Genomic DNA, 71,890 nt, shown 5'->3' with positions numbered 1-71,890 from the left:
TGTCTTGTGCCCCCTTGTGGATGCATTCAGAACAACTCATGTTTATCAATTGTAAATTTAAAAAACAAACTTGACTTTTGTGTTGAATTAATTTGAAGGTAGTAAAAGATTTATATTTACATTAGTGTTTTACAGCATTGTTTCATTCACTCCCTGCGTTTCTGTCCAGACTGAAACAGACCGATTATTCCGAAAATCTGACCTTCAACCTGGATTTTTATGTACTGAGTGTGTAACACGGTTATGTGGCCCCTGCATGAGGACGAGCTTCAGTATGTGGCAGATATGAGGCAGAAACAATCAAGCGAAACATTGCCCTCTTCCGCTCCGTCGTCACAAGCTTCTGTTACAGGGCAATCTATAAGTACTTAGCTGCTAAGGAAATTAGCCGCTCCACCAGCTGGAGAATGGAGAAATCATTGTGGAGCTCGGTATGCTTCTGTGCGCCCGTGTAATTGTGTTTCTAACAAATGTGCTCACAAAGTAGGGGACCCTAGACCTTTTCGCTTCCGCTCCTTCCAGCTCCTCCTCCGCCGTCTTCTTAACTTAAACTTTCTTGCAGCCCCTTAACATGGGAGCACAAAATAGTTAGGGATGGGGGGGGGGGGGGGAGGGCCGCACCGCACCGCACCGCAGCCATCCTCATTACGGCGTGATTATGCGAAATCAGCAGAGAGGAGAGAGAATCAAAGCCCCCACTGGAGATGAGTGACTTGTACAGTTAGTGTCCCTGCCCCACTGGATTGGTTGGTGAAAGATTAGAGAACTCGCTCCTGGAGACTCGCGGAGATCAAATTCTCTCTTAGTTTGCCTCCCTCTTGGGTGCTAAAATGAGTTTCAGTGATGAGGCAGATGTCAAGGTCTATCCTCTGGTTGCCGTGGGGATATGAGAGGAGCAGGTTTAGGTGAGCTTAGAAAATGAGGGAGATCCTCAATATGATAGCCATAAAGAATTCTGGGAGGCTAGCACAGAGGAGTGGGTTGAAACACCGTCATTTATATTCAAGGACAGCTGCAGCCGAGGAGTGGGTGTAAAATCAATGCAGTGGGCTTTACTTCGTCTCATCCTTACTTTTTTGTTCGTGCTGAAAAGACGGGCGTGTGCTCGCGGTTGCAAACCTCAATAGTGGCAAAAAATATTTAGTAATAATAGTTTTTAGGAGTATTATTTAAAGGGATGACAAAGTTGCATGCATTTAGACACACACACACACACACACTAACAGCCTTCAGTGCTGCATGAGATAACAAGACCATACTGAAAACGCCCGGAGGGGCGGAGAGTCGGAGAGGAAGGACGGATGAGTGAAAGAGCAAGAAAGTGGTCACGCTTGGCTTCCCTTTGCCATGTAGCTGCCCTATCTCTTCACCGCACTGACCATCTACACGACCAGCTCCATGCCTTATCAGCGCTTCCCTTGGTCCCTCAGTCTCTCCCATCCCCCCCCCCACCCCGCCCCCCCGGCGCCATGCGGAACGTGACGCTGGAAACCTACTGTAGTCCCAGACACAAGTTGATCCACGGAGCAGCACTATCAGCCTCGGACACGGAGGCCCGTCGGCCTGCAGTCATCAAGCGGCTCAACGTGCGATTTGAAAGCGTCGATTGGTCTTTCCCTCAGGCGTATCTTAGCCCGACATATCCCCACGCACATACACACACTTGAGTAACCCTTATGAAAACACACACAGCTATGAGCTCGCCATGAGTGCAGTTTTTAATTTAAGTGGTAGGTGCAGGTAAAGAGCTCATTTATATGCATTTCTTCAGCCTAAAGCTACTAACTGACACACACACACACACGCAGCCAAACAGACACACACACACTCACAATGGCAACAATACTTATTGAAGCTGACAGGGGCCTTATCTGCTTAATCCAAATTTACATACACGACTTCCGTTTGGCTTTCCAACAAAAGCTGTAGCCCCCTTCCCTCTCCTATGCAAATGACCTCAACACTGGGGCTCATTGTCCAAACTGCTACTGGTGTGAGCCAGGTTGGACTAAAGGGTTAAGGGTTTGTTTTTCCCGTTTTTCAGTCTGGCCTTCTGCTTCATTTCTAGTTGCGGGTTAACACATGGCTGCCGTAGCTATTCACGCCGTCTCACCACAGACAAAACACGTGGAGCCTGCAAAAGCTGTGTCAAGTCGGCTTGTGCTGCATGTGATGCTAGTGGACAGTGTTAATAGTCAACTTTTCAAGCCCACTCTCATCTGGATGTGGTGATATGCTTCAAATCTGCGAGGGGATCCACGATTTGAAGTGTAACGCCATAAAATAAACTACATACAAATGATGTTTTCTCCATTTCAGCTTTCTAACTGTTAGACATTGGGAGTAACATGTTTCAGTTTTAAGGGTTATGAACCAAAAATGTTTCGGAGCACAGATAAAAAACAAATGCTCCTATCAGTGTGCAATGCTGCTTGGATCAATACTCGTATCAATAGTGGTAAAAGCTAATATTCCTCAGTAATAGTTTGGTATAATTGGTTATTATAGTCTCAGCGTCACCATATCAATAATGTGTTACAGCTGTTAGTGATGTTGTAGCAAATGTGGTTTGTGCTTTTATAACAGAGCGGGACACACGCACGGCCCCAATCAGTCGTTAACAAATGCACAGATCCTGGCATGAATAATTTGGAGACCCCGGTAGCCCTCCTCGGGACGTGCAAAGGGGGGAGTTGCTGAATCAATAGCCATAAGGAGCCTGGCTCCCTTTTGCTGTCAAGATCTACAGCCAAAGGACCCAGTCATCAAAAGTTAATGAGCTATTTAGATCATGCTGCTTCCTCTCGTCTCTACTGAGAAAACACTGCTGGACTAGGGAGGACAGAGTCCCCACGCCTCTGTGTGTGTGTGTGTGTGGTTTTTTACATGCTTTATGTGTTTTCTATAGTTCTACCGAGGGTGATTGGCAGCTGAGAAAGAACAAAGCGGCGCAAATGGTTATCATGCCTGTGCAGTTGTTCTCGCATTGTTCACCACAAATGCTTGACATCGGTCGCAACCTCTTTTTCTGGCCAGTAATGTGAAAACAAAGCTGCTTTTTTTTTTTTTTTTTTCCCCACTCCCAGTGTAATACTATGGCCGTGCTGCTCAGGCCATGAAGCAGCCGCAGTATTTGGCTCCATGCACTGTGCTGAGAACCGTCTAACTGCAAAAATCACACTGAAAAATGACATTATGTTTTTTAGGTTATATGCTAAGGAAGTACGTTTGATCGCTTCAACAATTTGCAATGGAAGTGAGGATATCTCAGCAATGCTTTGTTTAACAGGTCCGGGTCACTTTGCTAATTGCCAGGATTTTAACAACTAAAACACGCTTCATGCTACAATCTCAGAGTTTTTGTCATTTGCCTAATACCTCATAGTTTTTTTCTCAATAATCAATGCAGAATTTCCTAAATTATATGGAACGTTTCCATGAATTTATGTGGAAAACACGGGGCCTGTTTTCCTAGTTTGCACTGAACCATGATTGGAATCCTCGTATCTAAGATGTATCGCTCATTAGTGCCTGGATTATTGCTCGTCTCACTCTTGTTTTGTTACCGCCATGAAAACTGTGGTCACTCCTCCATCCTTCCCTCCTTCCCCACCTTCCTTCCCAGCTCATTTATGTCTTTTTACCTCCTCTATTCCTTATTTTCCACCTCCCTTCCATTGTCCTTCCACCTAGAAGGACTAATGATGCCAGCAGTGGACCCGCAACATGTCACCCAGTACTCCTGTCAGTTTCCCTTGCTGGCTGTTTCCCTGGTCACCGGCCTTGTTAAAAGAATGGCACATAAATGTAGCAGAGGAAGAAGTTATGACACTGAATTCCCTACAGTACAGTCAGGAAGGAGCCCGTATTGCTAAGACCACAAATTGTGTGCAGCTAGAAAGAAGACATGATCATTAAGAATTAACCTTACTCCCACTGTGGCCATTTTGAAGACATGAGGAGCGAAACATGACCCAGTAGACTTATAATGTATATATAAAACTCAGTGACAAGCAATTCCCATCCCCAATGTAATGCATGTCCATAATCACCGCTATGGGACTAAGGTATAGCAAACATTTCAGGCAGCACTGCTAAATTTTTTGGACCACCTTGAAGCCATTCTGAAAAGGGAATCCAACTGAAGTGAGTCGAGGAGAGCATTGATTTTCAGGATGTACCCAGTGGAGGAGGTTTTATCTGTTATGTTCTCCACAGATGCACATTAACCTCCAAGTCTCTTTGAAATGTCCCCAAACCTCCCCGAGGACTCAATCTGCACCGGTGGTGTAATTGGTCAACCTGTACAGTATGTCGCCCTGCTTCTGCCAGTCTGCCCAACGGGTTCTCGAGTCATCTCCCTCCATCTGTCAGTCAGCTTTGATGCTTTCTCTTCTCTTCTCTGGGGCTTTCTACCCAGAACAACTGAAACCCAACAGCTTGAGAATCAGGGACTAGGGGTTCAGAGACAAGACGAGATGGGAGATGAACTTGGGCTGTCAGTCTACGAAAGATTCACGGTTTTCTCTTACTGTGACTTTTTCTTCACTACTGAGTCTTACATCTTGGCCTTCCATGATCTACACTGCTTATTCTGTTAAGCACTGCAGGGGTGCTAGAACAGATCCCGGCTATCATCACGAAGAAAGGTCTGGACAGGTCACTGATCAATCACAGAGCAGAGACACAGCGACAGACAACCGTTCACACCTACAGTCAATTTACCCCTCAATTTAGAGTCACCTGTAAACCCAGAGGTTCTCAATCCTGGTCTACAAGGACCCCTGCTCTGCTTGCCTCCCAACTATCTTGTTCTACCCACTGCTGATTATCTGCATCAGGTGTGTTCACTCAATCAAAAGCTGGAGGATACCGTCTTCGGATGAGAGGTGCATTGGTGTTTTCCAGTTTCTGATAGACTGAACACACCTGATTCAGGTAATCAGCAGTGGGAAGTGCAGGGTTAGTTGGAAAACTATCAGAGCAGGGGTCCTTGAGGCACCGCAGGAACACTGTTAGAATAAAGGATAACAATAGTAAAGGTGTGAGTTGTTCCACGGTGCAGCCAGACTGAAAGCACAGAGGGAGGGTCTGTCTGTACGTGCACTCCTGAGAGGGGCTGTAACCAGGCAAAATAAGTGATAACACCTGAGTGAGTGAACAATGGCTGCACGGGGCCAAAGTCATTCAGTCATTTCCAGAAGAAGAAAAAAAGAACCACACAGGATAAAACCGTGGTAATTAGCAGTAGAATTTACCATCCACTATGGACTATAAAAAAAGAAAATAAATAAATAAAAAAATCCTGTCCTGGATGGAGCTGGGCCCCACTAGGGATGTTTATCGGTCACTGATGAGTGCTCTCCACAGGAGTGGAGCAACAGCCACTGAATTATTGAAGACAGCAGCATCCCTAAGGTGGGACGTTGCATGGAAGTCTTCAGTCTCCAGCCCTGACAAAGAGAGAAAAAGGCTTGATGAAACATGGTGGGATGCTTACAAGCCATCCGTCACATTACCTCCCTGGTCACACAGAGGAGGGATTGGATTTCTGGCTCACTAGGGGAGTGTGTGTGTGTGAGTGTGTGTGTGTGTGTTTGTGGGGGGGTTGTCATATCAGGCAGGGAAACCGTGAGATGCTGTGATCAGAGCAGTCCCGATTATTTCCTGCATTTTTCTGCCTTTGCATTCATACACAGCATGTCTGTTTCTTTGTGTCAGCTGCATACATACGTGGAAGTTATGCATCCGAGCCTGTGAGGCTCGTGCCTGACACAGCGCACCAATGGTAATACCGTCAGAGCTCTCCCACTGTTTTATTGCATTACGTGGCCCTGATCCTCATGCTGCATATCAAACCTGATAACAGCCAAAGCTTTTGATTTACCTGCTCGCCTCTTACCTCGCCATGGTAACGACATGGTAACGGGTGAAGATGAAAATTTGGAGGCAGCTCAAATTAGCTGTTGATTAGACAAATGGGACTTTACAGATTTTTCTTTATCCCTGATTAAAATAGGTGGAGACGTGGAAGATATTCTTAGTACTAGAGATTCCATTTGAGTACTAGCTGATATCGAGTACCAAAAATAAGTACTAAAGTGTCTCCTCATAAATTCATTGCAGTTAAGCAAGTCCCACAAGAACGGAAATTCTTACAGATTCTTACACGCCAAAACAAGTATGGCAGCGATTGGTGTTTCATAAACGGAGCAACTTTTGGCCAAAAGGGCGAAAAGAAAAGTGCTCGATTCAGGTCGAGATCCTGGACAGAGAAGCGTGGACAACATGGATTGTAGAGTCTACGGGTATATGCAGGTAAATAACTTATACTAATATTAAATATAATATTAAACATTTTTTAAAATAATCTTGAGAAACACAAATATGACTGTTAGTAACCAGATCTTAAGAATTTGGTAGAGCAGAGTTTGTATTCATCTTAAAACAGCTGTAAACCACACGCGTTTTTCCACCTCTGCTTACCTGCTGAGGCTAACGTGCTAACACACAAAGGCAGTTAGCATCCTTTCAGGAAATAATAACCCCGGAGTATCCTGAACCTGACAAATGTAATAAAACTACATTTCTCTGAGTAACTACATTTCTCCAATTTAAATGGTCTTAGTGACTGACGTTTGTGACGCTAATTTAAAGCAACAGTCATCCGATTATTTATGATCTTTTCTAATGAATCTGTTTTTCTAACAAACCAGTCAAATCAAAAATCAAAAGCAAAGTCTGATATGCAGTTTTGTAATTTCTTAACTTTTTACCTCTTTTTTTATTTCTCTTTTTTCGTGCCCCAACAACGTCTGTAGGTACCGACCTGTTTATTTTAATTTATAATTTGCATTTAGTAATTAATTCTATAGTTGACTTTAATGGGCTGCAAAAAAGATGCCAAATTATTAATTTTATTTAGGAAGTCTCTTAAATCAAAAGTCTCTACATCCAATGATCATATGTCTTTTCTTCAGCTTCCGTATACCACCTGCACACTTACAGGAGCAGACACATGTAAGAACACCTGTCCCTGCCTGCTCCTCCTCCTTCCCCGTCCTCGTGTCCCGTGTGGGCAGTTGCATCAGCGGCGGGGCGGGGGGCAGGGGGGTCTCTGCCTGTTGTCATGGCGTGAAACATCCCTGTAACCCCAGCGGGTTTTAACCAGCCTGCTCTGCCTTGTGTGTATGATGCAAAGCACCCTGCAAACCCAGCCAGCTGCATTTCCACAGGTGTTGTCAACAGATAGAGGGAGGAGGAGGCACAAAGACAAACACAAGCAGGGCTCCTCTTACCTGGCGGAGCGTGGCTCATCGGGACTTATAGATCCCGGCGATGGCGCATATTTTCAGCAAGCCTCACTTCTGCAGTTAGAAATTGCCTAGCAACCACAACTTACCTCATCCTCATGACCCATAGGTGAATTGGCTTTGGACAAACACTAGCTCAAACGTACAGTTTGGTGAGAGGTAGACTGACTGGATAATGACTGGTGATTCACAGATGATCTCTGAATGGCATTTTTCTCAACATTATTCCTCGGAATTAAATTGCTGCCGGGGGGTAAAAAAAAAAAAAAAAAAAAGGTCAAAGGATGTTTTATTTGATGGTGGAAGTGATGCAACAGAAAGTAAAGCATCATATTTGCTCAATCAGCTCCCATTTTGGGTAGCCCTGATCTGACTGGGGGAGAAAAAAGGTAAAGAAGCTTGCAGTGTGGGTTAGAGGATAAAGGAGCGAGGTAGGAAAAATAGATAGAGACAGAGTCGGAGTTGGAATCGGCTAATGGTCAAAATGGGGCTGTCTGCTTCGTGAATTGTTAATAAACCCTCTCAGACACCCTGATGAGCATGATTGATTGGCAACAATGCGAACCTCTTCAGTGCACTCAAACTCATTTACCTTTCACTGGCTCTGTCTTTCGATTTCTCTTTGTACAACTGCCCAGTTCTCAGCACACATCCTCTGTAAAGCCTTTATGCATCGTCTTTGAGTATTAGAGTGCAGCTATGGAGCCGTATATCACAAAGAGGAGTCACTGAGTTCCTGTGATCATTTGTGTGTGTGTGTGTGTTCGATCTCGCATGTGCTAAATAGATATGTCCACAGTGTGCACTTCATTGCGTGCATTGTGTGATGACATCGGTTTATGTTTGCGCTCATGTTTGGGTGATAACTGCATGTGTGTGTGTTTCACCACAGACAGCTAAACATCATCGCCGGCCCTTCCTTTCCCCTCCGTTCAGATACCGTCTCTCATCTCTTGTTGACTTCCCCTGAGCCTCCAGATTACAGTTTGACAAGCACCGATCATTTCGCTCCCTTCTTGGCATCCAACCCACGACATGCCGCCGCCGCCATCACCGCCGCAGCCGCCGCCAACATCTTATTAAACAGAGAGGGAAAGACAAGGAAGTGGTGCAGAATGTAAAACACTAACATTAGCACTGTCGGGAAACATTTTAATTTTAAAAAACAGCACTTTTTTTTTTGGTTTGTTTTTACCGGGGAGGGCAGTTTCAAAGAGGAGTGCTCAACGGGGCCTTTTGTCGAGTACGAGAGGCACTTTCGCCAGCAAATTGCAGGCTAATGTGTTGTCGAGGCTGGAGCGACACGCCTCAGACGGACAAGATAAGATAGGAAGCCCGAGCAGCCTCGTGAATGCAGTTGCCAGGGAGCTTCACAAAACCAATCTGTGCATGGAGGGGACGGGAGCGGAAGAGCCACACATCACTCGAACGCCGATGAGGAAATGAAAACGGTCAGCGAGAAAGGAAGAGTGCATCGTTTCGTAATATATTCCTGATTCAAGCCCAACACGAGGTGGAACGTGATCTCAGACGAGCCTCCTATCAGAAAGAGGAGACCCCCCCCACCCCCCCACCCCCCCACCCCCACCACCCCCCGCCTCCTGCCTCTCAGGTGCACTAAAGCCGAAGGCCAATCCGTCCCCCCACCATCCAACCACCTCTCCTCCATCCTCCTCATCTTCTTCTCTCAGCTCCTTCACCCCCTCCTGCCTCTTCCACTCCTACACCACTATCTCATTTCTTTTTCTCTCTCGCCCTCTTTGAAATGCCTGTTGCTTATCCATCAGACTACGTTCCCACTTGTTTCTCACAGTGAGTAAAGTCTCTCTCACAGGAGGCGGCGGAGCATGGAGGTGTAGTATCTACTCCAGTAGCGTACCAGCCAAATATTAATTACTCCCCAATTCCTCATTTGTTCTCCGTCTGCAGTGGGAAGTAATTACGTCTCTGCCCGCTTCCCCCTGCTCGTCAGCATCAGAAATGACGTGATAACCAGAAACCAAAATTACTCCTGCTGATGAGACAATCATTGAGCGAGAGCGAGCAAGCCGGAGATTTTTCAGCGCCACTGTGCTTCACCCGTCGGGGTAATGGTGCCTCGACTCAGTTTAGGATGTCTCCCCGACACATTTGCGGGGCGTTTCCAATTTCCACCTCGCAAAACACCAGACGATGGGAAAGGATAGATAGGTAGAAAGAATTAAATGAGGTCTTTTTTTTTTCCTTTGTTTTTTTCTTTTTTCTTTTTTTTTTTTTGGCTGCCAATAAGACAGTGTAATCATGAGGTGGTTCCAGCTCCAATCAGCGTTTTGCAGCTGGAGAGGAGCTGTGATGGAAGAGGGACATTAACACCGGATCCTCATCTGCCACAGAAGAAGAAAGAAAGGGTGGCAAAAGCAATTAAGGGTGCTTTGCTTTTTTTTTTTCATTCTTTAAAAAGCAACAACAAAAAAAAGCAAATTGTTAGTAACCAGGTGTCTATCCACTCATTGTCAGGGTACGGACGTACCTGTAAAAACCAAATCCAAAACACGTCCTTACTTCTTAGCTGTGTGCTAGAATTTGCCAGTTTTATCCACAGAAAACAACAAAATCCTCTGCACTGTAAGTCGTACTGATAGGGGCCACAGTGCATGCAGTACTTTAGAAGGATGGAACATTTTAGGAACGCCTCCGCCAGGGTACACAGCACTGAAATAGATGGAAAACACTCGGTTGGAAAAAGGCAAACAAGTTGTTTTCTATTAGAAATTCATTTATGTAACTGCAAGGACATATTTTCACTCTCAAAAACACGTGTGTCACTCAATAGTTGGCAGAACTAACTTAAAGGACTCCAGTGGTTTGGCTCTTGCTTCCTTTGGTTCTAGTTTGGTTAGTGCACGTACATAAATGCCATTAAATTTCTCTTTGACTTTTCGTTATCAAAATATCCCTCTACTTCTTGCTGAAAAACGCCTCCGGATGACATAACTTGGAGGAACCTCCGGTTCAGATGGAGTCTGTGATTACAGGCCACCTGCTCTTCCAGAGCTCCTCCAGATGACATCATCTGAACTCCTAACTCCAGGTGATGTCAGGGCGTGTCAGGTGTCAGGTTCCCTCAGCCTGTGGTTTTAAAAGAGCCTGAAGAACCAGCAGGCTGGTGCTGTCCTCTATATAATATTTCAGTAACTGCCAAGTGCTTATTGATTAGCTGCAGGGGATTAGGATGGCGATGTTGCTGCAGAGAGTGTATAAGCATATATGTGTGTGTGTGTGAGTTCATTGGTGCTTCACTGGAGGTCTCTGAACTGACGAGCCTTCCCAAATCACACAACCTAATCCTCCGCTCTCTTGACTTGTCTCCTACTACGTCTTCCTTTCTCTTTCCCATCACCCCTTGCTAACTTCTTTCAGCCACGCCATCTTTAGGTCCGCGATAATTTTGATCTTAATAGTCTTTTTTACAGCCGCCGATTAATGTTGCCGCGGGGGAATGTAACGGGGCCATAACGAGACAATCCTATCCCCATATGCAGACAATATGAGGGGGAATTTGTCTGCTTCAACTGTGACAGGAGCAATCTTCACTGTGGGGCAGTTCCAATGAGAAGCCCCAAAGAAAAAAGAAAACTCAGTGTGTTCAGGATTATGCTGTTGGAGCCCATTGAAAGTCTAATGGTCTAGTCACATCAAATAGACTGGGTAGCTCAGATGAATACATGTATGCCACCGTGCACACACACGCGCGCAGAAAAAGAAGCCATTACCACCAAGGGTCGGGCCATTACTCTCTGTCCAGTATGCCAGTGTGTGTGTGTGTGTGTGTGTGAGAGAGACCCGGCCATAATGCTTCCAGTCCCAGAGGGGCCTCAGTACCGCACGGACCTCCTAAATAACTACCACAGGCCTCTTTATAAGAACAGTGGAAGGCAATAAAGACAAGTAGGAAATTGCATTGTGGGAGGAAGAAGGTGGTAATTTTACAGACACATGCAATGAAAACAGTTGCGATATTAAAATGACTGCGTCCTCTTTAATATCACACCGACTGTCTTGTCTGCCTTTTGGACCAATATTCGAGTCTCTTTTCTGCAAAATGAAGCAGCAGATAATTCATGTGCACAAAGGGAAAGGTAACACGGGCAAGGGGAGTTATTCCAAGCGATGCCGTTTGGTTGCATGTAAAAGCCATTATCAGCAGGAGGTTAACTAATTAACAGGTAATATACTGCACGGAGTGTTGCAGGCTTTGCACAATGTTAGATATGAATTTTCTTAATGAATTCAAGGCCTGCACCCATACAACTCCAGAGCATCATCCAGCTGCTTGTGCTGTTCTGCCCTTGGGACATACTGTATGTGCGGTGGCCCCGAGAGCTCACAGCAACGCAGACTGAGAAATCAAAATGCAAAGTTTAAGAAACGACTTCATCAAATTGTTGACAACACAGGCGCAGCATTAGGAAAACGCGCTGCAAAAGCCACAACACGACAGAAATGGCTCTGGGTGCAACTAAAAATACATTTCACAATCTAAATGTTCATCCCTTTGCAGTATCCTCCCGGGGGGGGTGCCGGGGTTTCCAGGGGACACTAAAAAGTGTCGCTCCCGGAGCCATTTCCGTTGTGCTGTGGCTTTTTGCAGCGCGTCTCTTAATGTCGCGCCTGCGTTGTCAAATTGATGAAGCTGTTGTTTAAATTTGCTTGTGCTTTGTCTGTCTAAAGTTGATTTATTCATTGAAGATTTAATGAACATTTTCCCAATTTTGTAAGTAAGCCTCCATATTGCGTCTGCACTGCTACATATTTGTCACCCACTTTGCTTTCGTTATTGAGGCTCTTTTAATTCCTGACTTGTGTATAGAGATGGGTTGAGCATGGCATAGTTGCACGTCAGAAGAAGTCCTGATAATTTCCACCCACAAAAGAAACTGTTAGTCAAGGTTAGTCACATACAATATTGCATCCAAGCCAAAGCATCGCGTGACTGGGAGACGTGCTGACATCCTCAGGTTGCTTGTTTTGACCATGCGACAGTTAAAACCCAGCATTAGTCTGCTTCTGCTCCAGACTTTGGCAACAACGTGCATAGAAAAAGCACAAGTGTTACTAATAACATTAACGGTGCCTCAGTCTTATTCAAGTGGCTCAGGAGGCCATGACAGTGTGTCAGTGTGCACAATAGCAGGGTTTTGAACCTGAAGCAGTTAATTTGATTATTTCCCTACTGTGGAGTGATAACGTGTTACTGTTAAAACGGTTTACCCCCAGCGACCTCGGAGTAACGGTTAACACCTGAGCATGTTCACATGCTGGATAGCACAGTGTAGCACAGTGCTACAGTGCTAAACACTGACATGGTTTGTTACATAAGGTGAAATTATAGGTTTGATAAGCGAGATCCTGGTTTAGTCATTTGCATTCAAGGCTTAAACAGGCATAAGTCTTGTTCACATACTCACATGTCACCAGCATTTAAATGTTTGTGCTTTAAGATGCAGTTTGAACATGCTGCGCAAATCTAAAATGTGCCAATTAAAATGGTGTACGAGCAAGTTATTTGTGACTTTAAAATCAAATTGAAAAACTTTTCCTGAGCTTAGTCGTAGGCAGCCAAGTTGTGAAAGCCTCATTTTCAGAAAAACTGTCAAACTATCAGAAATAAGGTGTTATCTACCAGATGTTTCATCTTCTGTGCCAAAGTACATATCTGAGTAAAAACTGCTGCAATCTTAACTTCTTATTTTACTTTAACTTTTAACAGATGTCCTTCAGAAAGAGACACAATCTTTTTTACCGATGCGAGACACAGATCTGCAGCACTGCCGATGATAATGAATGTGATCGGCTTCATTTCAACATATTGTCTGCAGTAAAATAAAGTTTTTTCAGACTTTTACATGGGGATGTACCACAGGAGCACATCCTGAAACATCAAGTCATGGCGTAGGTTTCAACACATTTATCTATGCCAGGTCCCCAGGCCGTGCTGGGAGGAGAGATACGTGCCTGCCGGCATGGCATCTAGACACTCTGCTGCCTCCAATTCCTCCCCCCACCAGTCATAATCTGCGTAAGTCATCCTTGATTAACCCCTGCTGAATGACTCTAATTAGACTCAATTAGCTTGGGCAAAATGAGCCGCTCTCCATGCAGATGAATGCGATGGAGAGGTGGATAGGAAGGGATGGAGCAGGGATCGAAGTGGAGGTGTGGAGAGCCGGGGCTGTGTGGGATGATTGAGGGATAGAGGGTGCTCGGGGGTGTGGAGCGAGAGAGCCGAGATGTGGTGGGAGGGAGGATGTTCGAGAGAGAAATAACGAGGGGGATGAAAGAGAAGAAGGGTGGCAGAGTCTAAAGAAGCCATGACGGTTTGATGACTATCCAGCTGTATGCCCTTCCAGTCAAGCAGGCGTGAATAAACACTTGTAGGGGCAGATTAACAACCTTGAAATGTTTCTTTATATCTGCATGAAAACAGTACAGCGTAGTGCATTTTTCTCAAGGACTTGCTCATATGGAAAATAGATATTAAAAGGCGAAGTTCCCACGTCGACTGAAATCTTTCTGGGTGCCTTCTAATGTGTGCAGTTTAATGACATGTTGTATGTTCAGTGGAGGTCTGCAACCTGACCAAAGACCAATGGGCTTTGACAGATTAGATCTGGGCTGGGTTCAGACCCATTTTCACGTGGATTTATTACCGTTGCTCCATCAGTGGGGAGAGTTTTACAGATTTAATTTGTGTGTCTAATGGCTGGCTAGCCTTTTTAATGGTTTGGGTGAACCACATTGCAACACTTAATGTCTCAATATTTATAGGGTGATAAGGCTATTGCAGCAGACTATGAACAGCACATTGGTCAGAGTGTTTTCGGTGGAAGAAATAGATGGTCAGGAGCAAGAAAGTCGAAGATATTTGATGTTAAACTATTGACTTCAGGACGGGATCCGACTGATGTTCAGCCCAGACCGCGACGGGTCGGCATTGGATGTTCAGGCAGTACATGAAATGGAGGAATTGACTTATCAGATGTCAAACTGATGCTCCTCTTCAAAACACGGGTTTTATGATTTTAATCTTCAAAAATGTTCAAATGGAACACACTGTAATGGTCAAATAGAAGATGTTTTTGGTGCTGCATTATTGGAAATGTAGGACGCCCTGCACTGGAAAGGCTAGATGCAAAGTGTTCATCCAGTAAGGACTTTTGTACGGGAGCTTTTGCTGCTTCAAATGTGATCGTTTTTTAAAATACCTTTATGTCTTGTGAGTTCTCCTCTGAAACTCGCATGTTATAAAGTGCTAGAGTGCCCTTGTCTGGTGATGTGTCCTTCAGTGGGATGAGAAATGTATCCGAAAAAAAAAAATACCCCAAAAAAACAGCTGTATCTCAGAAATGCTCCCTTTGACACCCATTTTTCGAAATGACCTGAAATTGTACATTTTGGAGAAACGCAATCTTAAGTATCTTAATAACAGTAGCAGTGTTTAGAGATACAGTAAAAGGCACAACTTTTGGAAAAAAGAAATGACAGTAGTAATGTGTAGTAGTCCACAGACATATGTGTCTATCCAGTGAAGAAGAAAATAAATGTTTGACAGGGAAGCACTGCGGGAAGTTTTCGCCAAAACAAGCTCGTATTATGCCCCGCACCCGACACCTTTGCCCTCCATGTGTATCCATCCTGTCTGCCCAGGTGATCTCAGGCCTACCTACCAAATACCCGTGCCAGCGTATCCTGGCCCTCCCCCGCTATCAACCAGCAGCAGGGGTGGAGAGGCCAGACTGAAGAGCCCACTCAGCCTGCCCAGTGATTGCCTCAGTCTATCATCACCCAGAAGATTTCTATTATTGCGGATGGATGATTGGTCTGGCTAGCTGCCGGCCTGGCAAAGCAAGCTCATTTTCGAGCAGTTTGAAGTGCGAGCCCCAGTATGCCGCAGCAACCGGAGGTGGGCGACCAATTTGAAAAGGGGATTCTGGTGATTTGGTGTTGAAATAATGGAGCAGAAATGGTTGTAATGACAAGGCACGCTGCCGCGGTGGGCATTATGCACAGAGGACGTGGAGGTTGTTAATGTGGACTGCCTCTATTTCCGACAGCAATTTAAACACTAATGGGGAGCGCTTTGCTGCTAAATAAATAGACGCCCCACTCTTCAAATGAGGGGTTTGTTTACTGTTTGCGTGGTGGGGCTGGATCCGACCCCCAAACCCCATGAGGAATTCATAGAATCTGTGTGAGCGTCATGATGTCCTTCATCATTCAGTGGGACTTCAGAACACTTTTGCTGATAGGATAGGATGATGCGTTCGTGCACACTGTACACAATTTATAGCACGTTGTGGTGCAACTTAGCAACACCGGCTTTACTTTACCGCCTGGCCCAAGGTCAGTTTGCTCAGTTGTTGAACTGTTGAAGCGCTGGACTCCTGCGACCTGCAACCTCAATCGATAGTCTTAAGGGAATTTACAGTATCTGACTACATGGCCTCTGCACTTGAGAGATTGGAGAAGTACAAGGGAAATGCAACCCTACATGCTTTTTAAACAGTATTGATCTCCGCATCCAGAGCTTTAAAATAGACTATTACAAATCAGACACAAATATATTGTATGATGCTCTTTGTACCTTCGTCTAATGTAAAACATTGCTGTCATTATGTAAGAAAAATGGCTTTTGTATTTTTTATTTACAGCAAAGCTCTGGACATGTGTGATCATTTTGGGGCCAACTATTAGTTTTCTTTTGGGCTTTCTCCCCTTCTCTCTGTGACTTTTCTTTCGTCTCATCTGTTTACTACGCAGCTCGAGCGCTTTGAACTTTGTGCATCTCTGGCTCTGTGGCTGCGGCTGTCACCTGCTAATGTCACCGGTAATGATGTGAGGCTGTTTTTTTTTTTCCTTTTTTTCTTTGAAACGGCGTCACCGAGCCAGGACTCAATCATTCCATTTAAGCAAAACAAAGTGCGACAGCGACGACTGTGAACCAGCCAAGAGAGAGAGAGAGCGAGTGAAGCGGCGACGCTTTCGTCTGCAAATCATTTCGCTAACACCTTTGAAGTGGTGACATGCCTCTGGAAAATGTAGCGAGAAGCTCCCGGTTTGCGGGGATGAAAGGGGAGTCAGCTTCTTGTCAACTTTTGACCTCTATATGTGAGAGATCAGTTGGGTTTTGGGCCAGCTGCTGCTCCAGACGCTGCTGCCGCCTTTGATAAACGACACGGAGAGAGTTTTCTACCTTATTGAACTGGAGCGCAACTGTGCAGAAAAGGGAAAAGTAAACTCAGTTAAAATGAACCCAAATGAACTGAACAAAACTAAAATGGAACTGGAATGGGCTGCTCACCTCTACTGGGTCGCGGGGGTTGGCTACAGAGCAGCAGCCAGGTAGAGTTCATGTGAAGCACAGTCGTTCTCGTTTCTCCTTGAGATGAAATAATGAGAGGGCGTGACCTTTACAATCTGGCCCGCTTAACTGGTCCAATAATCAAAATGAAACAAATATTTCAAATGTATTCCAAAAACACACTTGACCAGGCCTAAGCCGAGGTGACCTAACCCTGATTAACCCCAGCAGCTGTCAGCAGTGCTCAGCATGGACTGCTGCTCGTCTTAAGTGGGATTTATTGAACCGCAAGGGGTCAAGACGTGATGAAATGCTAAGCTGAAGATCTATCGCAAATGGTATCAACCGAGAATCCAATATAAGTATAATGCTAATCAAGTCTCCTGGTTTATAGCAGAGCAAGTCAAATCATTTGTTGCTACCTGTGTGCTGCAGACAATTGGTTTAGGATCAAAACATGGATATGAAACAAAGATTTGGACCCATTCTATGAATGTTGCTCAGTACACCAGTGGTTTCTTTCTTTTTCAAGACGATCCAAATTGTTGTGTCGTCTATTCCCAATGTTTGTGGAATAACTTTCCCTCTTTTTATTACATTTAAAACCCCCTGGTCTAATAAACAGGCCTCTGGTCCTCGTGTTCAATACTTTTGTTCACCTATAACTTAGGACAGCTGATACAAAAGCTGTTATGTTCTGTGTTGTTTAATGTATTCAGGTTTAAATACCATCATGTAAAATCTGAAATTCTAAACTTTTTCTTCATATCCATCTTTTAGACTGTAGCTTAAATTTTCTAAATGAGTAGCAATGAAACTGGGGTCCACTTGATCTTCATCATCACGTTCTGAGTTTAAATGCGTTAATACTTTTTTTATTGGTTTCAAACTGTTTTTACATCCTTTTTCAAAATAGTTAACACGCCCACACACACACACACACCGCTATGTTGTATTCACGCAAAATTATAAATCTGTACTGTCCATGTGTGCGACCCCCTACAAAAATCTCACCAATCAGTGATCAGTGATGCTTCCTTGTGTCGGCGGATCGAAGACCAGGGATGATGTTGATGGGAACCTGTGACCTAATTGACAGGAGCTAATGGACTAAATGTAACACCTATGTCTTCATTTTGATTTGTTGCATATTTGTGCCCATAATTTTAGTCATAGCAAAAAAGTGCAAGCGATTTATTTAGATTTATTTCGTATATTTCCATCTACTGTGTAGCGACTAATTGAAAAAGTTAGAGTACAAGTTGTGTTGTTTGAGGGGAAAAAAACGTGCTTTTGTTACACGGTCGGAATGTTTCGTCAGTGCGAGAGCTTTGTGCAAACAAAGTGAGATTGTGCGTTAACTGTTGAAAATGTGACTTCAGCATGAACACAAATGTCTAAGCAAGTAAGACAAACTTCGGGTAATTTGGGGATAGATTTCGTCTGATAACCTGCTCTAGTTCGTACGGTGACAGAACTGGCATACAGAGGCTGAGTCTGTGAGGCTGAGACTGTACAGGGCTGTACATCAACAGCCACGTGCACATCTACAAAACCTCAGCGGCATAAGTGCTGGGTACCAAGAACATCAATGAAAATACAACAGGAAAGTGCCCACACCTGCAGGATTTAGGTCACTGCTGTGAAAAGAACGTTGCCTTACTACCATGCAAATTGGCTTAAAATCCCCTCGCACAAGAAAAATACTACATAATACGCCACTATTAGGAGAAGTAGCACATGGGCGCCACATAAATCCACACCTACTGTCAAATCATCACTCCTGACAGTGTAACATTAAGCATTTGCGGAGATTCCCTGCGAGGATTGTTTCCCAACGCACTGGCCTCCTCATTGAATCCAGGCCTCAAACCTGTGAATCTAGTGCGCGCTAAGCCTTTACACCGATCGCCGATGTGGTGGGCGTGCTGTCAATATTGGCCCATTCACTGTGAGTGAGCAAATCTCCCCTTGACATGGCCAGCCATGCGAGTAATAGCTAGGATTAGGAAAGGAAGGTACACACATGAATATACAAAACACAGTATGGTGCGAGCGAGCAGGTCTGAGGCGGCTGGCGGGGGAAATTACGAGGGCCTCATATGTGCGACGTGCACAGAAGCTAGATTGACTGGGAGTTCGGACATGAAAAGGCTCATTGTTCAAATGACGCTTTTACATTTGAAGCCATTGTGAATCTATTAAGTTCATTTGTACAGTGTCACGTGAAATAAATATGAAAGGATTTGTGAACCGTGTGTGAGTCCACCCAGCTCATGATGCTTTTTTGGAGTGTGAGCTGCTTCTTCGCAGGACTTTTGTGCAGTGTCTCTTGTCTGCTGCTTCCGGATGCATAAATCGTTTTTTTTTCCTTGGCAGTGCTGCTTGAACTTCTTTCATGTACATTTGTAAATTGTCTTTTTTTTTTTGTTTGCTTTTTTTTTTGTGCCCGATATCTTTCTCGTTTTGGCCTAGACTCTCCTTGACATTCAAGTTATGTTTCAGTTTATGGCGATAACAGATGAGGTGTGATCATTTTGCTCTGGAACACCCACATGGACGGGTATGCATATGAATTAACCAACCACTCCCACATGCACTCTTTAAAAAGCCATTCTGCGACTGACAACCATATTTTCGGTGTCGTGCACTAAATCTGTAAGTCACTAATTGGACGCCCGACACAGAGCATTGTCCTTTGACATAATGCCACAGGCTCCTGCAGAATGCTCCTTTGAGGGGCTTTTAGAAGGGGGCCAGACACAGGTAGCACTAAATGGGACGGCAAATCATAATCCACATTTTCACTTGACGCTGGTTTGATGTTACCTAACCGGCGGGATCGGGGGCTGGGTGGCAGGGGGAAGAGGGCGAGAAGGAGGAGTGACTCTGGGAATACTGACAGGGATTAGGCCCTATTTGTTTCGCGTTTTCACTTCTCCTCCCTGCCTCCTTGCAGCTTTGCTTGTGTGCAAATGGATATTTCCGTCTCCCACTCATCGTCACCTAATTGGCACTTAACAGGCCTCCTCGCTGGCTGCGTTTCCGCTCGCTTCTTCCCGCCGTAGGAAGCAGCAGCGTCGCATCAAACATAACCCAGCTGGGAGGGCGCTTTCTCCCGCACCCCCCTATTCTCCAATCCCTTCCCTTCCCTTGCAGCTATCTCATGCGGGAAGGAGGCAGCCCCAAGCGCTCATTATCGCTTCCCTCGGTCGGCCTGTCGCTCTGAAATCCACCCCTCCTCTCGCCGCCCTCCACCTCCACCTTGTCCCTGTTCCCTTGACTCTTCCCCTATAGAGGAGCAGCAGCAAGAAGACAGCAGGATATTGAAGATGCTCTGCATCCAGGCTCCGAGCCAAAAGAGTGCATACGGCAGACATATGGCCACGTTTTCAAAATCTTATCTTTATTTAACCGGGCCCATCAATCACGAGCAAATTTCCTTTTCTGTGCCGGTGGCCGAGCAGAAAGGCATGTTGAAGGACAGATGTTGGAAGCAAATATGTGTGATTTTATACACTCTAAATATGAAGGTTATCATCATATTCCGCGGAGGAAATTTGACCTGGAAGAAAATGTGCCATATTTTTGCGAATGTTATGTTCAAACACATCTGGGCATGTGGTTGTCATATTACGCCAAATGAGGCAAAATGAAGCAAAGCTAAGCACCAACACTCAAGGTCCCTCGGTTGCAGGAGACTAATGGGTAGAGAGGCGAGCTGGGGAGAGTGTCGATGCAAACACCAGGTACAATTTTCAATGCAAATCGACTTGTTTTTTAAGAAATGCTGTCGTAGAATGGCCTCATTTTCCTCAAAGTAAGTGAAACTGCTTTTTTGTTGTTGTTGTTTCAAAGACACCGATTTTATAACGCAACGCATTAAAAGTCATTACTTTTCTTTGTTTGTTTTCTCAGCGCTTCAAGCAGAAGTCGCTCAGAAAAAAAAAAAAAAATATATATGTAAAAAGAGAAAACAAGGAAGTTGCAGGGAAAGTGAATATTACAATAAAATGCTGTTATGAGGTTTTAACCCTGGCAATGTCAGCTCCCCACATTAACATACCCACATGGGGGAAAGGCTGTGAGTTGGAATAGGAATAGACTGGTTCAGTGAGCAGAGGGAGTGGAGGTCCCATTCGTCTTGTCCTGTTTAAATATACTGGTTAACTCCTGCCAACAGGGAAGCCACTCAGCAAAAGGCCAAGGGCATCTGTCATGTGATCAGCCCAGTGATATTGCCCCCCCCACCCCCCACCCCCCTCTTCCTCTCTCTTTCTCTATCATTTCCGCTCTCTCCCTTGTTTATCTCTGCGGCTCACTTTACCTCCGTGCTCCCTCCGTCTTCCTCTACCTCTCTCCCACTACACCTCTCCTCCACTTTTGATGAAAAGAGTGAATATGCAGGGAGCTGACATGATTAGCAGCCTCATATCCCCATGATGGATGGTGCCTGCTCCATTATTAATATAGTAAAAGCACCAACTGCCAGGTAAGAGCAATGTCAGCATCCACAATATAACGCTGTGTGCCCACGGATAATGGCGAGCACTTACTTTTTTATCTATGATATGCATGGGCTTCGGGCCGACTGTGGTGGTGGTGGTTGTGTGTTTGTGTGTGTGTGTGTGTGTGTGTGTGTGTGTGTGTGTGTGTGTGTGTGTGTGGGGGGGGGGGGGGGGGGGGGGGGGGGGGGGGGCATACGCATGCGTCTGAGTACAGGCACCGAGACGAGACTTTCGATTCTGCTAATTCCAGCTACTGTGAACAGTTGCAGCGAACTTTTCCAGCAAGTTGCAGAGTGAAGACAGGTGGAAATAACCGCGCGTGATCGTTAAAGTGTAAAGCACAGTTAATTTCAATGGCAACATCACACACAAACTCAAAGATAAACGTCTTTGAGGTGGATTTATAGCTTGCTGTAGAGTTTCTAAGCTGTTATTTAGCCATAAAGCAGATGATGGAGGTTGATAGGTGTAAAAATTTAAGACTTCAGGCCAGTTTATGACTTTAAAATTATATATGCACATTATGTTTTACTGTAATGTTGAACTTTTTTGTACGAGATTCATCTTTATTGTCTGCTTCTGACAAATTTGCTAAGATTGTTCCCGTTAACAAGACAATATTGACAATAAGACAACATATTTCCCCACAAAAAGTGCTTAGACTCTACAACTATATGAGCTTTATATATTTGTACTACTGTAGGTCCAGAAACATTCTCTAAACAAATGAAAATAGGATTTTCCAGGCTCTGTGCGGATGGTTTTGAACTTTTTGGGCTCATTTTCTTTTTCTGTTTGAGATCTTTTTGCATCTTTGAAGCAAGGTTCTAGTCACTTTAACACAATTAACAACAATATCACTTGAGGGTCTTCACTGCAGGCAACCATTTCTACTCATCAAGCTTAAGCAAAGCTCTGCCCAACGTGGCAACATGGAATCGAGCCATGAAACCTAAACTTAATGAGTAAAGCAGCAGCGCAACCACAAAACAGTGAGATGTCCTTGTGGATGACTCGCGTTGAGGTCATTTTATGCTTTCAAATCTCAGCACAGGAGCAAAGACCGGACGGATATCGTAATGACATGGAAAACTAATTACTGGTTGCAGTTGCAGGAGAGTAAACCCGCTTCTTCTACACTTTCGGTTGCCTCTCCTATTCTCCACGGGACAACATGAACAATGCATAAAAATAACAGAATTTACCTCTTAAATATTTTACGCTCCAGTCATCCGTGTGAAGATTGGCTAAACAGGAGGGGGCTGTGCTACATTGTCAGTTTTTTAGGTTGTTGTTTTTTGTTTTTTTTTTTACAGTTGACCTGCCGCTGCAAGCAACATGACAAGCGTTGATGTTTGCATTCATGTCTCTGTCGTGTGTTTTCCTCCGTCATAGGCTGAAACAGATACACAGTGCTCAGGATCCTAGAAGGAGAGAGAGAGGGGGAGCGCATCAAAGACAAAAGGGGGCCAGACTTTGAGAGTGAGGGGCAGAGAAGGAAATGCAAAGAAGCAGCCCGGAGAGATGCAAGAGAGACAGACAGGAGACGGGGACAAAGGAGCAGGAAAGACATCCAAAGTGAGTTGTGTGCAATGGATAAATGTCAGCGTGAGCTTCATCGTCCGTCTGAGCTGAGCTCTCCCTCTCAAAATGCCATGTGTAAATCATGTAGCCGGGGCCCTCGGCTAGCCTCCTCTAGCACTGTAATGAGATTACAGACCTCTACAACACTCTGTGTGTGTGTGTGTGTGTGTGTGTAAGAGAGAGACAGTCAGAGAATACTATTGAGCTTGCATGAAAGTGTGCAGTTTTGGACAGCTTACACAGGAGCATTATTCACACCACCAAACAAGACATATCCACGAAGATTTGGCTACTTATTCATCACTCTCCTCTGCTCCTCTCCTCACACTCACACACACACACACACACATGCAGTTGCGTATGTCACATATTAAAAACGTATACATTTTGACACCGTGCACAAATTTTGACGGTATAATTCCACTAGAAATCAAAACGACACACTAAATCTGTGTTACTGACAGTGTCCAAACACCACTTCAGAACACGGGGAACACTGCACCAGCATACATTGGCTTAATGAGTTCACTTTAAAGTCGGTGTGGCTGCCTGTAGTGCACCGCATCTGATATGAATTAAATATTTCTTGCACTGTGGAAAAGTCTAGCTCCTGTTTATGGCCACAATGTTTACACCACGGCTTCTCCTTTCGCACTAGCCTTTCAGAGCTTCTTCCAAATCTAATATACCCATCCATAAATAGCTCACCTATCGAGCCCATATTTGGCATGAGTGACGTGGCACCGGAGCCAATGACGCCCGCTCAATCCGCCAAACCCCGCCTCTCCACGCTCCGCCGCCGCTCTAATAGCTCCTCAGCCGCCCATTTGCCTTAAATGGACAAACAGGGGAGTTGATTGACAAACTAAACAACACCCCTTCGTTTACCAAGCCCCTCCCCATCCTCTGGCTCCCTATCGGTGTCTATTTTGGCAACACGCATGGAGCCTCCATCACCTCCAGTCTCTTTTACGCACCGTGTCCGATAATGCGCGCAGGTACAGCACAGTTCCAGCCGCTGATCTGAGCAACTAATCTTTCACGTATGGATAATCTTTCACGTATGGACTAATATGAAAGAAGTGGATGTAGAGGTCTGACACGTTCAAGAAAAGGAGGCACAGTTGTCGTGGATCGTTCTTGTTTTTCCACAAACCGACCGTCAGCATGGATGTCTTGGCGAACCACAGTATCTTTCAGGAACTTCAGCTCGTTCACGACACCGGCTACTTCTCTGCCATGCCGTCGCTGGAGGAAAACTGGCAGCAGGTACGTCTCAACTTTCATTGCAGAGCTGGAACCACGCACTCCGCTCGCTGATTTGCGATTGATCTATGAACACATGCGCTCGGGATACAGGCGTCAACTTTTTTTTCACCCCCCACCACCCTCCACCCCCGAAGCGTAGATGTGCGGAGTTCGAGAAGAGATGAGGAGATAAAATGCTTTATACCACTCGTATATCTGACAAATATTTGAGAGATGGCAAAATGTATAATAGGCGAACGCATGGCGGTGCGTAATAAAGCTGTCAAATGCGATTTCGTAAGAGATGAAGCTCCCGAATCCCATAATAGGAACTGAATTGGTCTTGAATAATACATCTGCTTCCCTCAGATTACTGATGTGGATGTAAGTCTCCTCTCTTATTCATAATAGATAACCTAACATGGCTATGTAACATCTTTAAAGGCGGTGCTGAAAGAAATGTGCGAATACAGTGCAGGGAGAAAAAAAAAAGAATTATTGCCATCTGCATGTTCGCTTTCACATCCCCGCCCCTCACACACTCACACAAACACACACACACACACGCTTACTCCATCCGAGTTTGGTGGACGAATATGGAGAAACGAACGCAGGGATCCACGCGTGGCCGCACGGTGATGGATGCGTGTAGAGGGACGCACCGGCACTTTCACGGCACCATTACTGCTGTTAATGCTGGATCACACCTCTATTTTCTGTTTCGGCCCAAATTTGCACAGCTGACAGTGCATTGTTGTACCTGCGTGTGTGTGTTTAACATTTACTAGTACATTTCTATTCAGCAAATCCTCGTTGCACACTCTCATCCTCCATTACTCCTCAAACTGTCTCAGTTTAGTTGCATAGGAAAATGATCTTAACTTAAACTGCCCTGCTACTTTTCCCTTTTTTCTTATCTAGGCCCAGATAAGGGCCACGTGAAACTGCCTGCCCACCTGCATTGCTGCTGCTGCTGCTGGTGGTGGTGGTGATGATGATGCTTCCCTTACTGCACTTGACTGACCTGGCCAAAAAAAAAAAAGAGGGGGGGGGGAATCATTGCATGGAAATGGTGATTCTGGTATTGTTCGTGTAATATAAGCTTCAGCCTTTCCCCACATCTCTGCCCCATGTGTAAGAAGGAAAGAGAGAAAAGGATGGGGGGGGGAGGAGGCTGGTGCGTGACCAGCGATCCATTCGTTGTGGCCAAGCAGCCTAATTGGCGTCCTACTGTTAGCCACCGACGCATCTTTTCATAACAAGTCTCCAACTCTCTGCCTTCACTGTCAGTGGATTTAAATTACTCGGGCCTACATGCGCCATATGCTGTGGATTTTCTTCTTCCAGTTTCTCACCCACAGCATGCATATCAAAATCAATAACTAATGCAAATGGGAGAAATGGAGAGGGAGAGAGAGCCTGAGAGAGATTTGTGTATGTTTAGACAACACTGGCAAAGCTGTTATGTGGACACTGTCGACAGTTTGGTCTTTCTCCTAACTAAGCACATCCAAGTTTTAATGTAGTAGCTGCGTGCGCATCTCTATTTTCTGCTGTTAAAAGTCATCAAAACTGACTCTTCTGTTGAACCTCAAGTCTATGGGCCGAATGGAGAAACCCATTTTGTGCACCTTTAGCAACTTTTGTGTTTTTTTTGTGTTTGTTTTTTTTTTAAGACGACAACCCTTTTCATTAAAGATCCGAACATTACACTGCGTCCTGTCACCATGAAACCCCCTCCTCTCATGCAGTGCCGAGAAGTCCACCACAAAGCGATTTTCTGTTTATTGTGGTGACATGAAGAAGCCCTCCTGAATGCAGGAATTATGGGTTGTGGCTCGCCCTAAAAGACCTGCAGTTCGAGTGAGCAATCCCCCTCTGTATTCCAGGCACAATTTGGAATTTGATGCTTTTATGGGGTGCGCTGGCGACATAGGAGGCCGTTGTAGTCGGCCCCTAAATGGCTCCCTGAGATGAGATGGCAAGAATGATGACTGTGTCCCCTGTTGGTGTCTGTGAGGCATGATTCAGTCGGTTATAGGGGGATGGGGAGCAGAAAAAGGAGGAAAGTGTTTTGGAGGTCTGGTACATTTGAGGCTGCTATTTGTTCCATTATTGAACCTGATAGTGCCAAACTGAACTGTGCCGTCTCACTCCCAAGTCCCAGTACAGTCGGTGGTTGAGAGTTGGAACAAACAGCAGGGCTGAGCTGGATTTGGAACAAGCAGAGCTGGTCTTACTCATTTGGGCAACCCGTTTCCTAATAAAGCACAGGGTGCATGTGTTCCTTTTGCATCTCTGCAACAACCGATATGGTTTGTTGTTCACTGCTTTTGCACTTGCTTTGACGAAGGCTAATTTAGCAGCATCTTTGGAGCATTTGAGATGCTGAATTAAAAAAGACAAAAGATTTTTCAGTCTCCTTTAGGCTCCACTGATCACGTGCCCTCATCCACAGCACTTGACCCTGATGGCAGAGAAATAACCGGACACCACAAATAGCTTTCTGTCACTGACCTCGGTGCACACGCGTCTAACACATACATACTCCCTGAGGACACACACACACACACACACACACACACACACACACACACACTGGCTGATGTCTACCCAGGGGAAGAGTCTGGATGTTGCTGCACTGCTGCATTATGGGCTTCTATTTAAGGATGTGGCCAGATTGCAGGTGGCTTCACTGTTTCTAAACGCAGTAGGAGCAACATCTCCATTTGCGAGGCCTCGTGCTCAAATGCATCCACGTTTATCCGCCTCAATAACATGCACATTTCCCAGGCAAAAGCAGCAGCAGCAGCAGCTCTGTTTGGGGTTGTGGGGGCCGAGCATCGTGGTGGATGAAGTTGCTAAGCGTGCACATTCTCCCAAGCTGCAAGGTTTCACATTTCACAGTCCGGTGGGCTTGAAACCCCCCCCTGCCCCTCCCCAGGAGTGACAAGAACACACAGATAGGAAGGCATGGTGTCCTGAGGAACAGGAGAAAGATGGAGTGAGTTTGTGCATTTGCTGAGGCCTCTGAGGGAAAAGTGGCTCCACAACAGGTTATTAATAAAGTAGTGTTCAGCCGAGACATTGGCCAGAGAGATAAATCAGCATGGCGACCAGGACCAGGGACCAGGGACCACGATGAGGACAGAACGAAAGACAGGAGAAAGACAAAAGATAAGCAGCAAAACTCCATAGATCAAATATCCATATGCATTCATACGCAGCCGCGTGCGTGTCTGTGTGCGTGTATGCTGGCGCGTATGAGTGTCAGTATGTTATGTAATCCTCAGTAGGCCACAGCTGCTTTCTCACACACAGCAGGCATGCTGGGGAGCGGAGCCAACCGGCCCCCTCCGTCCCGTCTTCTTCCATTCCTCGTTCCTCCTTTTTCCTCTCCTTCTTCTCCTCCTCCCCCCCCAGCTTTCCTCTTATAGAGTTAGCACAGTATGGATTTTTGATCTCTGCACGGCTGTGTGTAAGCTCACACTGCTCAGGTCTGTCGTAACACGGCGGCTGTCAGGTAACAGTGTCTCCCCAGTTGGTCTTCTTTGCTGCGTGGAGCACCGACCAGCGATGACAATGAGTGATTTTAGAAGTCTGGAGCATGTGTTTCTTGTTGTGTAGGAAGCCAAAATAAAACCTGCCAGCTTTCAAATACACTTCATGTCTTTTCTGTGACCTTTTTTTTTTTCCTGGCTGCTATTTGATGCAATTTTATGCAAATGCAAATTAAATCAATCCTGCAATGGGCCCAGTTCAGTATGCTGCGATCAGGAGGAGGAAGGACAAACTGGGGACTTAATCTTATTTGTCTCTGAAGAGCTCCTTGCAGTGTCTCCGTTCTGTGCCTGTGGCTTTATTAAAATGTCACATCAGCTGTAAGCAGGAGACGTGGAATTCCTGAAATCAAGTTTGGACACCCTCCAAATCCAAAATGTGGTTAATTCCCTTTTAGTTTAACTCACGTCTGCTCCTGTTTGCACAGAGCCTCTCAAAATGTGATGGATGGCAGGAGAGTGGCCTCAACCCAGTCACTTCTAATACAGCAGCACTCTTTATCATTGCAGCGCATTTCCACGCACGCTCGCGTTGCCTCGCGATGCGCAGATGTCAAATCCGAAAATTGATTTCTCGCAGCGTTGTTTTAGCAGTCAGAAGATCTAGGAGCCGGGTGCCGAGCAGCATCTATTTGACGTGGCCTGGCCGGTGACGCACTCAGGCATGAAAGGAAGTCTTTGTTTAGCAAATTTCAGCCACAAGGTTATTACTCAAATCATCGCTTCTAAGAAAAGATGCACGTCTTGTAATAAAAGAGCTGTGAGTTCATCTAATTAGTATAAACAATTAAATGAGCTGCAACTGTAAAAAGTCAATTTGGCTCCTGAGCAGCAGCCTGTTAACAAGACAGTGTTTGCTATTTTCTAGGAGCATTAGAAGCTCAGTCTTACACTTTTGCGTCGGAATTGATTTATCTGCGTGCGTCCTCTCGTGCACCTGCCAAGATCTGAGCGTATAGGAAAGCAAATTTCATTATTGTGCTGTCATTTTACAGCATATTCTCTCGAGATCAAGACGCAGTATTTTTATTTTTTTTCCCTCTGTAGGCACACACTGTCACGTACAGGTGCACGGCTTTGTGCGTCTGCGTACCTCGTGTAATGAGATGTGCAAGCGACCCCGTGACCCAGTAACATCCATTCTGCCATAAAAGCGCTTAGTGAACTCTGCCACTTCTGTCTCATCACTCAGGCAGCTGAGAGGCGATTGCCAGTGATAGTTCCCTGCTACTGCTTTATGGGCATTGATGAAAAGGTGGGGAAGTGCTGATGAGAGAGAGGACGGCGGTGGAAGTATTCATTTGTCTGATGCCTGTCGAGGAGAGAGAGAGGGAGAAGGGCCAGAGGAAGAGGGGGTGGCTCGGGAGAGAAAAAAGACCAAAAGAAAAGTGTGTGTGTGTGTTGGGGGGGGGGGGGGGGGGGGAACAAGCACATCTTTATGTATGGCTTCCGTCTGCGAGACGCTAGCCACCCCAGGTTTGATTAACAGTGAGAAGAGGAGCCAGTCGTTTCTTCTTTTTCTTTTTTTTTTTTTCGCCTCACACCAGCACACATGGCTTGGCAATGACTTTCACATCATTTGAGGCGCAATCGGGAAGCCGTTACAGCACCTTACAGTGATCCGACATGCTTCGCTGCTGCCATCCGGCTTGGCAACCGCAGGGAGAAAAAGAGTAAGGAAGAGGAGTCTGAGGCGTTCGTTTTATGCTTTGGAATCGCCCCCTGACTCTCTGTCTCTTTATCTTGTGACTTTCCTTTTCTTCTCGCTCTTTTAAAACATTCTGAGAAGACAGTTTTGCCAGAGTCACAGCTGCCTTGTCTGATTTTCCCTGCCTTAACCCTGTTTAAAGTCAGTCTGCCTGCAATAAGTTGAACTTGGGAGACCTACACAACCAGATTTTGGCCCTTTTGACGTGCACGAATTAAACGGTTGAGGATAAAATTTCCCAAATGAACTGTTGCATCGAAAATATTCCCATGTAATTTTAGATGAATTCCTAGTTTTCAGCCGTGAAAGGTCAAAAACATGATACATTTAAGAGCTGCTGCAAATATCTGGTTTGACTTCTGTGGCAAATAGATGATGTATAAGTGGACAGGAGAGATACAGGTCCACAGAAAACAAGGTAGACTAGGCATTTTTTGTAAAAGTACCAAAATCTACCTACTAACACCTGTACCGTGCACTAATTGGACTAATCTGTTTAACACGTGCAGAAAAGATTTGTGAAATCGACAGTTTGTCATTCACTTGTGGGACGATTGCAGCGATTTCCTGTCTCGTCTCATCTCGTCTCGTCGTCACTCGGAACTCGCCAGGCGACCAGCTGAGACGGCAGGACGTCACTGCGCGCAGCCAAGAAATCGTAGGATGCGGAGAGTTCATTTAATGAGAAAATGTGTTCTGAGTGTGCAACTAACTGAATCCTGAGACCCAGTTAAATATCCCAACTGTTTTTCAGGGCTCCATCAAAGAGGTAAATAGTCATTTGATCAGTCATTGTTGCCAACGTTGCCTTTTGCAAAACAGCCTCGACTGTGTAAACCCTTCATGTGAAACCTGCTATTGTACTTCATCCACAAGAGTTTAATCTTCCAGTCTGCTCATACATTTGGAAATCTACCGGCTTTGATAATATCCACTCGCTCACACTATGTCCAGGCATTTTACTGCCATCATTGGCTGTGACATACCAGGCGATAACATCCCATCTTCCTCCCTACCTGTTGCTAGGCAGCCTTGGCAAGCAAGAAGACCAGCTTTGGCTTATTTGTTTGTTTTGCTGTCAGTCTGCAAGGCTAATCCCACCCCGAGGGACTCCTAGCCATCCATAAACTCGAGATCCAGCCATGTGGACCATCTCTCCCCAAAGAGAGAAAGAGGGTGGGGGGGGGGGGGGGAGAAAGGTGGAAGGGAATGAGAGACAAGGGCAATTTGCCCTGAGTAAACACAGCGGCTTGTTGTTGTCATCCGAAGCCAGTCATCAATCACGGCCCCAAGCTCCAGGATGGTGACAGCCGCAAGGACGTGGCGTGCTCTGAAAGCGGTTGGTTAGTTTATAAAGTAAGGCTGTCATCGGCGAACTTCACGGCTAAATCGCCAAAGCAGGCCTTGTTGACTTTTAAGGAGAGCGTGTGCTGTTGTAAAAGTCATTTAAGGGATTGTTATCTTGTCTTAAGGGTGTCGCAGAGTCCAGTAAAGTGTTTTGCTTGTGTATCGGTGGTATTATGTGTGTGTGTGTGTGTGCGCACGCTTTGCATGCCAGCCTCAACACTCAGCTGTGGTTGTCAGCCATGCAAAGCCACTGTTGTTTTTCCACCTGTTATGCTTTGAGATTGTCTGGCTGGTTGGCCAGCGAGTCAAGACCTTTTTTTTTTTTTTCTCTCCTTCAGTATCATTTCTCCAAAGATACCGTGTTTTTAAGGTACACACTCTCTGGCTTCTGTTTCTCAAAGCTGCTCGACACCACTTATTTATAATTTACAGTCTGATGTAGCTGTTTCGGCAGCTTGAAACCTGAGGCGAGGGCTCAGATGGGTGGTCAAACAGATAAAGGATGTTTCCCATTGTCGGCAGCTGATGCTAAATCCCAAATCACCCTAAAGACACTGGTGTCTCCAGCTAACTGAGTATGGGGTGTAGTTTTAGTCATTCCAAGCCCCTGCAGGGCCAAGTTGTCTGAATAAGATACGACTTTCATCCACAAACCAAGCAAATTCAGCTTGAATTGGGATTAGCCCCTATGTCAATGCCTGACAAGATATGTAATTTTGACGTGCAGCCTTTAAAAAGTGTCCAAGTGGAGAGGCAGAGGGTGCGAGACGTTTTTGCACCCTTCTTAACTCTTCGAATGGCTTGGGAAGTGCCCTTCTGTGATTTAATGAGACCTGCGGGAAGAGCCATTCATCAGCGTGACAGTGTACCTCTGTTTCCCATTGTTCTGTTCTGGTATGTGAGGGGAGCAGTGTGTGTTTTCGCTTTAATGATGGGCTGGCAACCCTTTGATTAGATGAATCTCCCGGTGCTAATTAAGATTTGGCCTGCCAAAAGACATCTGTGTTTATTCCTTCCTCCCTATCTCTTCAAGCCCCCCCCCCCCCTATGGACCTGCACACGCGTGTGTGTCAGCAATTTAGGGGACGAGTCATCGCACAATGTTTTGGAATTACTTTGAAATTTGTGGTATAAGCAGAGAGTTTGGGTGGCGTTTTGTGGGCTGGACATAAGTGCAGGGCCTTAGGCAAAAGGCAACTGGCTTTTTCCAAAAGGTCTGGTTGCAGAACTTGTTTGTCTTCCTTCCTAAAAAGTAAGATGGAGTTAAATTATAGTCATCTTCAGTGCATTACCTCTTATGTTATCGTCCCTTTCACTGCCTGTTATCTGTTGTTATCGCCACCATAAATATGGGTCGGTAGGAACCTGCTCCACATGCCAGGAGGCTCAGCACAGTCGCTCATTATCATGCACCATTTGATAATGAGAATAGGGATAGAAATAGGGAGAATAGGGTTAGGAGGAGGTTTGACGCACGGCGCGAATGCAGCGGCTGTTGGTTTTTCAGTCCCGCACCTCTTACGGGGTTAGTGAGGACATGTTGTTGTCGTTAAATTCACTTGTGCCCCGGTAGGACACATCTACTTGCATTCATTCCTCTGTTATCTCATCATGTTGAATGTGAGAAATTCAGTCTGTGCTGCAGTAAATCAACCAACTGTCCATATGGAGATCTGTTATACACATCTATGCAAATAGCAGCATGTGGCTTAAACACATTTAAGGACCCCTGCTGTACACGTTTTCCCATCTTTTAACTAAAGTGATGCTGTCACATAAATGTTTCACTACCCAATTCCCCCCTTGCATGTTTTCAGGAAAGAGAATTTGATAACTTATGCTAACAAGAACCCCCCCCCCCCCCAGTCCCCCCCAACCCTTCCTCCAATCACTCCCGGCCCGTCTCGGCGAGCGTTTCGTGTGGCTAGACGAAAGCATCGTCCCGCTCTCTCTCCAGTTTACCGCCGTGTGTTATTCAGTCTATTGCCCCAGATATTATTTCATTGTAAACTGATGCCAGTTAGTAAAGCCAGTCGCCGGTGGCTGTGGTCTGGCTCCTTCTCGGTTCCAACGAGGGAAATTATTTGGGTCGGCAGCTATTTTCAGCCTGTGATGTTGCCAGGAATACTTTAGGGAGCAGCCACTGTTTTATAAGAGAGCACATCAATAATTTTCATTGGTGTATGTGTGTGTTTGTTTGAGTGAGAGAGGGAAGAAAATGAGCTTCACAGAGAGTTTATTGGGTTTATGTGTGTGTGTGTGTTTGTACCTGTGTGTGAACCAAGGAGAAAAGTGGCAGCTTTTTTTTTTTTTTTTTTCGTCCTCGAATGTTCAACGATGGTGTGAATACTGTACGTGTGAATGTCTCACAAGCACACACACTTGTTCCTTTTGCACATGATTCGCTCTGTCACAACTGTCCCTTTTATTTAAAACACTCTTATTCTGTTTATCACCTTCTTTTCTTGTCCTCTTGTCTGATACCAGTCAAAGCACACACACACACACATACACACACACACCATCACACAAAGAGCTAAAAGCTAACTACTTTCTAACACCTTTCTCAGTGCATCTAACCGCCCTCTTTCCCTCTCCACTGAGCAGCCGTACATTGTCAGGATGAAATTGAGGTGAAAAGTCCCTCGCACTTCGCTTGTGCTTCCTGCTGAAAAGCCGACCGCTCGGCACAAAGGAGGGTGAGCGGGTTCACCCTGCCGCGCTGCCTCCGCCCATCCTCGTACGACCTGTGCTCGCGCACATCTCTTGGAGGAGAGAGAGGAGAGATGCCTTTCAATATTTTAAGCGGCTTGGGCTAATCTTCGCCACTCAGGTTTGTTTTGGAAGCACTGCTGCGGGAATAAAAGGACAGGAAGGACAGTGCCCCGCCGTGTCAGGATACGCAGAAAGTCCCACTCTTGCATAACTGCATAGATTCCCTGTAAACACGTGCATCCGATCCCGTCTGCGACCCTGAACTAATCCGCCGCGGCCTTGCGAGACTGCGCCACTGACCCGCTTTTGCTGCCCGTGATTGTTTTTCTCGCTTCCTGCTCGCAGCATGCAACGCCCTCCCCTCACCCCTCTTCACTTCTTAGCCAACCCCGGGGTTCGGTGTTGTAATGAGCTTGAAAGTGTGGCCCCCCCAACAGACAAGCTAAGTGTTACACAACATCTGCAGGGCGCACACATACGAGATGAGGTGTCTTCTTATTTAGCCACGAGTAGCATGTAAGACTGAACCATTTTGGCTCTTATCAGCGCAGCCCCGGCGCCACAGTTGCACTTCACGGTTTGTGGACGTGATTGGGATGCCGAGCGGCCCTGTCTGACTGACACTGTATGAGGAGGAAGCAGAGTTTTTCCGCTTCACTGTTCCCTTTATCTCTCCCCTCTCTCCTCTCTGTTATTTTCGGCCCTCCTCCCCTCTCCCTCTTTCTCTTTCGCTGCTCGCCGCCCTTTTGTTTCTCCGTGCCTTTTCCAGCCAAGGCCCCCATTCTCTTGCACCCGTCGTTGTGTGCGGTAATGAAGATTAGCCAGCCTGCCGCACACAATGGGGTCCCCACATCCGGAGCACAGACTCCCCAAATCCTGCTGCAAGCGGCTAACCTCGATGTAAAACCACTGTTGTCACCGACCCCCTCTATCTGCGCGCCACACACACAGGCACACACGAGCGCACAGACATGTCCACTCTGCACTCCTGGCGTGTTGAAAGCAAATGGCTGAAATGTCTCCTGATTAGATTAGGGTGGTTTTGACAGCTGAGAGGGAGCGCTTGGCGACTCATACGCCGATAAACAGCAGCTCACCCAAATCCAGTTAAAGAGAGACAGAGTTCCCCTCCCCAGCGAGTGCAACACGGCTTCAGTCGTTGGGATTATACCCCCTCCTCCTCTTCATCCCTATCCTCCATGCCCTGCTATTCTGCTCTACTCTCCAGTCTCCATCCTCCTCTCCATCATTCATCTTCTACAGTCTCAAGATGCTTCCTCTTTTCTCTCCCCCATGCCCCCCCCCCCCCCCCCCCCCCCCCCTCCTCACCTCTCCTATTCTCGACTCAATACCCGAACAAAGACATTTTTCACACTTTGTCACAAGCTATTTCGATGGATGATTGAGGTCTTTATATGCAATGCACTTGTTGTATCCTGGGCCTAAGACCTTTTAATAACGCCTGCGTCGCTGTCAAGGTCGGCGGATCTTCACAAGTTCAATCAGTTTACTTGTCAACCTCCTTTCAGCATTTAGAGGATGCGTTTGTTGCTTTGTCTGTGTGGAAAGATGCATTATCTGCCGCCGTTTATTGAAAAATACAGAGTACACAGCTTGCTACACACTGTAAGGACATAAAGCTTAAAAGCAATAGCAGTTTTGGGGGAAGGAGTTTGTTGAAGGGCTATTTGGGTTCATTGTTCTCAAAGCAGCACGGTCGCCCTTAGAACCCTTCGATCTTTGCATGTTTGTCCGAGTTCTGGAGCTTTTCATAATATTACGTTCCCCCCTAAGTTGTCCCGGCAATGCAGGGCTTCCGATTTCCATGTTTTGAGCACTTTTTGTCCATGTCTTGCACATGTCCAACTTCCAAAATGCCTTTAAATATGGCATTTTTGCCAAGCAGTTTTTTATACTAGTGGTTCTGTTGCGTTACGGGAAGACAAAGGGGGAGGTCCATGTCGTTATAATGATGCTGTTCTGTGCTATTTTTTGTTGTGTCTACTCAGAGAAGGCAACGGGAAATGTCTTTCTGCTCCATTAAGCAGAGGTCACCAGGTTTCTGCGCTCTAAGTGCTCCATCATTGTGGCTTTCCTTCTAGATGAAAGGTGCTTTGAAGATCCCCCGTCTCACACAAACACACACGCGTCGCGTAATTCTCCGGTAACCAAGGGCACAGTGTGGAGATGTCTCGCCTGAAAAGTAGCAAACTGAACTGTTCTGTGAAGGAACGGAACGGAATTTAAAGAGCAGCGTGTTAAAGAGGGAACGCAGAAATCAAAGTCCGGCAAAACACAACGGAATATGCTGCGCTTCAACGTCTATTTGCGCACCTGTCCAAACGCAAACCAACTGTGTGTGAAGGAGGTGTCAAGTTTACAACCAAATGTGCATTATTTCCTCAAACACCGTCAGCAAATTGTGATTTAACAACTGGCGGTGTCTGTTATCAGCTCGGGGCTCACGCTGTGTGAAACCGCCTCGAGGTGCTGCATTGCCAGGCTTTTGACGGAGCGGCTGACGGCAGCTCTGATTATTACTGTGAGGCTAATGTCGTCTGATAAGGCTGTGTGTGTAATTAAGCTGTTTCCGTGGTGTGTTATCTGAAGCTAGGTGAGGCTCGGCTGCCTGGAGAGATGAAGCAGTTAGTCAGTGAGGAGGAAGAGGAGGAGGGCTCCTGTCTGCTTTCTGTGCTTTCATATCTGTCCCTTTCTTTCCTTCTTCTTCCAATATATATATATATATATATATATATATAATATATATATATTCAAACTTTCGTAATCTTTAACAAAATTTTTTGCATAGCTTGTGTAAAGGCCTAATTCTTCATCTTTAACCTGTTTGTCTCTTTCTTGTCTCTCTCTGGGAAGGCAGATAAATTAGCTTTGTCTCTACCCTCCAGCTTTTTCTCTTTGTGTCTGTGCTCCCTCTGTCTCTCCTCTGCTCTGTTGCTCCGGAGCATCAGGAGCTCTGAGATCCCTCCTGGCCAAACACTGCACCCCCTGCTGCTGTCACCACTGAGAATAACAGGGCGACATCAGGGCGCGCTGCTATTCAGATCAGTGTCGAGGAAAATGAAGCGAAATCTCCCCAGTCGCCCCCCCCCCTCCCCACCCTTCTCCTCCTGCTGGCCTGTAGGCAGGTTCCCCCTCGCTCAACTGGGATCCGCCGATGACGCCATGCTGCTCTCCAAGGAGTCTGAAATGTGGGGGCTGGAGCTCTTAGCAAGCTTAGAGGAAGGAGCGGAGACCCTGAAGAGGAGCTTAGAGGGGAGGGGGTGCTTTTTGGAGATTTGGTGCGATTGTGTGTGCGTGCACGCAGGTGGGGGAGTACACAGCGAGGCTATAGATTACCATCTCTGTCAGCTGCGACGGCCACCGCTGATGAGCTCCTGTGCTGTATCATTTCGTATTGATTAGGCACCGCTACACAAACACCCACACAAACACACAAAGGCTGTTGGCAAGATGGCCACTGCTTAAGGCTACTGGTCATTTAGCTGTCACCTCAAAGTGATGGCTTGGCCCGGCTCACCCAATCAATGCGAGACAGGGCCTATAACGCACCATGGCAGGATAAGATACATGCATGCGCACACACACTCTCTGTATTAAGTGCCTGTCCAAAGCTTTCTTTCGATAAATGTGCCAAGTGTGTTCCAGAATTACAAACAGCAAGAAACCAGCGTGGAATCTTTTTCCCATTTGTAAACGATGGAGATCAAAAGCAGATTCTTTGCAAACAATGTTTTGCTGTAGTGAATGCATCACAAGCAACGCCATACATGTGTGTAGCAGCCTAACCCTTCAAAATAAAATGCAAAGTGAGGAAAGAACCAGTTCAAATAAATGTTAGACCTTCACAGACTCTGCCACGCAACATTTCGGAGGGAAAGTGCACATTTACTTTGTTGCCAAAACTTAAGAACGAAAACCAGTAAATGTATGATACATCTGAAGCAGGAACCAGAAGCTGATTAGCTTAGCTTAGCATAAAGACTGGAAATAGGGGAGAACAACTAGCAGTTTAACGCTTTTTTGCATGTGCTGATCAGCAGATTTTGTCAGGATGCCTGGATGTTTCCCACATTTCCAGTCTCCAGCTGCAGATTTACAGGCATGAGAGCGGCATTAACCGTTCAACTTACCACCTGTAAACAAAGCAAATTAAATGAAGTAGAACAAAATGTCCAAAAATGTCAAACCATTGCTTTTGTGAAACGTGCTGCAAAAAAAAAAAAATCCTCTTCATATTATTAAGATACATTTTATATCTCAGAAATTGTGTCTAATGATCTAGACTGGCCATCAAAGTCTCGACTTTAACCACAATCCTGCTGCCCTGGAAGGATGATGCTGCAGGGAATCATGGCTCATATCTGAAAAGATGTGACAGCACGCCCCCCACCCAGCCCTCATTGCATTTAACGGCGCTGCATTTAATAGTGCTGCATCACGTCGTCCGGCTCCCAGCCCCCCTTATAATTTGGAATTTTATTGATAGCACATTGTCTCTATCAAAGAATCTGTAAAAACTAAACACAATCGTCCCAAAATTAATGAGCCGTATCCACCCCATTCCATTTAGCTGCTTAGTGGTGTTTTGGGCCTTCCTTTAGGGCATTATGCATGCTCTTCTGTTCATATTTATAACCCAGGCTTTTTATTAGCGCCGTAGCGGGGTTCTAACAGTTGGGAGGCAGCCTGCGCTTTGATGGTGATGGCAGGCGGCTCGGTACAGGCCAAATGTGAAGGGAGGTGGTGAGGAGAGAGGATCAGCTGCCAGGCCAAGGGCCCCCATGGCAGAGAAGGGGAGGAGAGGGCGAGACTTTTTTTTTTTTTTTTTACTCAAACGTCGCAGAATAAAAAGTAGATGAGGACTGGTTCACAGTACTCAGCCTGTTTGGCTTTGTGAGAATATTTGTCACGCTTGCTGTATTTTAAGCCCCACTAACTTGTGTGTATGCTGCGTGTGTGACACACTGTGTCTCAATGTGTGCGTTTGAAGATTCAGTTTTAGTTTCGGTTATAGTGTCTGCAAAGAAAAATTAAAGAGAAAAGAAAGTGCACATGGGTCACTTCTGCCATTTTGTTAGATGCTTTTAAGCATTTTAATATTTGATTTAAATGTTCACGAGTTTTTACCAGGGAAAAAGGGAACAAAGAGGACGTGGAGTAAAAACGACAGGATTCCTGTGACTCCAGCCTTAACTCTAGATGGTTCATATTTCAGTCACTCATATGCTATGAGTGTTATGACATAAGGTGCTGTGTATAGAGAAAGATCTGTGAGGTCACTTTGAAGGGACTTGTCATGGACCAAAAGATCAAAATAGGTTTCATGCACCCACCTTTTGTAAAATAGAGCTTGATCTGCCTTTTCATGGGTGTCAGGATGGATGGTATATTAAAACTGGACGTACTGTCTTATGAAAAGAGAAAATGCTTGATAATACAGAAGCTCGAATGTGGGTTGAAGGACAGTCCCGAGTCCCTCCACCAGCCTGTGCCACTGAAATTATTCTCTTAGGTTTGTGGGTGGAGGTGGGGCTGCTGGAACAGCCTTTGGATTGTCTCCGCTTATCCTGGCTCATGTGAAGGAATCGTCCTGAAAGCCTTTTAGGAAATAGACCCTGGCTTTGTGCAGAGCCAATTGATGCTGGCTCTCCAGATCGGACTTTGTCCAAATAGAGTTGAAGCGGCCCAGGAGCGTTCTTTAATCTTGGCTATTTTGCATTGCTTTTGGCTCTTCATTCCTTGCCTACACACACACACACACACACACACACACACAGTTCACGTCAAGCCACAAGGCCAGCAAATAGATGTGTTTATGCATGCGCGTAGGTGTTCAACCAAACACGCATAGAAGACCTGCATAATTGCACACAGAGTAGGATAATTATGCAACATGCGCTTGCAAAATTATGAGCACACACACACACACACACACACACACACACACACACACACACACACACACACACACACACACACACGTGCAATCTAGCATAATTTCCCATACAACAATTACACCCACACTCCACAGACAGGAACTGCTGATCAAATGCATGACCTTCTCTCCAACAATGTTAATGTCACCACCTGGAGGGGGAGGGGGAGGAAGAGGGAGAAAAAGAGTGTTGGGGGGGGCCTTGACAGAGTGATAGCAGGAAAGAGGAATGCATGATAGGCTTGTCGTACCTGCAGCCTCTTTCATCCCTCTTCCTGCATACATAAACTTATTAGTGCGGGCGCACATGTGCAGACATGTGCGCGCGCTCCACCCCTTGCCGTCGCATCCGAGCACATCCTGGCACATCACTGTGGGTTGTAACCTAACATTTAGTGTGCGTGAACCCTCTTCTAGGCATGTGTTTGTGTGTGTGAGACCCATAGCTTGCCCGCTGACAGGATCCCGTTACGCTAAATGTCACACTTCCAAAAAGGATTCACCCCCCTGCTGGGAAAATGAAGTCAAGACCTTCCTTCGCTCCCTCTCTCTCCTCTCCTGCCTGCTTCACCTTGTCCCTCCATCACTCTCCTCCTCCTCCTCCTTCATCTTCACCTTCCACTCAGACCCCCACTCACTTATCCGCTTCTATCCTCTTTTCCGCTCTCTCGAACTATCTCCGCTTCACACACACACACACCCTTGGTTTGCAGTCCTCAGCGTTTTGCTGAATAAAGTCCCCTTAACTGGCTGGTTTTAGCGGATAATTAGTCCTCACCTTGGGAGAGGAGAAGACAACAATGAGAAGGAAAAAGGGGCGATTTGGGGGAATTGATAGTGGGTTAGGCAGGAGAAGGGTAATAGTGGCAATGAGTGAGAAGGGGAGCGAAGGTGAGAAGGCAGGTAGAGCGGCTGAAATACATCACAGAGCATGTTCGTTGTTTGCTCCATACCTCGCAGGTCAGAGCATGCTATTGTCCCCTCCTTCATCGGGGTTTTCGGCTGCTCCAGTATTTAACTGTGCTGTGAAAGGAGGAAGTAAGACGGAGGAAGCAGTAAAGGGAGGAGATGTGGTGCATTATTTTCACTTCTCAATGTAGATGAGCAGCTGTTTAAAAGAAAAATTTGATGTAAAAAAACAACAAGAAGAAAAACCAAACCACTGCAACAAATGCTTTTTTCTTTTTTCTTTTTTTCGTTCCTGGAAGAAGAAAACTCAGAGGTGGAATGCACACCCTTAGCAACCGACACTCCCTCTTAAAAAAAAAAAAAAAAGAAGGGGGTGAAAAAAAAAAAAAAAGTGTGGTTTTATTTTTAGAAGGTGTGAACAGGGTTGGGCTGGGTGCTGAAGGCGGTGGTTGCTGGGAGTTGTAAGATTGTAAATGTCTGTGATGTGTGCAGTCTGTACAACCTTATTCCTGATAATGGAACTAGCTACTCAGTCTGTCAGTGCCTATTTACACACAAATGAAGTGGCGAGTAGCACGCGCCCGGTGGAGCTGCTAGCCCCCATCTCAGCTGTCAAAACGGGTTAGTGGCTACAAGTGAAACACAACGATCCCAGGGATCAAACTGGCGCCGTCCATTTAAACATAATAGCTTCATCCTTGGACGTGGGGCGTCTCTTTCGCTCGCTGACTCTACTGTTAGTACCTTGCCAGCTTTTTTTTTTTTTTCTGTTGCGGTTGTAAAGTAATAGACTTCTCAGGACGCCAGCTCACACGAGTCGGGGATACGGGCTTTTATTTGCCCACCACGGGGCAGAGGTGTTTGGAGTAATGGGAATGAAGCAGACCATAACTACAGCTGAATAAATCTTCCTATCTTGGCTCACTAGGAGCTGGTACACACATGGCTTGTCAAAGCTCTATAAAATGTTGTTTGATAGGAGTTCTGTACTGTTTAGAATTTCTTCTCCTGCCATCCACTCACTTTTCGTTCCGCGCCACAGCGGCTGCAATCAATCAGTGTGTAATAAGCCATCGAGCTGGAGGTGCCAGGTAATCCCGGCTGACTCGGTGGCTATCTGCTGGCAGAGCTGCTACATTGCCTGTCTGGGTGAGTGGATGGCACCATGCAGATTTTCTTCCCGCGGCGTGTGAAGGCATATCCGATGATCTGATGGCTGCTGAAATTGTCAAGTGGGATTTGGGAGCGAAGATGGTCATTTTTAGTGCAGTTACCCAAATATGTGAACTTGCTTGAATTGAATCTACTGTAAATTGAGTCCCTTTTCCCTATTTTCCCTCTTGTAGACCTGCCTGGAATTGGAGCGTTATCTGCAGACGGAGCCCAAGCGCCTGTCTGAACTGTTCGACCAAGACCTGGATGGTCTCCTAACTCCGGCCTATCTTAAGGATGATGGCGAGGAAGAGCTGGCTGACGCCCTCCTCCCCAGCCTCCCCAGCCTACCCGAGCCTCCAAGTCCACCTCCCGTGATCCTCTGCCCAACACGGAAGAACCTCCCCTCTGCCGGTGCAATGAAAAAGGACCTCAAACCCAAAGGCCAGAGTTTGGAAAACGTAGACAGGACGGAGGGACTCCACCAAGCCCAGCTGAGCGCCGTCACTTCCCTCACGCCGCCGTCATCCCCAGAACTTGGCCGACACCTCGTCAAACCCAACCAGACGCTGACAGCCTCGGCAGATGGGACGCTCACCTTGAAGCTGGTCGCCAGGAAGGTGGGGCTTAGCGCGGCCCAGTTGGTCGCCACACACACGCTCCCTGTTCGAATGAAAGATGAAGAGGAGGGGGCCGCGTGCGTGATCGGGGTCGGTGATTTGCCAGAGAACAAGAAAAGGATCCACCGCTGTCAGTTCAACGGCTGCAGGAAGGTGTACACCAAGAGCTCCCACCTAAAAGCTCATCAGAGGACGCACACAGGTAAGAATCAGTCGTATGCCCGATGAAGTTTGTAGGTAGGGAGATTATTTATTTCAGTTTGCCTGATCAGCAGGATAAAGTCAGGTTCCCGAATTCCTAGATAACCTGAGATAACTGAGGCAAATCCACCCACTTCACTGTCATGCAAACATGTACAAAGTGCACAAAGTGACAAGAAAGTAACGGCTCTGAAATCATAGAATGGTCCCCCCTCTGTGGCATATGGAAATATCACCACGTACGTGAGATAGAAATAATGAGATAATGATTTTAGAAAACCCATTTCTCTTTATGCCTAAGTACATTCTCTGTCAAACCAGGACGGGTGCTTCTTGTCAAGGATCTTCTCAAGAAGGAAAGGGTGAGGGGGGAGGGGTCCAGGAGCTATAACTCTCCCGCTCTTCCATCTCAATCCTAAACCACTCAGACCCCTGTCGGAAAGCTGTCCTCCGTCTGAGTAACTGCACAGTGATGGATGGATTGACCTGGATAGGCTGCCATTTCCTCGGTTTATTTCAGGCCTTCTCGTCCTCTACACGCTCTGAAAGTCTAGGTCATTGGTTCTCAATCTGAAGGTGGAGACTGGTCCGATTGAATCATTTTGAGACGATAGAAATGCTTAAATGACAAAAGTGTGAGAGAGGTCAAAAGGGAGACCATCTGTCGATGTGATTCAATAATTAAGCTAAAACCAAAATCATTTAACTAAATGTTCCGAATTAGCAGGGTTAAGGTTGAAAGGAGGCAGATCTTTACCAGGCTTTAAGAAAAGTGTTCAGGGGTACAATGAGATGAATTTGAGAGACCTAGGTTTGGAAAAACGAATTCAAATCTATGGATGGCTGCCATCTGGACAACTGTTTCTTTACATGTGTCTAAGCAGCGGGGATGTACAGCAAAGAGCGTCCATCATGCTAAATAAAGTTACAGCGACACAAATTAGATTTGTTTCCTCCCTGCAATTGAAATCCTTAAACTGTTCGGCTGACAGATCACCGGAGCCACAAAGACCTGTCCGCAAGCTCTGCATCACTTCTGTTATATTTGTATTTATTCGGATTGGTACTGAGGCTGCAATGAGCCAAAGAAGCAGTGCACGTGTTAAATGTTTCATGGTTTACAGCCTCGCAGCTGCTTTTGTTTTCAAGATGTTCATCATTTTTGCCCGAATGTCCTAAAATCACAGGCTCTCAGAGCCAAAGCTAACAGCAACGTTGTGCACATTGAATCCAACTTACATCTTCAATTAGCCTAATCAGTGCATAAATATAAAGTATCAAATGCTTAAAACATAACTTTAATTTAATTAATTTTCTTTGGCTAAATTCCCTACTTAGTAAATCATTTTAGACTATGCTAGACTCAACGTTTTAATAAAGTAGTGGACCTGTTACCTTCAGAACTGATTGTAGTTGTCAGTTACTCTTAAGCCTCTGGAAAATTGCCTAAAAAATGTATATGATGATGGTGAAGATATAATCTGTTAGAAAGATGGATGGATGATGATTTTATGGCATATAGTGTAGCATATAGAACCATAAAGGATACCTCCACCCTCGAACGTATCATCGTCTCTGGAGGTGCTCGGACTAAAACCCAAAGAGCATCTGTCTTGTTATTGAAAACCAGGGAGGTGCAGTAGAATGATAAAGTGTGTGTGGGGGGGGGGGTCGACTTAAGGCGACAGAAGGACCCGCGAAAGCTAAAGGAAAGACGGGAGAAGAGTAGATGAGGACAGGAAAAAGGAATGTGTGTGTGAGTGTGTGTGAGTGTGTCTGTGTGTGTGTGTGTGTGTGTGTGTGTGGGGGGGGGGGGGGGGGGTACAGCTGAGCGACCCTCTTCAGAAAACGACAGCGGTGCCACAGGCTCCCCCATTCACCGACCCATTATCCTGACACGTTTAAAGATGTCATTACTCAAATCCTCTTTTTCTTAGTTGTTATTTCCATAAATTACTGACGGAGAAAAGACTACGATTTAATCTGGAATTAGACGGGCTGAGTTGAAATGACAGTGCCCTGTAGAGCTTTTGGTGAATAGGCTTATGGCAGATAAGGAATGGTACAATTAGATTTTGGGCAGAGTGAGAGAACGGGTGAAAACGGGGAGACTGTACGGTCTCTCTCTCTCTCTCTCTCTCTCTCTCTCTCTCTCTGCCTCTCTCTACCACTTTCTCCATGTTGCCGTGTTCTCTTCGTTCCGTGCCAGTGTTTTCATACTTGTCTCTCGCATGCTCTTATTTTATCACCCCGTGCTTCTGCCACTCTGTTTAAAGGCCGAACGATTCGAGGAAAATAGCTGCAGCTTTTTCTTGTTGGCTTTAAACAATGTCTGTTGTGCAAACTAACACCACGTGGCCACATGTGTGCGGACAGTTACAGCAACTCGACCCCATCCAGCACCTATCAAAACAGGGTTCACTCTTCCTTACACTGTCTATCCAGGGAACGAATAAATACATTGAATTAGATCACGGACCACAGGGTCAGTGGTTCGATCCCCGGTCCCCGGATATTATGTGTTCAGCCCCACTTGTCCCGCAGCCCGAAGCCTCTCTCTAATATCATTTCTGAATCATTTCCTACATCTGTCATCTTCCTTAACTTCAAGCCTGAAATGCAGGCTGTGAGCAGGGGGCCTGTAAACCTTCTCCAGGAGCCCCCCTAATGACCTCCGAGGCCCTGCTTCGACTCCAGCTAATGGAAGGAATGCAATTAACTTCAACACTGGCACCTGAGAGGCTGGAGCAAGTGCAAGTGTGTGTGTGTGTGTGTGTGTGAGAGAGAGAGAGAAAGGATTCGGAAGTAATAGATTACACATAATAGGATTATAGTGACTCAGGAAATACCCAGTCATCAGATTACAGATAAGAAATATGTGATTGTTGATTTGATTACTCTCGAAAGAAATTTCAGAGGGGGAAGAAATTTCGGTTGCACATCGTGTTTGTCTGTAATGATGGAATGGTATCAGCTAATGGGGATCGTTTTAAATAATGTAGAATAAATGATGGTTTTCTGCATCAGTGCAGCACTGGCCACTTATACTGATTCTGCAAATTAGAAGAAATAATCCACTTACCTTCATAATCTACAATATATGTTTTATAGGAAAAGTAACAGAGCTTAATCAGATTATCACGGCGAGTTTGGGCTAATCCGATGGATTAGGTTGGTGATTGCTGTTTTAAACTGTCAGTCAGTCCAACTGTACGTAATGTTTTGTTACAAAATGGTCCATTTAGTCAAGTGTGTGTGTGTGTGTGTTTGAGAAGGCGAGTGTGTACCTTGGTGGATGGGGGGGGGGGGTCTGTTGCTAGGAGATGGGGGCAGCGTATCGTTGGAGGACTCGGTATCTGAATGGTTATGTACTGCTGCGGGCTCTGGTCTCTTAGTACCCCCCCCCCCAGCAAACACACACACACACACACAACCTCTTTCCACCTCTCCTCCTCCTGCACCACCACCACTACAGCTCTACGGTTACCGTCGCTAGGCAACTGCCTCCGTCCTCTGCCAGCATGCTCGGTAATTGGCCGGTGGCATGGCGGCGTGCCTTTGCCAGATCCAGCCAGCTGCACTGACTACTGCCTCCTCATGTTTCAGTGCCCCCCCACCCATCACACACATACACACAGACATACATACATGCACATACACCCCACCCCCTCACTCCCGTTGCTAGGCTACACATTCAGGCATCCCTCCCTCACGGGAATTTCATTTCGGACGGCCCAGACCTGCTGCTCTTGGTGTTTCAGGAAAGTGAGGCTGTCTAAAGGGATAGGTGTAAACATGTATGGAAGCAAGGGGAGGGGACTAATACTGTGCAGTTTTGGGGGGGGGGTCAAATTAAAGTAAATGATACTCAAATGATGTGCAGGGGAGAAAAATCCAATTCATATTAATTAGGATTGTTTTCATTTTCCGACTGCTGTGTGGAAGTAATTCTTTTCTCACTTGTCCATTTAGCACCCACCTACCCACCTTGTTCTGATTCCTGCTAATAGAGTGGTCTGCAACATGGCTGATTGCTGTATATATATTTATATATACACACATAAACACAGGATGAAAAATTTGCTTGAGCGTACCACAGTCAGATTTACCACTGTCAGAGGACTTTGATTGCTTTTTTGCTCATGCCATGAAATTGCAGTTCAACTTTGTGGCATTTAGCACATGCAATAAGCAGGAATGTATATTTAATTGAAACACAGGAAGTACAACAGCTGCTGCAGCCAGTTTCCCCGAACCACTACTGGCTTTATACAGGCACTCTCCTCACTCTTGACTGACTTCACAAAGCGGTTGATCCACTGATTGTGTCCCTTTTGATAATCGCATTCAGCAAATTAAGCCGGGTTTTGTGTCGGGGGCACTCAAGCAGAGCTGGTCAGTGCGTCTGTATTCAGCCACAAGCCGTCGGTCCAGATGGGATGTGACCGATGCAGATGACATCGTCGAAGCTGGACGCAGCTGGCAGACTGTGGTTTCCTTGCCATTATGTTGTGTGACTGGCCTAATTATCACTAGCCCCCCACCCCCCCCCCCCCACCCCTCTCCTACCGGCATATCTGCAGCCTCTTAAGCCTTAATCCACTTCTGCTGCACTTCTCTCCTACTCCACTTTTCCCTATCCTGGTCTCATCTCACCTCCTCCTCTCACTCTCTCATCCACCTTGCCTCTAATCCCCCCCCCCCACCACACACACACACAGACACACACATACACACTCTCTCCACTTCTCTCGCTCCACTTCTCTCTACCCTCTACTCCTCTTCTGCATGTTCAGCAAGATGGGAGACCAGTGGGAGCTTCTCCATCTCAGTGTTAAACATTGCCTTGCTCTCTTTTCCAACCTCGGAAAAAGAAAACAAAGTGAACGGAGGCAGATGGATTTTTATCACAGACTGCAAACTGCAATCGCTATTTACAGGATGTAGTCTCCTAAATAAGATCCCTGCATATAAACCCTAAATTTGCACAACACACTGTAAATCTGAAGGCAGCAAATATTTAGATTCATGACTCCACACCGGTGCCACTGAGGTTTTTTTTTTTTGCACACCCACACAAGACAAATCACTTTGTGATTGGTGGATGAGCGATGAAACATGTGCTTATGCATGAGTTTATTTATTTTTTTTGTCCCCCAGGTGAGAAGCCGTACAAGTGCTCGTGGGAGGGTTGCGAGTGGCGATTTGCCCGGAGCGACGAGCTGACAAGGCACTACCGCAAACACACCGGCGCCAAGCCTTTTAAGTGCAACCACTGTGACAGGTCTGTCAAAACTCAACTCTCCCTCTACTCTCCCGTCTTTCCTCCACCTCATATGTTTTTCTTCCATTTTCCAAGGGTTATTTGAAGTACTTCAACTCGCACAGCAGGCTAAGTTTCCCCATTGTGTTTCGTACACAGTTTGGTTTAGTAAAGAAGAGTGCGACAAGATGCTGGTAACACACCCAAATGTGTTTGGTGCTGACCCAGTTTAAAAGTGTGCTGGCAGGATTACTAATGTGTGCTCCTCTGCAACATGCGAGACCTAACTTTCTCGGTGCTTCACTGGGAATCCACACAGTGCTCGTTCTGCGCTTACGCCCACATTAGGCCCTGCGCAGCATATTAATAGTGAATCTTGTCACATGGTGATACGTGGCCTTGATTTTGGAGGCTGCTTTCACACTGCCACAAAGGTGTGAAGTGGTTCCAGAACCTGTTAGCGCCACCACAGATCACGGGCATGGTACAGAAATTTGTTGTTGGCCACGCTTTTTCTTTAAAAGTTGTCACTGACGGCTTATTAATAATGATTGTGATTATATACCGATGCTTCATATGTGAGCACAATTGTGGCGTTTGCCCGGTTGTGACGAATAATGGATAGCTAGACTGTGGTGTGTTGATCATTAATGATTTACTATTTATTAGTTTAAGCGTATAAAAATGTTCCGTAGTAGAAAAAGACCCCAGTGCATTCCACAGTTTGGAGTGAAAATGTTTTTAGAGAATTCCCAAAGCCACCGTGACCCAAAATACAGGTGTGTGTGTGTGTGTGTGTGTGTGTGTGTTGCTGTAAATAAAGCCTCACGCTTTCCCGGTGATTGGAGAGACTGTTCTGTAAACTAGCTAATTCCCTGTCTGATCCATGTGACCAAAGCACAGAGTGCCCTTGACCAAACAGAGCACTCAGTCCCTAAAAATGTAATGGTTCCCTAAACACACTAATGGTTTTGTGTCTATTTTTTTATTATTTTTTTTAACTCTCTTTCGCTCTAAGTGCCCAATGCTACGTCCTGTCTCAGTCTTACAAAGCGGAAAATACCTCAGTCTCAGTCAGAGGTGTGGAGGTGCAGGCCTTTGTCACTTTGAAGAGCCGACCTGATGTTAATTTGCCTGCGACTTAATTAGTCGTCATGGCTTCTGTTTAATTATGAAGCACAGCAAAATGTTAATTTGCCCCGGCTCCGTAAGTGTGGCTCCGCCGACAAAATCATCAAGCATTCAGTGGCTATTATTCACTGTACAAAGATCAGCTCGACTCCGACACAAACATCTTTCCTTCTGTTTTAATTACACTCTTCTGCCTGTGATCTGGCTCTGGTTGACACCTCGGAGATCTCAGAGCAATATGGTCTATGGGAGCCACCGCAGCATTTAAGGCAAGAGAAAAAGGTCATTTTGAAGGTATTACACAACAAAACCTCGTTATAAAATGTGACTCTATTTGAGATTCTTGCTGCACTTTGCTACTTTGGTTTAATAAAAACACTAGTCCAGCTTCCTAACCTGAAACCCCATCAGCTTAAGAAACTTTCTGTCTAAAATTGTTTGTTGCATTTTATTTTGTTTTATCACAAATGATTTTTTAATAAAGTTAAAACAATCATTCTGTCTATACTTTAAAAAGTTACGTTTGTATTTTTTATTCAATTTCATTTTGTTGCACTTCAGCCTCATGTGTATAAATTTGTTCTGGGTTTTTTTTTTTGTCCCTATTTTGTAAATTATTTTTACATTTTACATGACATTTGAATTATTTATGCTTTTTATGTGCATGCAAAAACACATATTTAGAAAATAAAATGTAAAATGTTTTGAAATATTTTTGTCATTTCTTTTGTCATACAAATTTGTTTTTTGTGAGCTAAAAACTCTTATACTGTATGTTTTCCATTTCTGTTATAAACAAAACTGCAACCTTTTTGTCTTTTTGAGAATAGTTGACAATGTCGCATGTGTGTATGTGTGTGTGAATATGTCACTATGTCACTCCTTGAATCATGCATGGGTTCATTAGGAAAGGACAAAAAGAAGTCCCTCGTCACCTGAGGTACTTTGGTGTAATGTGTGTGAAACAGTGTGTACCCTGGTCATCTGTGCATGCGTGTGTGTGTGTGTGTGTGTGTGTGGCGGCAGAGGGCCAGGCAGTGTCAACTTAATCAGGTCTCAGCTGGACAGACTGTAAATACAGTAGTCCTCCCTCCTCTTCCCCTCACATTTCCCACCTCTCCCCACCACTAGACCCCCCCCACCCATTCCCCCCCTGGAGGCACATCCACCTCTGTCATGTGTCACAAGGCGCCCAACCCCTCCGGCCCATCACACACACACACACTCATCACACACACCCTGCTGAGATGAAGGAAGAGGGGAAACAGGGGAGACAGGGAAGACGGGGTAGAAGATTGAGGATGAGGGGAACGGGGGTGGGGGGTGTAGACAGTCCAACGGTGTGCCAGCTGGTGTCGTGCCCCCGAGTTGTGACTCATACTTTACCATCTGTCTGGTCGAACACACACACACACACTCGCAGCCCCTTTGTGCATCCTGAGCCATTCATTAATCCCACGTGTGTGTGTGGGCGTGCACACGCTCATGCGCGCAGATGCAGTGATGCACACACACACATATGCAGGTGTGACAGTAAGACAGATGACTGGTGGCTCGTCGCAGTGCGACCCCCCCCCCCCCCCTCCCCCTCTTGGCCAAACACTGATTCATCTCGACATCTTAGACAGTTGCCTCTGTCTCTGTGGAAAGAGCCCATCTGAAAGTGGTGTCAAAAGAAAAAAAAAAAAAATCAACAGTTGCAGAAGTGTGAAAGGGAGTCTCACTCCCAAAACCGCGGCTTCACACGGTATTCAAATGCGTTTTGGTTCACAGCATGAGAGCCGGTGTTTTCACCTTTTTATAAATGTGGTTTTATTTCTACTTCTGTTTGCAAAAATTCATCTTTGAGCCTTGGAGCTTGTTTGAGTTGAGCGTTTTCTTTCAGCTCACGCACACTTCCTGGCCTTTCGTTTGTGTCGGAAAATGTGGCAGCTTGGGACTTTTTTTTCCCGGCTAAACATGGTTAAGTTGAACCACATTAGTGAAGTCTAAAACGAGCCTCCGTCTCATGTACTTCATAACGCACAAATTACCGCAGCACGCAGCCTGCAATTACCTAAACAAAACCCCGTTGCTGTTTTATATTTCCTTGTGGGAATGAAGCGGTGGTATTAGTTGGGCTGAAAAAGTGGGTCTCGTACAAATGGCTGCATCTGTATCGGAAAAAAAAACGGAAACGCCAGCCGAAAGCAAACATTGTGTCAATTTGGGCCAATCGGGTTGAAATAATCAAACATTAAAAAACAAAACAAAACAATTTTCCCCCGAGCAGTGACGCCCCTGCAATCCTGCCAGCCTGATTTCAGATGAGAGCGGCTTCGATTCATCTCGTTTAGCTATCGTTTTACAGCACGTGTTTTGTGTGCTCTTTTTGTTTTTTTCTGTCTTACTCCCCCCCCCCCCCACACACACACACACACCCCTCCCCCACTCTATTTCAACAGATCCATCTGCAGGCTCTCTAGTTATTCATGGCGCAGCTGAAGTCATTAGGAGTGCTGCTGAAAATGCTGATTATGAATTAGTTACACATATACTAATTACGTGTGCATTAGTGGCTCAGCACTCACTAGCTAACAGCAACATTTAGCTCCATCGACAAAACAAACTGCTTCCCCGTGCATTGGTAACAAGCTAACAAGCTGTTCTCTCGTGTCTGTGTCTTTGGTTGCAGGTGTTTCTCACGGTCGGATCACTTGGCGCTACACATGAAGAGGCACATCTGAGGAACTCGGGAGAGGTCAGGGATGAGGGAAGGAGAAGGAGCGGGAGCATCATCTGCAGAAGAATAACACCATGGATGTAGAGAGAGAGAGAGAGAGAGAGAGAGAGACAGTGGGACGGAGTCAAATCAGATTGGACTGGACTGGAGATAGAGGCACCACACAGGGAGGCTGACTACAGACTACACACTCCCAAGCTGGTCAACGATTCCCTGTCGTCTCCACATGGAGCACGAACACCAAACAGGACCAGTTGTACAGTTTAGCGTGCCGACGGCGCAACGGCTGTCTGTATAGTCCAGATATGCTCCTCTTCGCCGAGGAGAACAGTTCATTTCCAAACGGTCTGCAAACGTTGCCGCAGCCTTTACAATTCACCAAAGGGTTTATTATCTCATACACTGGACAGATAGTAATTTGACAATTTTTCATCTGACTGCTGTCACGTCCGCTAACTGGATCCATTTATAAATCCTTCCGGTTTGATGGTTTCGGAATAGTAGTTTGAACGGACGGCCAGGGCGGATTTCCCAACACTTGAGGATTGGACTGATGTGCTATGAAGACTGATTGAGGTCACCCAGAGGGCTGGCTTGTTTTATGAACATCATCCGTGGAGGGTTACAACTGGATGAGGCTGACTAATCTTCTCTGGGAAGGACCGTGCATCTCCTAGAGTGTCAGCTAAAAGCGATGGCTCCTAAGAGGGTTTCTCCTCCCCGGGATCTCGATTCTGAGTTTTTGTCAGAAACTGTTGCACAAGTGACTCTTTGCAATTTTTTTGTACAAAAAAAAAAAAACAACAAAAAACCTAATAACAAAAAAACCTAATGTCTTGAACTGAAAGACAACTGGAGACTCACTTACTATAGAACAGCCAAATGCACAGATGACGCAAACACGATCACTATGTCCGTGTTGTTTCTATGAAAAGATTCTCCACATTGGACACGGGCGCAGCCAAAACAGAAGGCAAGTGTCTACAATGGATGCCTGAAATGATCTCTTTTGGTCCTTGAGAGTGATTGGCACGTGACTATAGCCACTGGGTCGAGGAGGTTGTGTCCGCTTCGCACCGTCCACACAGAACTCTTCCAGTTTAGCAGCTCTGAGAAATTTCAAAGCAAAGCCGAATTCAACAGCTCTCCTAATGTGGCCCTATGCATATTAAAGAGCATCCCCGCCGACTTCCTCACCCTTCATATACTGTACTGTATGGCTGAATGCAGATTGGGACCCTGCTGGATACGGACAGACTTGGACGGGAAGACACATGCACAAATTCAATCAACTGTGTGGCAAATCAATGTGAATGTATCTGTTGTAAGTCTGTACATGTTGCCGGTGCCATGACAACACTTGAGTGTGGTTGGTAAGGTCATACCAAACACCATTTTGTGTGCGTAGCTTCTCTTTTTTTTTTTTTTACTTTAGAAACAAATAAGCAGCCAGTCACGGCTGAAAGCTTTTTCACATTTCTGCTCATAGCGCTGGACCAGCTGGTGGTCATGAGCGCGGGTTTCCGGTGGGGAGCTGAAGCGGGTTAGTAGGGGGATGGATCTGCGCAGTCAGCAGCGATAACTGCCCCATCAGCTCGCGAAACTCCACCCGGAGACATATACATGCTCTGCTAGAGGTAAAAAATTTTTAAAAAAAAGAAAGAAAGAAAGAAAAGAAAAATGTGTCCTGACAACAGAACAGCCCAGATCTTTCAGTCTAAAAGGCAGCTCGGACAAAAGTAGATCATCGAGGTACTGACGAACTTCATAGGGAGCAGTTGTGTCAAGGCATTTAGTATTTATTTTACTAGACATTTAATACTTGGAGTTGAAATGAGACACACAGCAGTCTCCTCCTGGCTAGACAGGCACAAAATTGATTCCACTCTCCCTGTGAACCAGAGGAGCATTTCGATATTGGCTATAAATGCAGCCCAGCTCAATCATATCTTGACATGATCTGTCTGCAGCTCTGGAAATAGACACAGAATCAGCTCCTGCTTTGCATAAATAGCGCACTTTTTTCTTATTTTTTTTTTTTTTACGTGCCAACTAGCCAAGACGCCCCTTTCACATGGAGCATCTCGGTGGCAGGCCTCTACATGCAAAAAACAGCAGGGAGTAACCACAGTAGGAGAGAACAACACACACACACACACACACACACACACACACACATGCTCAATGTGTTCCTTGTCTGATGTTGGCACTAATAAAGACAAAGCGTTGAGGTCTAAAAATGAAAGTTGGGCTGGGACGAAGACGAAACAGTTAAAAGTTGGGTGGTCAATGGCAGCTCTCCTTTCGTGTGTGTCAGTATTTCGACGGGACGCCCGCCCGTCGTGCTGAATTGCTGCAAATGTGTGGGAACGTGCAGCTCGGGGTCGTCGTTACGTTTAGTTTTCGCTCACCTTCTGTACCCACTCGCAGACGGATTGCAGACTTTCCAGATTCCCGATACGAAGACAAACCCAATTAAGGTGCCGTTTAAAATTTAGTCTGACTCTTCTCGTGACGCCGCTGAACGAAAATTGTTCTCCCTGTGCTCGGAAAAAGCTAGGATTTCAAAAAATGTGAATGTTTTTTTTTTCTGGGGGTAGGGGGGGGGGGGGTGGGATGGGGAGGGGTGGGGGGTGGGGGTGAGGTTGTTTCATGTTGTCTCCGAGGATGCGCTTGAGTTCTGTGTCATCTCAATGAATGATTGTCAGTTCTGCTGTGCCTGTGTGTGTTCTTTGTCTGTTTGTACTTGCACTCTGAATTTTTCTTCGGGAAGGGGGGTGGGGGGGCAAATCACTCGCATATCTGCTGTTTTCTCTCTGGTTGTACACAACAAACACACACACGACAACCCTAGCTGATTAAACGCTGATCATAAAGTCTGTATAGTAGCTGTTTTTAGAGCAAATGTACACACTCATGCATACAGTACATGCTACATTGGTTCATACCGGTTGCAGAGATGCAGTACATGCAGATACTCCGTAGATACTCTGTTATTCATACACATGTATGCACAAGCACATCCTGAACGTACTCACTAATACACACGCTCGTATTCTCCGTTCTGCTTGTGTGTTTTCTGCAGCTATTTTTTTATTTGTTATTTTTTATCTTCTTCTCTTTTCTTTTTTTTTACGCCACCTTGTGAGAGGCACAGATTCAGACTGCAGCTCTTGCTCGCAGCAGAGAAAAAGGGGGTGGGGTGGGGGGGGGCGGGGGTGTGGGTGGTAGCGGCGGTGGTGGAGGAAACACGTATTGCTATGTGTGGCACCACCTGTGTTTTCACCAGGTCTGAATTTGAAATCAAACGCACCTTCGTTTTCTACCAGCATTCCCCCATCGCTTCCCACCTCTCCCTCCTCCTCCTTCTCGTAACCCCCCCCCCCCCCCCCATCCATTTTCTCAGATACGATCCCTTTCAACTCCTCTCCTCTGTCCAACTCCCCGCCACCACCTCTCCCACCTTTTTCCTCCGTTGTCTTCTCTCCTTTTCTTTCGCTGTACAAAGTGTTTCAAATTTATCATTTGTATATTATGATGTATGGGTACAATAATGTTCTTTATTATGGAAAAATGAGAAAGATTTATTTTTGTTACCGGTTTGTTTCATAATTCCTTTTTTAAATTGGTATTGTAATATCTCTATGCAAGGAACTGTTCAGTGAATCGTTTTTATTTAAGAATGTAATTATGTGTAATAAATGGTAGAAGCAGTTTGGCATGGAGTATTCACGGTTCTTGGCTGGTCTGTTAATGGTGGTTTCATCCAGCAACAATATGCACCTAATCATCTTCTCATAGAATATTTTCTGATTTCTTATCAAGCCTCAATCACAGAGCCATTCAGCTTGCTAATAACGAGCGCTCCCAGCACATTCACACTCACCCTTCTGCTTTACATTCACTGACCGCAGCACTTCTACAGATTCACTCAGTTTTGGTTTGCTGCATTTTTTATTTTATTTTATTTTTTAATTCTTTTTTTTGGGGGGGGGGGCGGTGGGGGAGTCTGTAAACCAGCTGGGTAAAAGTGTGCAGGAAAATTAATTTACACCCTTGTTTTCTGCTATTTGCAGCGCAACAACCCTGGACAGAAAAAAGAAAGGAAAAAAAAAATTTATCGTTCGTTTTGATCAAACGCGAGAAATGAGGCACAATACCTTCATTTTGCCTGAACGCGCTTCTGGTTGTCTCCCTCCGAGGGAGCTACGCCATGTTAATTACATCTGTTACCAACCAAGGTGATGACTTATCCACTATTGCTGCCTTTTGACCATGACTAGCTGATAAAAGGGTAATTGAATAACTAATGGATAATTAGGGAGTAATTACACTCTGTTAAATGGCCTATGTAGTGTATTAATTCTCCTCGGGTCTGGCAGTGAAAAACTCCCATAAGGTTTTTTGTTTCATTTAATGCTCCCTAATTGAAATGGGCACCCTCATCAAGAAGCTTACATGTATCTGTCGAACTTAATGTTCTTTTATCTGCAATTACAGACGGCCACATATTATCTACCTAACTACACCGACTGCGTCAATCCCAGAGACACCTGCTGAAATTGGAAACGATGGAGTCATTTCTCCATAAAGGTCACACGTCCCACGAGCACTTTCCAGTCGTCATTTTCGTTCCATGTGATGGAAATGAGTTTGCATGTGAGTTCACAGCACAGCCTAATGGTGTTAAAGGGACTCAACAGAGCGAGGGCCAGGTGTTCATGAAGGTTAGCGCACGCCAATCCGCAAATGCGACGCCACGCGGGTTAGTAGCGTATACCGGCATTCAGCGCCCTCTTGGTCGAATGCTTGCTCTCGAGTCTCAAGACTCTAAGTGTCCCTGTATCTAACTAATAAAGCAAAAACAAAGTAAACACTTGACACCTGCAGTGATGCTGAAGGCGAGATCTTGCAAATATTATGGCTTTGAGCTAAATGCTAACATGTCATCAGACTCATATTCTAATATGAAAGGGACAGACATGAGGTCACACTGATCTTGAGCTCTGACCTTTGATCAGCAAAATCCAATCAGGTCCTTCTCGAGTCCACTTTGACAAATGTGCGAATTGTGATGAAATTCTCACGAGGCGTTTCTGTGTGTGTGAGGTGCTGATTTCATCAGAATGAGAAGGACGGACAGACATCTGTTCACATCTGTTAGCATGCTAACATTTGCTAAGCAGCTAATGGGACTTATCAAAGAATCGGATATCAATCACTTTTGACAATCAACGTTTATACAAAATTGTGTAGCACATACGTTAGCACACAATCTGATGAACCAGATGAGAAATAATAGTGGTTTATACTGAACATCCTTAAACCCAGTCAGTTCACGCAGCTAGGAACGAAGAAACAAAAACCTTTATTTCCTTTCTTTTGTAAAAGCTCTTGCCAGCTGGTTGTGCAGACACAGTGTTGAAACAGGTGGATTTGCTATACAGCTAATTACACCAGGGATCCCAAGCAGAATAATCTGAATAATAGAAAAGCTGATTTGATAAACACAGTGGTTGAACCCTTTGCGTTTGTGTGCTCAGTCACCCTCTCGATGTGCATTAAATGATTGCATCTATGTAAATCTCGTAAAACAACAAGATTAAAACGTCCCAATGTACTATGTTGTTTTAAACGTGTATTTGGATTAACGCACTTGACCTCAATATGTATACATCAACTGTGCACGGGGGTCTGCAAACGTCTATCAATGCACTGTGACCGTGTTATTTCCCCTATTTGTAGGGGTCAAAAAGTAATTCAGCAGCACTTTGCAACCTTGAATTCAATTCCAAAACTCAAACGGTTTCGCATGCTGCAGGCTTATCGGCTCGCCCCTTGAGTCCCTACTGCGTTTCAGTGGCTATTCACCGCTCAAACACCTGAGCACTTTTTAGAGATGGTGTCTTTGTTTTACTTATACGATTCAGTCGCAGCTCGCACCACTGGGGGGAGGGCATAAATGGTGTGACGGAGCTAAAAACGAAGCGACTGCAATCAAAGAAAGGCCCATTCTTCAGGCGAGGCAGTGATTCACTTAACCAGCAGAACATAAAGCCCCTTTTTCATGTGGTTGTGCAACAGAAGATTTCGCTAAGGGAGCTGCCAACGCCTGTGGGTGTCTTGTAGGCGTTTGGCAGCCATATAGGGATGTTATTGTCACATCTGGCAATGTGGAGATGCCAGCGAGCCGGGAAGCAGCTACAAGTTTAAAGCCTCCCTCAGAATATCTTATTCCATGCTCAGACCGTCGGCGCGCTCTTTCTCTAACAGCCCCTCACTACTTAGCAACTGATCTGCATAGAGACAAGCGTCAATCTGAAATGCCTCAAAATCTCCCCCGTCGCAGTGCCCACGCGGAGGGGAGCTCGTTTCAAGTCAGGAACGGATGCGTCTACAAAAGGTTGTGAGCCGTGGATCCTTTGGTTGGTTTTAATGCCACAAGCATGAGCATGCCAAGTGCTGAGGTATTTCCAATTACAGGGAATATGTCAAGGTGGCCCTTGGTAATTAAAGCCTAATCATGCAGGTGGATTCAGAGAAGCATCCTCATCAGGATTTCATTAGTCTTCCTCCTCGTGATGCCCAGCAGCCACCCAGCTCCCTTTAGGGATGCTCCATTGGTCTGTTCCCAGTTTTTAGAGGGGTAAAAAGTTATTTTTCCAAATGTAACTCTTTAAAATGCAAATAAGTAATAAATAAATAAAACAAATAAAACAAATTTGTCCGAAAAGAGAATGTGTCAGCATCTGGAGGAAGACAGAACGTGGCACTAGAATAAAGGAAAATAACATTTAATTTGACAAAAATTGTGATCAGACAAAAGCTGATCGTGCACATACGGGACTGACAAAAAAAGAACAGATGAAGTATTTTTGACAACATCCTAATAGAATGGAATAATACACAATGGATGTAACGTTGCATTCATCTCCCTAAAGGTTCCTCTTTCAGAGCTAAATTTGGACCCAAACTGTAGCTGTGTTGTTTGAGTCTGAGCTTCATGAGCTGCTGCGGCACAAATCCGGAAAAAATGAAAAACGCTGCTCGACCCTTAGAACAACAGTGAGCCTTTGTCCTACATATGTGAGAGCTCGAGCGTCTAAGTGCCATCGCACTCCAGCTGGGCCAACGTAGAGCGGCTCAGTATCCGCTCTCCAAACCATAGGGCGAGAGCTCACGTGTGGGTCCTCTGGATGGGCCGGTGGTCCTGTGCTCTTAGGGAGATCAAGCAGAGCACCATGTGAGAGCACCTGGCTCTGCTATATGCTGCCTGGTTGACAAACAGCTCAGACACCTGGAAGCCCAGTGAGAGAGCAGCAGTGTAAAAGCCACTGCTGCTCTACAGGCCCATGCATTATGCAGAAGTCTGTCTCTCTCTGTCTTTCCAGCCCCCCCTCCCTACCCCCACCCCCCCCCCTTCTCTGCCCCCTGCTCTGCGGTAAAAATAGATCAACAGACCTGAGCGTTCAGCTCTTTTTCATGCTTCTCACTTTCACTTGGATCTCACCAGGTGCACTAGGCTGCCGGTTCCTGCCTCGCATTTCTTTGCCTGAATGTTTGTATATCTGTGTGTGAGTTGAGACGCGTGTGTTTGCACACGTTTTTTTTTCCCCTGCTTTTCGTGTTTTGGCTTTTTTTTTTTTGACAGTGTGTAGAATCACGTGTGTTATGAAGTGTGTTATGTGTCAGCCAGGGCAAAGCTATTGTTATATCAGTTTGCTGCTGTACTATTTAATAAGTGGGATATTATTCTCAAAGTGGTGTTTCCCGCTGTTATGCTGGGAGGGAGTATGTGGAGTTATGAAGTTAGTGAAAAAACAAAAGTATGTGAACAATCCATATTTTCGTTGCTGTTAAGGTCCATTAGTTCATTTGATGGGACATGTAATGCACCAGTGTACACTAACATTCAGAGGTCTTTGGGGCGACAGTTCGGGGAGGACCCTACACGGTCTTAACACGGTCTCTTGATATCAACTCCAATCCCCCATCTTTGGGATAAACTGGAGCGCTAATCCATCTAACATCAAAGTCAGTCCCGTGCTTTGAGGGGAGTATAGCTCAGGTTCCAAAATCTGACTTCCCTATATTCAAATATGTCTCTGATCTAAACTGAAAGATTCCTCAGATGTGTCATCATAACGAGTTCAGATGTTGTCACCTGGAGCTCTGAGCTCCGGACCATGATGACGAAACTCCATAGTGTGAGCAACAGGATGACGTCATCTGAACTGAAGCTTCCTCCAAGTGATGCCATCTGGAGGCGCCTTTCAGCTACAAGTAGAGGGATATTTTAATGAGCGAGGCTTAATGGGATCCATTTACATTTACTGCTCACGCTAGAGCAAAAGGACGCAAGTGAAGGTGTCCTTTAAAAGCTGAATCGTTTGATTTGTTTGAAATATATAATTATATTACTACCACTATCTTAATACATATAAAATGCCAAATATCAAAGTAAAATGTCCTAAGCACATAATTGCATGCGTAAGTATGCATGCACATTGCACCCACACACACACACACACATCAAATTGCCCTGTTGCTGTGTGCACAAGCTCCCTGAAGACCATTGATCCATGTCTAAGACCACAGAGGTCTCTGACTCCTCCCTGATTGCAATTCCACTGCTAATTAAACAGCCCTGCTTAACGAGTTCACATCGATAACAAGGTTGGAAGGAAAGGTCACCCTATCACGCTCACTTCAACTGGACACCGTCAATAATGAGCCCGCTTGAGAGGACAGGTACACACACACACACACAGACACACACACACACAGACACACACTAAGAGGTAATCAGCCGAAAGATGAAGAAAGCAGCAAAGCATTTTGTAATGAGTGAGACACATGAATCCGAATGTGCTGCTGCAGACTTGGCTTCTTTTGTGCCTTGGCCGCTCTTACATAAGCTTTCACAATGCGCCTCTATTTTTTATTCCTTTTTTTTTTTTGAAGCAACACTTTTAAGAGCGAGGGAGAGCAATGGCATACTGTGCAGTCACTGTATTTTATCTCTTCTTGCCCATAAAGTTACAAGTTTTCATGTGTTTCTCTTTGAATTGTATGCCTTTGAATTCTCGCCCTTTGAAAGAGTTTGCAGGCCGAAAGTCTACAACTATTGAAATTCATTTAGTGCGGTCGCAGCACTTTTAGGGGGCCGGTGTTTTTGCATGCTTTTATTTTTTTAATTTCTGTTATTATTTTCTCACTTTTCAAGTGTTGTTTTGAGGGCTAGAGACACGAGAAAGAAGCTATGGACATGTTTATTTAGTTTAGTTTTTCCCAAAAGCCCGCGAATGCACCATCAGGACGTTTAATACGATTTTGCTGGTTTTAATTTTTATGAACTTCTTGATGAAGGAAAGCTCACATATTGGTACGTTGTTTTATCTTCAATAACCTTTTTCTTCCCCCCCCCCTACACAGAGAAACTCTGAGCCGGACACACACCAAAACACAACCTGCACGCACTATCTGGCCTTCTCATCATTTATCTTACAGCAGCAGAATCAGGATAGATTGGTTCAATTAGACCGGCCTTTAATGTAATCTGTTTAATCCATTTCTATCATCAAAGCCAATACGTACCTCTCTCCTCTGAGAGTGGGATTAGCGCTCCGAGTGCATCTCAGAGCGAGTGTCTCGGCTTTAAAAACGCAGCCTCTGAGTCACTCAGATCTCCCCGGTATTTGTTCCTTACAGCTGGCTGCAGAGAGAGAACGCGGTATCGTGAGTGAAGTTTTAAGGGCTAAAGATTTAAGATCTTCATATCCTGCCGGAAATTGAAAATGCTGTTTGGCACAGTGCACAATGCCATAGTAAAAGAAAGAAATTAAATAAATAAATTACTTTTGTTTTTCTCTTCAAGGATCGAGTGCATTTCACTGCACAGAAAACATGATTGCATCACTAAAATCTATTAATTGTAAACTTTTTTTGTTGGCATCGACATTGAAAAAACATGTTTTATGAGGCCAAACCAGATCTATTCACTGTACTGGAAATAAAACTTTTATATTTTCACTTTTGGATTCAAATGAATACAGTGAAAAGTATGTGTGTTCAGAATGAGATTTACCAAGTTGATTTGCCTAAATACCAAGCTGAACGTGACATGTGCATATAGTTTACATTATTTTAGTTCCTATTTCATTTGATCTTATAAATTGGAAGAAACAGACAGAATCTACGGGGACCCTGGAGCCAGGACCCCAGGACCCAGGGGCCTGTGAAACTTTTTCAAGAGCCGTGACTCAATTGAATCGCTCTCAGTGAGACAACATGACTGTTTTCTAGATTCACTGCATTTCATGCAACAGCTGCAATCTGCTTTTACTTGCTGAGATTCCTGCAAGGAAGTGACGAATGGGTGTGCGGCAAACACCAAACACACCGTAAATAAGATGGAAATACATTTTTATTATCTATTCTCTACACACTCAGGTGCTGTTTATAGGCCTTACACCCAGGTTTGATCCCTTTTTCCACAATTCTGGCTTGTTACATATAAAATCTTCAAGTCTTTTTGTACCAGGTGAAGTCTAATATTTTCCCCTTCTGGTGTGGATTAGCTCGTCGCAGCCAACGGAAGCGCCTCCATTTCTTGCTCTTTTTTATTCATTTCTTTTTCTTTTTTTGGGCAGGTTTTAAAGCGACGCGTGAGGCTGTTGGTTGGAGTCCACTGACTTTATGTGTTTAGTGGCGTCGGCGCTGAAATGTGTGAGGATGCTTCCATAAGACGTGATGGTACAGGTGCTGCTATAAATTGATTATGTCTGGGTAGACGCATGTATGTGGATGACAACGTTGTCCTCTAAAGTGTGTTTGTCATGCTTGAGCTGCACACACACACACACACACACACACACACAGCAGTGGGCAGTGGTGCGACTTGAGTGCAGCTGACAGGTTTGATCAAAGGTGATGGATTGGACGACACAAGGCAGGCCTGCACATAGCAACACGACGGGGTTAAGGGGTTTGGGCTCCTGCGGCTTCACCCACCCCTCCTCCCCCTCTTTGTTAATACAAGCCCCACTGCAAACCACATCTGACAATGAATATTGATCAGTTTGAACGAGAAGGATCAATGCTTTTTGACTAGGCAGAAAATACAGGGCCAAGAGTGGCTGGATTCAGTTTTCGAGGATTCCAACGTGAATAATTTTGCATTAATTGAAACTGGAGTCATTATTTCATTATTTTGTCCAATCGGAGCTTTAACATTCAGATCTATTGCACACGCCTATTTCATTATGCCAAACATGTCAAATAAAGTAATTACGTTAATGCATTGCACATAATGAGACTCAGTGGTGACTTTATTGATGCAGAATCAGTTTCCTTCACGGGGCTAAACATCATACGAGTGCTTTCACTGCCATCTGCTGCTTTGTGCAAGCGAGTGCAAATGCACGTTATACAGCCTTTATTTCCAATCGAAATCTCCCAAAACCACACTGTATCATGAGTTTGGATATTCGCTGCCATTAATATTTGTACTGGCGCGTGTCATACTTCTAACTACGATGTTTTCATTGTTTTTTAGTGAGTGCTGGTAAAAAAGTATCATTATTAATAAAATGACCCTGCTGGTCCTGAGCTCTCACCTCCGTTCACCTGCCACCTCTCTCCTCATCTCCCCCTAATTTCATTTATCAATATCAAAAAGAAAAAGAAAAAAGAAAAGTGCTGAAATTTGTCTTTGAATACTGTCACAGTCTTGGGCATTAATCAGAAAAGCCAAACACTGCTTGACTAAGCTAAACTGTTGAAGGCTTTCAGGGCTTTGATAACATAGCCACCATTAATTCCCCTGCCACTGACAGGACAGAACAGCCCAGCAAGCAAAATATATGAAGGGGAAGTGCTGAGCCATAACTTTTACACGGATTAAAAAAAAATAATAATAAAAAAAAAAAGTTTGACATTGTGTTTAATTACTGCGCTGGAGACACTTTGACCTGTGTTTTGTCTTACTGTATGTGAGCAGAGAGACGCTCGCTCCTTCTTATACCCCCCAACTGTTCAGCAAGTTAATGCCGTTAGCCTCATCTCGATTTTAGCCTTTAGCCTGCGTCCTCGACCGCACTATTTGCACTAACTCACAATGCAAAACCTCATCATTGTCTACAAGTCTAAGCAACATTTTCGAAATGTGTCTGAGAAACTAGGGTGGCAGGTTTTTTTTTTTTTTTTTGAAAGTTTAATCAAAACTGTACACAAATACGTCTGCTGCTTCTGTTTAGTTTAAACTCACCTGAAACCTGAATGCACCTGAAAGTGAACACTAGATGGAGCCATGTCACACAGATTGATGTCCACCTCCAGACTTATGTTAAATCAAGCAATTTCACTATTTTACTATCAGGGTAAAACATGGATTTGCTTTCAAAGTGTCTCAACTTTGCACTGAAAAACAGATGCTTTGAGTCTTTGGCTCATTTGGGGAAAAATATTTTTTTGTTACCATAGTTACCAACAGTCGATGCAGTTCGGATGCAGATTTCCCAACTTGCAGATTTCCTTACGTTGATTTGGTGTAAGTTTTACACTGGATGCCCTCCCATTTTATCCGGGCTTGGGACGGGCACCAGGGTGGCCCTTGCTGGCTGGGCGGGGCCACACCTGGTGGGGTGGGTTGCTCTACCCACTGAGCCACCAGGCCCCCAACAACTGCAACATAGTGGAGTAAAAGTCATTATTTTGTGTTATACCTGCCGACATTCATGTCTAGTGGATGAAAACTGATTCTTAACACATCTAACATATTGATTGACATGCAAAAAATCAGTGTTAAAACATTTTATTTTATTTTATTTTTTTAAACATTTTAAGATGCAAAATAAAACACTGCTCTTGCCTAGTGGCCTAGTCAAATGTCCTTATTTATGTTCATAGATGGAAAAACCATCCATCCATAATCTGTACCCACTTATCCTAATTGGGTCCATCTCAGAGCCAACACAGAGAGACAACCATTCACAGCTATGGACAATTTAGAATCACCAATTAACGTAACATGCATTGGACAGTGGGGGGAAACCAGAGTACTCAGAGGAAACCCACCCAAGCACCTTACGCAAAGGCCAGGGCAGCCCGGACCTTTGAAACTGTGAGGTGGCAGCACTAACTGCTCCACCACCGTGCTGCCTGACGGATGACGTAAAATAAGAAGAGACAAAGTCTCATTGGGAGGAGGACAGGGACACAGCTGTTTCACCACCTGTGGATTTGAATGTAAAATCTCTAGACTTGGTTAAAGGCCTTTTTTGTTCTTCAACTTACTTTTTTAAACACGAACTATAAAATCCCCCCAAAATTGATTCCACAAGGCCAGACCACCCTCTACTGGAGCCTCGATGTTGATCTGGACCCCTGACGTTGGAAATGCCTGGCCATCCAGCTTCTCCTGTTCTTCGATTTCCTCTCCAGCTTTTCAGCCACTCTTTTCTCCATGTCGTCCAACCTCAAGACCATCTCTCTCTCCTGCTCTGACCATTCGTGCTGTTTCCTGTTCAGCAGTTGATTGAGTCCTTCGACGGCTGTGACGAGGGAGGTCTTCTCCTCCTCCCACTGCGTAAAATAAACCTTCAGCTGCTCCTCTGCTTTCTTTTTGCTAGCTGTGATTCCTACATTGACTTTTTTCAGGTGTTCTACCTGGAACCTCTGTGCATTAGCCTCGTCTTTAATCGTCAGCAGTTTTTTTTGGAGCAGATAGACTTTTATTTCTGCCTGCTTCACATCGTTGGTCTTTTTGAAAAGCTCAGCTTCCAGGTCCTGGATTTTTCTCTTGTTATTTGCCTCTTCAGCAGCGAGTTTGTCTTTGAGCAGAGCTTCTTTTTCTTTCTGGTTTTTGCCAGCCTCCTCACAAAAGTTCTGCTGACCTCTTTCAACTCTCCTCTCTGTTGTCTTGTCCAACTGGTCCACCTGTTGTTCTTGGTCCTCGTGCGTTTTCAGGACCTGGGCCTTTGATTCAACGTTTTGCAGCTCCTCTCGAGCTTTCTCTTTCAGCTTCAGCAGAAGTTGTTCTTGCTGACCGACTTTTGACTGCGCCTCCTCCAAAACCGAGGTCTTTCTACGCAGCTCAGCCTCCAGTTCCAGGGCTGTTGTCTCCATTTTCACCCTGAGGACCACTTCAGCACTAAGTTTATCTTTGAGCTGCTGAATTTCAAACAGCAGAGCTGCTTTCTCCTTCTGATCATCGGACACCTTTTCAAAGAAGTTCTCCTGACCGTTTCCAACTTGCCACTCTGCTGTCTGCTCCAACTGCTCGGTTTGTTCCTCCTGGTCTTTGTGGGCTCTGATCCAGTGGTGTTTTGAAGAAGTTTTGTTCTTATAATGGCCATTTTTCACACACAGGGCTTGCTGCAGTAGCTCCAGATGGACTTTCTGAATTTGGCAGATGACCTTCTCCAAATCCTCAGCCTGTGCAGAGCAGGTGTTACAGGGAACGAGTTTAATTGCTTTCTTTAATAAAGTAACTTGCTCCTGCTGCAGCTTCACACTAAGGTCCATGATGCCCTTCTTTAAGACCTGGACCTTCTCACTGTGTTTCTGGTCACAATTTTCAGTACTATCAGCACTGGTCAGGAGTTTGGCTGTACAGACCTCCAGGTTTCTGGGAGCTTCCTGCAGCTCCCAGACCAGTTCTGATATGTCCATTTCCTCTGCTTGAAACCCATTTGCGGACTCGACAGTGCTCACATTGGCAGCAGTGTCGGCCATTTGCTCTGCCATGTCCGGTTTAGGGTTGAGGCTGGCGAGGTTCTCATCCGAGTCCTGATGGGCCTCTTCCAACTGGCTCGTCAGATCGCTGATGGTCCCCTTTGCAGCCATGAGTTGACAATCAGACTGTTGGCTTTCCTCTAACTTGTCTCTCAGACCAACCTTTGCTCTAATTGCCGTACTCAGGTAGTCCTCGGTAGAAAAGATGCACCCTGGGTTGCTGATTAAGGGCTGTGGTTCGTTCTGGTCCTGGGACTCCATCTGTCTTCTCTCTGGTTAATCGTTTACCACGATAAAAACAAAGTGTACTGTACTAAGTGTACTGATTTTACTGCGTAAAATCACATGAGTCAGGTGAAGTTTCCCATTACCTCACAGACTCCGTTCTCTATTGACGTCATCATAGAATGTGATGTCACAGTTCTGTTGCTATGGCTTTCATTCAGTCAGATTCCATTGTTTATTTTCAAATCTCAGCACCACTGATTGATTAATGACACATTAAAATATGTTACCTTATATGGAAAAAAGGTTGCTTTGATACATTTATGCATCAATTTGCCTCAGAAATAGAAATTATTTTTAAGCATAAGAAGTATTTGAGTTTTATTTGTTGTCAAATCTGCTACAAACTGTGTGTATTTGAACACATTTCAACTGATAATTTACTATTACACACTTTTAGAGTGTCTCCATAAAAATGGACATTTGGGAAAAACAGAAATCACGGACACTAAAACACTGATGACTGTTTAGTCCAGGCACTATTGGGCACAGATCGGAGCCTCTGAAGTTTCACTTGCTTCGTTAAAAGTCACAAAATACCACCGCAAGGAGCAAACTAAAATGTAAAAAAAAAACCTAAGCACTGACACATGAAAGGTACCAACAGAGGTGCAAAATGACAGAAATACATGCACGGAATACTTAAAAATGCATGAAAGATCCAACAAACAGACACCGAGTGAAAGAAAAAACACATAAAAATAACGTAATCAGACTCAAAACAAGTCTCTCTCCTCACGTCGCCTCCAATCATTTATCCAAGTCATTTGTTTCTACCTGATTGTCCTCCGCTCTGCTGTTATTTATGTGTTCCACAGATTGTTTAAGGCCATGGGAACAGATGGCGATTAATATGCATGGCCTCCAAATCCCCTGAATCTTAAAGAACTTTATTACCTTCGCCTGCCAAACTTTGACACCAGCATATGTTATGACTATAAACGACTACACAGATCAGTTCTATTTTTACACTATATATAGTATTTATTGTGTATTATTGTATTAAGGTCAACATCTGCTGCTGTCACACATTTTTCATGACACATGCTTTGCTTCACTACACCGTCCGTAAGCTGCTATTCATACTAATAAAACAGCAATTTCAACACAAGGATTATAAATGCACATCACTTCTCACATTACACAGTCCTGCACCACAGCTGCTCTCATAGTACTCCCTCCGTGCGCTTGCTCCTCCACACCACCAGTGCAGTCATGAGCAGGGTGATCAGTACTGGCACCGCGATGAACGGAGCGAGGATGCTGACGGGCGGGTCGTGGATGAGCCGGCCGTTGCGGGCGCAGTCGTGAAAGTAGGTGCGATGGATCTGCATGAAGAAGCGGTCCACAATTTTGTTGGGCCAGAAACAGTCCATCCTCACGGCCTCCTGAAAGGTGCAGTTTGTTAGTCCCCCGTACATCCTGCAGAGGGCGACAAAGCACAGTCACAGAGGAAAAGGTGGAATATTACTTAATTACTACTGTAAGACAAGCATACAGTATCATTACAGGTAGAATTCACGTGATAAACACATAAACCTTCCTTTGTCTTCATTTTTAAATGCTTGAATTGAATGTGATTGAATGATTGAAATCACACTGTCCTTAAAATGTCCTTTGAGTGAGACAGGACAGGGGATCCATGTTAGTAAGGGGGAAAAAGGCAAAGGAGGGTTTAGAATGACCACTGGGCATAACACAGCTAAATATAACTGCTAGATGGTAGAGGGCTCTGTGTGTGTGTGTGTGTTGGGGGGGGGGGCAGTGCATACCAGCAGGGTAACACCCTCAGTGCAGCATTGCACCATATCAGGAAACATTCTGCTTCCGGACTGTGTTTGACTGCTTAGCTGTGCCTGGAAAGCCTTGATATGTTTTGTGATGATGTGTTTCCTTATGGATGTCTACAGCAAGGTCCACGAAGAACCTGGGGGTCTTTGTTTCTCTTTGACATGAAAATGGTTTAGTACCTGTTGGGGCAGCTGTAAGACCTGGGACTAGGATTGGGTTTAGAGGTTAAAAGGTTTTTGCCTTTTATGGTTAAAGAGCAGCTTCACCCTCTTTCAACTTGCATCCTGTGGTTAAATCTTGGGGAGTACATGCATATGAATGGCACTGAATTTCTCTCTGTCTTCTGTGTGTTAAAATATCGATCTGCTTCTAGGTGAAAAACTCCTCCACATGACACCATCTGGAGGAGTTTTTCATTTCAGATGATCTGGTACTACGGGAGTTGAAGTCTCGGTCGACCTGCTCCTCCTCCAAAAACCGCCTCCTGGTTTACATCATCAGAACTGAAAATCTCTTCAAGATGACCAATTAAAATCCTCCTCCAGATGATGTCATCTGGAGTATCTTTTTAGCTAAATGGTAAATGGTCTGCACTTCAAAGCGGTTTACACTGCTTCTCACTCACCCATTCGAACGCACCATCACGCATACACTCGCTCACCGGTAGCAACTAAGCTGGGGCTCAGTGTCTTGCTCAAGGACACTTCAACACGTGACAGGAGGAGCCGGGGATCGTACCAGCAACTGCGAGATTGTTGGACGACCGCTCTACCTTCCTACGCCACAGTCGCTAGATGTTTAATATCTTCTGCATGCATGTTTTTCTTAAGCTACATCCATGATATAAAGTGAAAATTGGTGAAGTTGCCCTTTAAAGGTCACAGATATGGATAAGAAGTTGCTTCCTGATCTTTATTGACTCCCAATAAAACATAACAACAAAAGTTCCTATAGTACTTTCAGTTTTTGAGATATGTCCTGTCTAAGGGTTTTTCCTCCGTCATCTTTAAGGACCAACCCACAGGGGCTGTTTATTTTCTCTTGGAGAAGTACATGATCAGCAAAATAACTTGAGTGCACACAGCAGGGACAGTTATATTACTGCACTCAATTCAAATAACTCTTCCTCTGTCAAAAACTAATAAAAACAAACCATAATTTGTCTTAAACGGGTCCCAAAAGCAAAACAAAGCTAAAGATGAGACATGCTGTTGTATATTTGGATGCCGATACAGATATTGGAATGATACACTTTGATGTTCTTGAAGAAATTGCGGTAGCAATAAAGCCAAACTCTCATTTTGTGGCAACAATGTGTAAATAGCTTTACTGGAACTTATTAGAGACGTAACGGTGCAGTGGATCTAAAGTGTGGAGGCCTTTAATCCACAATGAAGCATGTTTGTTTTATTAAGAATTTCATATTTTTCCGCATGCACATTGTTGCGTATTTCTTAAAATGACGTTTAAATTACAGGCGGTAGTTGTGACAAATGTTATTTCCGCTCACAGAAGTTACTTAGTGAGGTTTTGGGAAAAAGAAAAAAAAAATCCTCTTGATGGCGTCAAACTATGTCGCCAGAAATGATGCAACTGCAAAAAGCTCTCTGTGCCTGTACACATTTCATTTTTTTTTATGATGAGTTACAACTGCACACTCAGATACAGACAAACACACACACACACACACTCTTGGAACACTACCACCAATTATGTGCTGGACCGAGAAGGGTCAGTGAGCCTGGAGGGAAATCACACTTTTGACAGTAGCTTCTCCTGTGGGAAGCTCCTTCTACTTTCCTGTCTTACTCATTCCCTGATTGGCTGTTTGGAAAAATGACTGCTCTGAGAGACTGTCTGACACACACACACACACACACACACAGTAATGCAACATTTACTTAGCCCACCCTTCACTACATGCCTCCATATGGAAAACATTCAGTGTATACACAGAACACACAACACAAATACATTTCAGTGTCTGGTTCACTCATATGAAAAAAGAAATGTTCACTTTGCATACTTGAAATATTAATTAATACCACCGTCATTTTTTCAGAATCTAATATTATATGCTGCCATCTAACACATTTTACACTGGCATCAGCTCTTTCAATCACGCCACACAATCCCAGCTTGTACCCATGCAGGTGAACTGTGGAGTTATTTCAACCTCACTTTTCCTTCCATCACTCTGCTGAGACCCTCAGGATTAACCTGCTTGCTCAATCCACACTTTTGAAGGTTCATCCATGTGTTTGTGCTCCCTTGAATGGAATGAAGCCATTCGTTAGGATGTTAGCCGTCCTTATCATAATTATACACATTTATGATTCAGTAGGGAACCGTTCACCTCATGGTAGGTTGAGTAGGTTCTTATCATGCATTGATAGGATGTTGCACCTGACTGTTGTTGTTGTGGCTACAAAATGAAGGCAGAGCTACAGTCTTCTTGTCTACGTTTGTGCACAAAAGAAAATTAGGTGAGAGAAAATGCAATGCACAAAAGACGAAACACGAGCTGCACAAGAGTAGTGGGTGGGTGAACTCACTCCACCGTGTCCGGCCAGCTGCACCACAGGCCTCGGCCCAGTCTTCCCAGGTCGAGTCTGAACTTAGCTAAGCAGTGGTCGTTGAGCGTCTTATTGTAGACGTCCGGGTCACAGCCAGACACTGACGGAAGAACGGGACCTGCAGAGCAAGTGCAAGACACAAATGCATTAATTAAGCTATAAATATTACTTAAGCTGATGGGAAGCGAGCGATCGTTTAGTGAGCCAAACTTACCGTCGTTGTAAAGGCACAAAAGGTTTGTATGAAGTGCAACAGAGGTTATCTGCTGTTCAAGTCCATATAATAAGGAATACATTGGTGCAACAAACAAGGTCGTATGCTAGCAGCGGTTATTCCTATTGGACCATTTCTTCCCTGTTAGGTGTTTTGCTAAGAAAAGATTTTAATTTGCAGTCGGAGTCCCAATCCCATTTGTTTACTTCAGAGACGTGTGTAAACAGCCCCTTAATGTGGAGGCAGACCGCAGACGTCCCGCAGGACTCGGAGCTGATTGTAACACCACTGAGCGGCAGAGCAGGAGAGGGAGCTTAAGCTGGCGTTAAAAAGGCCTGCGTGGAAACGAACAGGTTGTTGTTTCGATTGAGAAACACGGCGCGGCGCGGCCTGCGCCTGCCTGATAAGGGCCAACTGTGTGCCCATTATGTTTGCTCTGTCTCAGCCGGCTCTCAGAGGCTCTGAAACACTCAAAGGAAAAAACCCAATGTGTTGACACAGGGGTTTCAAAAGAGATGCTACTGAAAGAAGAATGTGAAAAATGGCCGTGGCCCTGCTGGCGGCGTAGCGTGCTGCTTCAAACAGGGGGGTTTGAGAAATTCTAATTAGGGGAAAATGCATGAAACACATACAAAAAGTCAAAATGTAAACGGCAATTTTGCAAGAATGAAGCGTCTATTAGCTTGTTTATCACCCACAGAGTAGAAAGTATGATACGTTTCACCTGTTTGTCTGTTTGTTGGCAACAGCCACTGGGAAAATCTGACATTCAAGTGTTCAAAGCTGCCTTCCAACTTGGCTGCCACCCAGCAATGCATTCACATTCCATTTACCAGGAAAATCCAGGCACTTCGTGACAGATGCTGCAGCGCTGCTATAGCTGGAGGTCTGTTCACTTACTGCCTTTGAGTTCCTCTACGTTTTTTTTTTTTGGGGGGGGGGGGAAACACCCACGGTCCATCTAACAGGAATCATACATCCTGCTCATTCTAGGACTCAATATTTATGGAT

General features: G+C 45.2%; 3 protein-coding genes across 5 annotated transcripts in view; 1 reads left to right on the top strand and 2 right to left on the bottom strand.

Moving 5' to 3' along the window:
• The first annotated feature begins 21,024 nt into the window (after nucleotides 1–21,024).
• LOC137125972 (Krueppel-like factor 7) lies at nucleotides 21,025–53,898 on the top strand. Of its 3 annotated transcripts, XM_067502280.1 has the most exons (5): nucleotides 21,025–21,145; nucleotides 22,557–22,739; nucleotides 41,535–42,162; nucleotides 47,322–47,445; nucleotides 51,230–53,898. In XM_067502280.1, exons 2-5 carry the CDS (start codon nucleotides 22,686–22,688, stop codon nucleotides 51,279–51,281), a joined length of 858 nt encoding a protein of 285 aa, XP_067358381.1. In that variant the 5' UTR covers nucleotides 21,025–21,145; nucleotides 22,557–22,685; the 3' UTR covers nucleotides 51,282–53,898. The 3 variants fall into 3 exon arrangements, with proteins under 3 accessions (XP_067358381.1, XP_067358379.1, XP_067358382.1); XM_067502278.1 differs by lacking the exons at nucleotides 21,025–21,145; nucleotides 22,557–22,739 and adding an exon at nucleotides 23,802–24,014; XM_067502281.1 differs by lacking the exons at nucleotides 21,025–21,145; nucleotides 22,557–22,739; nucleotides 47,322–47,445 and adding an exon at nucleotides 23,802–24,014.
• A 10,735-nt stretch (nucleotides 53,899–64,633) lies between these two features.
• LOC137125133 (paramyosin-like) lies at nucleotides 64,634–66,274 on the bottom strand. Its single transcript, XM_067500126.1, has one exon. It carries the CDS (start codon nucleotides 66,272–66,274, stop codon nucleotides 64,634–64,636), a length of 1,641 nt encoding a protein of 546 aa, XP_067356227.1.
• Nucleotides 66,275–67,008: 734 nt separating this feature from the next.
• Nucleotides 67,009–71,890, bottom strand: part of LOC137126238 (receptor activity-modifying protein 1-like) — a 6,412-nt gene continuing 1,530 nt past the window's right edge. The window contains exons 2-3 of the mRNA XM_067502783.1: nucleotides 70,645–70,783; nucleotides 67,009–67,720 (exon numbers count right to left, since the gene is read on the bottom strand). Of these exons, the coding sequence (XP_067358884.1) occupies nucleotides 67,465–67,720; nucleotides 70,645–70,783 (395 nt within the window). The 3' untranslated portion in view covers nucleotides 67,009–67,464. The remainder of the gene's footprint in view (nucleotides 67,721–70,644; nucleotides 70,784–71,890) is intronic.

Source organism: Channa argus, chromosome 4 (assembly GCF_033026475.1).
Source record: "Channa argus isolate prfri chromosome 4, Channa argus male v1.0, whole genome shotgun sequence".
In the NCBI taxonomy this organism is placed as follows: Eukaryota; Metazoa; Chordata; class Actinopteri; order Anabantiformes; family Channidae; genus Channa; species Channa argus.
This window is presented reverse-complemented; position numbering and strand designations above follow the sequence as displayed.

Coding starts and splice junctions, on each gene's coding strand:
- LOC137125972 (XM_067502278.1), top strand. CDS start 23,913: ATGGATGTCTTGGCGAACCACAGTATCTTTCAGGAACTTCAGCTCGTT. Junction 24,015..41,534: donor TGGAGGAAAACTGGCAGCAG/GTACGTCTCAAC, acceptor TCCCTCTTGTAG/ACCTGCCTGGAATTGGAGCG. Junction 42,163..47,321: donor TCATCAGAGGACGCACACAG/GTAAGAATCAGT, acceptor TTTGTCCCCCAG/GTGAGAAGCCGTACAAGTGC.
- LOC137125133 (XM_067500126.1), bottom strand. CDS start 66,274: ATGGAGTCCCAGGACCAGAACGAACCACAGCCCTTAATCAGCAACCCA.